We start from the raw sequence: 56,988 nt of genomic DNA on the forward strand, positions 1-56,988 counted from the left end.
AGCCAGTCTCCCTCTGAAAAACATACAGTCCTTGGACCTTGAGGAGTAACGGTAAACCCTCTTAAGGATCTGCCCCTTTTTTTCAATTTTCGCCTAAAATGACATTCCCAAATCTAACTGCCTGTAGCTCAGGCCCTGAAGCAAGGATATGCATATTCTTCGTACCATTTGAAAGGTTACACTTTGAAGTTTGTGGAAATGTTGAAGGAATGTAGGAGAACATAACACATTAGATCTGGTAAAATATAACACAAAGAAGAAAAAAAACATTTATGTATTTTGCTATGTACCATCATCTTTGAAATTCAGGAGAAAGGCAATAATGCATTATTCCAGCCCAAGTGCAATTTAGATTTTGTACACTAGACGGCAGCTGTGTATGTGCAAGGTTTTAGACTGATCCAATGAGCCATTGTATTTCTGTTCAAAATTGTCTATCAAGACTGCCTAAATGTGCCTAATTTGTTGATTAATAACTTTTCATTTTCAAAACTGTGCACTCTCCTCAAACAATAGTATGGTATTATTTCACTGTAATAGCTACTGGAAATTTGACAGTGCAGTTAGATTAACAAGAATTTAAGATTTCTGCCAATATCAGATATGTCTATGTCCTGGAAAATGTTCTTGTTACCTACAACTTCATGCAAATTGCATTAGCATACGTTAGCTCAACCTTCCTGTGGACGGGACACCAATCCTGAAGAAGCTGTTTAAAGCAGCAATCAGCAGTAGAAACAATAACAAAGCGTACTCCCCGCCCGTTTCGGTAAAAAGCTAAGGGATGGGGCTGGAGAAATGCAACCATCCATGATATCAACATTATAGTTTTAACCATGTTTTGAGGAAAAACAGTGTTTGTTTATATTAACTGGCGAACACTGGAGTAAAAAAAAACGTATATTCTGATGGGGTACAACAGTTGAACTAAGCTCATGAGGCATTTATAAGTGATTTCTTCAGGAAACAATGGGTTCATATCATTAATGTGTAAGTCCCAAAATGGATGTAACAACTGCTGACTGCCCCTTTAAGACTACATATTGGGCTAATCTAATAGGAGATATTGAGGACTACAGTATTTTAGGTATTGTCATTGGATGCATTTCATCAATTGTTAACGTTTTGTTGATGGTCAACTCTTGATGTTCTAAACGTTACAGTGTAGCTTCAGCCATTCCTACAGAACAACATTAAAGTGTAGAACCCCTTTCCTGCATATTGGTTCAACGACTGCAGAGACGGTACTTACTGGTGTTAAACAGATCTCCAACCTCTTCTTCTTTCAATGTGACAGTCATCTCCCCCTCCTCCTCTTTCACTCTGAAAACTGCATCCTCCTCTTTCTCTTCCTCCTCTATTTTTCATTTATTTCATAAAAGTTTAATATTATATTGAGTCGTTCAAAGAGAAGCATGTGTTGATTGATTCGTGTTTAATGAGTGAAAAATTAAAACAAACTTTACACCCACTACATATTTGCATTGAACCATACTTCTGACATGGATCATTTTGACCCCAGAGGCATATCTTTTATCATAGCGAAAATGTGGTTTATTCAATTCTTCCAATTTTTCATGACTTTGTCAATCAATTTGTTCTTAATAAATCTAAATCATGGTTTAGTGTTTCTGTATCAAAATGGACTTGTAACAAATTCAAATCCTTTGTTGTTATTTTGACCACAGCCAAAAGCACCTTTGATAAATAGGATGTTTGTTTCAAATCAAAATCGAATCACATTTTATTGGTCACATACACGTGTTTAGCAGATGTTATTGCGGGTTTAGCAAAATGCTTGTGTTTCTAGCTCCGACAGTGCAGTAATATCTAACAAGTAATATCTAATAATTTCACAACATATACCCAATACACACAAATGTAAGTATTCGAATCTAGGTTTCTCTGTAGACATCATCCATTCCACCAGAGAGTGGAGGGGCACCTGTATCAGTGGTTTTGACCAGATAGACACCTGCAGACACACAGTATAGTGCCTCCCATGTACTCTCCTAAGATTGGACTTTTCTATATCACGTATCACATGACAGTGTGTAAACTTTGATTTGATTTGATCATGTACAAAACTGCAGTAGAAAAGTAAAGTATTCAGACCCCTTCACATTTTCCACATTTTGTTACATTACAGCCTTATTCAAGGCAAAGTGAAAACAGCTTTTTAGAGATTTTTGCAAATGTATTTACTTAGGTATTCAGACCTTTTGCTATGAGACTCGAAATTGAGCTCAGTTGCATCCTGATTCCATTGATCATCCTTGAGATGTTTCTACAACTTGATTGGAGTCCACTTGTGGTACATGCAATTGATTGGACATGATTTGAAAGGCACACACCTGTCTGTATAAGGTCCCATAGTCGACAGTGCATGTCAGAACAAAAACCAAGCCATGAGGTCCCAAGGAATTGTCCAAAGAGCTCTGAGACAGGATTGTGTTGAGGCACAGATCTGGGAAAGGGTTCCAAAAAATGTCTACAGCATTGAAGGTCCCCAAGAACAAAGAGGCCTCCATCATTCTTAAATGGAAGAAGTTTGGAACCACCAAGACTCTTCCTAGAGCTGGCAGCCCCGCCAAACTGAGAAATCGGGGGAGAAGGGCCTTGGTCAGGGAGGTGAACAAGAACCTGATGTTCACTCTGACAGTGCTCCAGATTTCCTCTGTGGAGATGGGGGAACCTTCCAGAAGGACAACCGTCTCTGCAGGACTCCACCAATCAGGCCTTAATGTAGCAATGATTAAATTGTCAAAATGTATTTCAATTAACAATTCAGTGAACTGTTGTGTAAAAGGTGTCGGCTAGAGATGACATGCAGGAGCTTGCAGGGATTTGTAGTCTTGCATGTTGTCTGCTTTGATGCTAATTAGCATTTTAGAATCCGAGAGTAAAGAGAGACAAATATAGCCAGCAGCTACTCTTCCTGGGGTTTATTAAGGATCCCCATTAGTTCCTGCCAAGGCAGCAGCTACTATTCCTAGGGTTTATTATGGATCAGCATTAATTCCTGCCAAGGCAGCAGCTGCTCTTCCTGTGGTTTATTATGGATCCCCATTAGTTCCTGCCAAGGCAGCAGCTACTCTTTCTGGGGTTTAATATGGATCCCCATGAGTTCCTGCCAAGGCAGCAGCTACTCTTCCTGGGGTTTATTATGGATCCCCATTAGTTCCTGCCAAGGGAGCAGCTACTCTTCCTGGGGTCCAGCAAAAACAAAGGCAGTTATACAATTTTAAAACATTACAATGTCATCTTGTTTTTACATGGCGTTGTAGATTTTAGTGGTATACAGGATGTATTTTGGATGTTTTCAGTGTGTTTTTAACCATTTCAGACAATGGATTAATTGCAATAAAAACAATTGTACACAAACATTACAAAAAGTTATCTCAAGTCTGACAGCCCAAACAAAAACACACATTCTCAGTCAAAAAGACAAGTCAGAACACAGACTCTCTATTCTCTCATGTGTTTTCAGGTCCTCTGACTGGAAAAATGTATTTCCACAATGAGAGCATTGCTATGTCTTCTCCTCCTGTGTATTTGTATGTATTCTTTCATGCTCCTTCAGGCTCCCTAACTGGGTACAACTCTTTCCACATTGGGAACAGTGGTAAGGCTTCTCTTGTGTGTTTTCAGGCTCCCTAACTGAGTAAAACTCTTTCCACACTCGGAGCAGCGATGTCGTCCTGCTGGTTTGGACGTCTCAGGGTCTGGTTCCCCTGAAGGACTCTTCCTGCTGTCAGAAGGTCTGGTCTCTCTCCTGTCAAAGACAAACATATTATTTAATTTAACAGAGACCTGATTGAAACCTCCACATGATAAAACTTCCTATGACGTTTAATCTAGACTAGATCCCTCAATCACCTGAAGTCAGTTTTCACAAGTATTATTAAACTGACTACAAAATGCATGTCTCTGTGTGGTTCTTAGTCAGAGAGGCCTTCAGTCAGTATGGTCAGGAGGAGTTGAGGAGTCTGGTTGCCTTTTACAAGGAGCTCTTGACTATGGCATGATTACACCAGAGGAAGTCAGGTCAGAGTACTTCCAGTACAATAGATTTGCCCAGGGCCCATCAGCTGGCTCAATGAAACATTTTCCTCAATGTCCTGCAGTCAGGTGTGTATTGGGATAATGTTCAATGCCCGCCGCCCTCACAGATCATGCTATGGTAGAGTTACATGTTGGTATAAACTCAGAAAGTGTGAGGAAGGGTAGATTTAGACTCAACACCATGCTATTACAAGATAAGATATTTAGCCAGTCACTAGCAGAGGAAGGGTAGATTTAAACTCAACACCGTGCTATTACAAGATGAGATATTTAGCCAGTCACTAGCAGAGGAAGGGTAGATTTAGACTCAACACCATGCTATTACAACATGAGATATTTAGCCACTAGCAGATCAACATGGGTTCAACTGAAAGGATGTCCACAGTGTGGGATACCTCTAAAGCATGTATTATGGTAGGCTCTGGTGTATTAGAGGGGAAATAACACAGTGTGGGAACCTCTATAACATGTATTATAGTAGGCTCTGGTGTATTAGAGGGGAAATAACACAGTGTGGGAACCTCTATAACAACTATTATGGCTTGGGTGTATTAGAGGGGAAATAACACAGTGTGGGAACCTCTACACCATGTATTATGGCTCTGGTGTATTAGAGGGGAAATAACACAGTGTGGGAACCTCTACACCATGTATTATGGCTCTGGTGTATTAGCGGGGGAAATAACACAGTGTGGAAACCTCTACACCATGTATTATGGCTCTGGTGTATTAGCGGGGGAAATAACACAGTGTGGAAACCTCTACACCATGTATTATGGCTCTGGTGTATTAGAGGGGAAATAACACAGTGTGGAAACCTCTATAACATGTATTATGGCTCTGGTGTATTAGAGGGGAAATAACACAGCGTGGGAACCTCTATAACATGTATTATGGTAGGCTCTGGTGTATTAGAGGGGAAATAACATGCGTCCAGAAAGAAGAGAGAAGGTTTGGAAAGGGATTTGGACATTTCACAGATCGCACATTTCAAAACTGCCTGCAAATTCCAATTTCAGATGCACGGAATGCAGAAGGCAGAATATGCTCTGTTTAGACCTAGAACCAGTTTAATGAGGGAGGTGAGAAGACAGGCAGGCTACAAGCAAGACAACTAAACATGCAGAACACTTGGAACGTAACTCCAGCCATTGAGAAGGACACTAAGATGGTGACCTCATCCAAAGAGATTAACAGTGTGTTTTAATGTTATTATTAATATGTATATACATCCTCCTGTTCAGCCCCATAGATATGGACACTTCTTTGTCTGGTATAGAATTACCTAGATTATCAGATAGCCAGGTAGAGGACCTGGACTGGACTATAACAGAAGAGGAGGTTAGAGACGCCATTTTATCTATGAAAGCAGGGAAATCACCTGGTCTGGACGGCCTTCCTGTAGAATATTATAAAAGTATATTGACATTCTTGTACCTGTGTCATGACGGGTCGAAGATGGAAGACTGGTTTGCCCAGCAGAGATCGTCCTCGTCCCTTGTAGAATCTGTCTGGTCGTAGTGTCGTAGAACAGATACGTTGTACCCTGTCGTTCTCAGGAGATTGTCTGTCCTTTCCTAGGCCACGTACGTTTACAGCTGCAGCTGATAACTCGACGTCTAGGATGTCACTTCTTCTTCAGTGAATAAGAGTTCAAAGTTCTTACCAAGTTGCCTCAACTCAGCTCGTACTGTATTCTGGCTGGTGTAGTTGAAATTCATCCTTCCAGCGTGGTGATCGTCATCTCCAGGGTTGAAATTAGCCCTTTTAAACGTATGGACACCTCATCTGAAACATGAGGTTGACTTCCGTCAACGGACTTTTGTAGTGGGGGAGAGAAGGGCGTGTTTCATAGTTCTCAACCAATGTCTGTTCACTTGGGCGTGGCCAGTGATTGAGCCCAGTTTACTTATTGAAAACAATTCTCTAATTTAGAAGCTAAAATCACATTTCATATTTAAACATTTAAATTGCAGAAGAATTCCATGTGAGTCTGATTACTAGAATGTGTAGACTTTCCAAGATCATACGTCACGCTGATAGCATCGCCTGAACGACGCACATTGCCATCTGTTGACTGGAGTGGTTAACGCAGATAAATGTTTATTTTATTTCCAGTCAAAAAGTGCATTTGTACATTTCTTTCATTAAATAATAATATAATAGTCAGACAACTGCAGATTTGTAATAAGTATGAATTTAAAACCTACTTCTACATTCTACCAACCCATCCTGATATGATGAGACTAAAAACAAAACCAATAACCTGTGTCCTGATGACAACACACCCACCATGTCAGGGAGCAAGATACAAAATATAACACGTCTTGGCTTAGACATATAAAAAGATCTAACAAATCATATTGACACATCTGAGGTCCATACCTGTCCCAAATAACAACTTATGAACAATGTCACTCTGGTAATAACGAGAACACTTGTTTACATGGGTATTTAGATATAACCTCATTGATCTGTCAGTCAGCTATGTTTACATGGGATCTTACCTCATTGATCTGTCAGTAAGCTATGTTTATATGGGATCTTACCTCATTGATCTGCCAGTAAGCTATGTCTACATGGGTATTGGGATCTGACCTCATTGATCTGTCAGTAAGCTATCTGACATGGGTATTGGGATCTCAGCTATAGTATAATCCAGTAAAGCAGTCATACCAGCTAACAGTGTAATGAACCTTGTCTGATAGCCAATCAACCGTGTCCTGAGCCTGTCGCCTGCAGTCCATGGAGAAAAGTTTTTTTTTTTTTCCTAAAGTTACACAGGGTCCATGGGCCACATAAATAATTACCGCCCAGCACATTGTCTAGGAAGGTATTGTTCCTAGGCCGTCATTGTCAATAAGAATTTGTTCTTAACTGACTTGTCAATTTAAATAAAGGAAGAAAAAATGGGAATATGTTCCATCAGCCATTGATATAATTGAACTACAATGACCATAATGCATTGCGCGCCTGCTTGTCTTGTCTGTTTATTTTACACCTGCTATGTAAAAGAAACAGAAGAATGCATGATGGTCAATGCTATCAGGGATCCTTGGGACATCCCAACCCTAAAATCTAACCTTAACCCAGACCTTAACCATTTTAAATGTCAATGTCAACAGGCTAGGGACGTCCCAAGGATGTATCGCTACCTGAAAATACATGATCTAAGTGATTGATAGTTGGTATTCAGCAGTCATAAAGCCTTATTTACGTTAATGAACTAATAAAATAGTGATTTTGTCAGACAGCAGCTCAACACTTTATTGACTGACTGATCCATTCATCCTTCCATCCCTCCTCAGCCTTCCTCTCCTCTGAAGACCCAGTGAGGGTGGAGCTCAGTCAGAGAGATGTTGAGGGACTGGTTAGGAAGAACACTTCTACAGCCAGAGAGGTGAGAGGTCACACATGGTTTAGATGGTAAATATTTATGTCCCCTTAGTGGTTCATCACGTCAGCAAAAGGGAATATGTTCCATCATCTATGTTGATTTACATTAGTGCAAATTGTCCACTGATATTGGTGTAATTTCTCAACCCTCAGACACACACATTTTTTCTTTGCTATTATGAAAGTCATTTGTGTAGAACGTACTTTTCCCCACCTCTTTACATTGCTTATTTATATTCAGTAGCCTGGCTGCATTCAGATGATGTCAAAGGTCCATCCTGGTAGATCTGAACCTAATGCAGCTTGGAGTGATCAGATGACAGAAGTCACATCCTGCAGTACAAACTCAAAAAAGTTCTGGGACACTGTAAAGTCCATGGAGAATAAGAGCACCTCCTCCCAGCTACCCACTGCTCTGAGGCTAGGAAACACTGTTACAACCGACAAATCCACTATAATTGAGAATTTCAATAAGCATTTTTCTACGGCTGGCCATGCTTTCCACCTAGCTATCCCTACCCGGTCAACTGCCCGGCACCCTCCACAGCAACCCGCCCAAGCCATTTCTCCTTCACCCATATCCAGATAGCTGATGTTCTGAAAGAGCTGCAAAATCTGGACCCCTACAAATCAGCCGAGCTAGACAATCTGGACCCTCTCTTTCTAAAATGATCTGCCGAAATTGTTGCAACCCCTATTACTAGCCTGTTCAACCTCTCTTTCGTATCGTCTGAGATTCCCAAAGATTGGAAAGTTGCCGCGCTCATCCCCCATTTCAAAGGGGGTGACACTCTAAACCCAAACTGCTACAGACCTATATCTATCCTACCCTGTCTTTCTAAGGTCTTCGAAAGCCAAGTTAACAAACAGATTACTGACCATTTCGAATCCCACCATACCTACTCCGCTATGCAATCTGGTTTCCGAGCTGGTCATGGGTGCACCTCAGCCACGCTCAAGGTCCTTAACGATATCATAACCGCCATCGATAAGAGACATTACTGTGCAGCTGTATTCATCGACCTGGCCAAGGCTTTCGACTCTGTCAATCACCACATTCTTATTGGCAGACTCGACAGCCTTGGTTTCTCAAATGATTGCATCGCCTGGTTCACCAACTACTTCTCTGATAGAGTTCAGTGTGTCATATTGGAGGGCCTGTTGTCCGGACCTCTGGCAGTCTCTATGGGGGTGCCACAGGGTTCAATTCTCGGGCCGACTCTCTTCTCTGTGTACATCAATGATGTCGCTCTTGCTGCTGGTGATTCTCTGATCCACCTCTACGCAGACGACACCATTCTGTATACTTCTGGCCCTTCTTTGGACACTGTGTTAACTAACCTCCAGACGAGCTTCAATTCTATACAACTCTCCTTCTGTGGCCTCCAACTGCTCTTAAACACAAATAAAACTAAATGCATGCTTTTCAACCAATCATTGCCCGCACCTGCCCGCCCATCCAGCATCACTACTCTGGACGGCTCTGACTTAGAATACGTGGATAACTACAAATACCTAGGTGTCTGGCTAGACTGTAAACTCTCTTTCCAGACTCACATTAAGCATCTCCAATCAAAAATGTAATCTAGAATCGGCTTCCTATTACGCAACAAAGCTTCCTTCACTCATGCTGCCAAACATACCCTCGTAAAACTGACTATCCTGGCGACCCTTGACTTCAGCGATGTCATCTATAAAATAGCCTCCAACACTCTACTCAGCAAACTGGATGTAGTCTATCACAGTGCCATCCGTTTTGCCACCAAAGCCCCATACACTACTCACCACTGCAACCTGTACGCTCTCGTTGGCTGGCCCTCGCTTCATACTCGCCAAACCCACTGGCTACAGGTTATCTACAAGTCTCTGCTAGGTAAAGCCCCGCCCTATCTCAGCTCGCTGGTCACCATAGCAGCACCCACTCGTAGCACGCGCTCCAGCAGGTATATCTCACTGGTCACCCCCAAAGCCAATTCCTCCTTTGGTCGTCTTTCCTTCCAGTTCTCTGCTGCCACTGACTGGAACGAACTGCAAAAATCACTGAAGCTGGAGACTCCCATCTCCCTCACTAGCTTTAAGAACCAGCTGTCAGAGCAGCTCACAGATCACTGCACCTGTTCATAGGCCATCTGTATACAGCCCATCTATCTACCTCATCCCCATACTGTATCTATTTATTTTGCTCCTTTTGCACCACAGTATCTCTACTTGCACATCCATCTTTTGCACATCTACCATTCCAGTGTTTAATTACCATATTGTAATTACTTTGCCACCATGGCCTATTTATTGCCTAAATTCCCTTACTTGACCTAATTTGCACTAACTGTATATAGACTTTATTTTTTTCTACTGTATTATTGACTCTGTTTGTTTACTCCACGTGTAACTCTGTTGTTGTATGTGTCGAACTGCTATGCTTTATCTTGGCCAGGTCGCAGTTGCTAATGAGAACTTGTTCTCAACTAGCTTACCTGGTTAAATAAAAATAAATCAATTTAGGTGACAGGTGTAACTGAGGCTGTAGATGCTCCATATCCATTACTTTGAGAGTTTTACGTAAAACGACTAAATGTGTTTCTATCTGTGTTGAAGGGGCAGTCAAGAAATGAAACGGCAAGGCCACAGAACATGACATAATCAGAGCTGTGGGAGACTACCTCAAGCCCCTGGTAGAGCCGGGGGTGGTGTTTACAACTCCACCACGTCTTCAGCAGGCTGGAAAAGTGATATTGATCCGTTTAATCCATTTGTTTGTTTCAGTAGTTGAATCCTTTGACATGGGATTGATACTGATTTTCATACGGAAAGGGACAGGAGTCTGTTGATTGGTCATTTGTTGAAATCAAGCTTTATTTATACAGCACATTTCAGACATGGATGCTTCACAGGAAAAAACAATTAAAATAAACAAATATTTAGAACACAAACAAAAGAGAATGAAAGACTAATGAACATTCTAAGGAAATGCCATTGATTAAAATATTAACAATATGATGCAATATCCAACCCAAAATATAAGATTGTTTTTTAGGAGGAGCTCTGAAAGTTGACTAGTAACAACAACTGGGACATAAAAGACACAATGAGACATAATGAGACCCACTAAATCTGCCCAAGAAGAGGCAAACAAAAGAAAAACCCACAACAAACTTAAAGACAGGAAGTAAACCAAAAAGGTGGAACAACTAAAGGTGTTGACTCTCGACATATCAAGACAACTGGAGCACTGGGCCAGACACTCTTAAATAGAACCTGGGCCAGCTCAGGTGAAACACCTTCCCACTAGGTAGAATATCAGGGTTAATTCTAACTAAATGTTTAATAAAAATGTAAATATAAAATATTTGATTGCATGGACTTATTTTCAACGACATTTTGCTATGTGGGATATCTCCAATGTCAAAACACAGTTTTATCGTGTCTAAATCAATAACCAATATGCAGAAACAGTTTGGGATAAATTGAAAACCTAAACATAACATGTACTATTTACACAAACATCTGCCACAATAATCATATTACTTAAACAAGAACCTTATAAACTGCACAAGCACCAGAAATTTGTTTTGACAGGTAGCAATAAATCATTGATATCAATTAGGGGGAAAAATCTGGTTGTACATTATGTTGAAGCTAACACAACTAAAAAAAAACATGGAAATGGATATCTTTTATGGAAATATAATTTCAAAATCATTTGTGCGAGAGGAGGGAGATGAGGTTGCACGTACTGTTAAAACTAACAGCTCAAAAACCACATGGAATCTGGGAGTAATGTGTACATCGCTGGTTAGAGGACAATTTGTTGAAAACAGCAAGCTACATTTTGAAGTGTTGCATTTTGATTCAAGTGGGTCACCAATGTGGTAACTGTAACAAGTCTTTTTTGTTAGTCACTTTTTGTTAAATCTCATAAATAGTACTCTTCCAATTCAGAGCCTGGATTTTCCCCCTGAGGCTAATATCTACATGTTGAAATCAATAGAACAGGGGAAAACATTTAGGGTTCTACATTGTACCATTAATTCATTGATATTATGAAACAACTCCTTCATGTATGTATTTTTAAATATTTGATCAGAGATCTTTTATCAGATTATCTCTGGTCACAGCTATAATATTTCTCTCCTGTGTGTGTTCGTTGGTGAACAATCAGATTGCTAGATTTAGTAAATCTCTTCCTACATTGATAACAGCTAGAAGGTTTCTCTCCTGAGTGTGTTCTCTGGTGTACTGTCAGATTGAACAAAACTCTTCCCACATTGAGTACAGCTATAAGATTTCTCTCCTGTGTGTGTTCTCTGGTGTGATATCAGGTTGCTTAGCTTAGTAAAACCTTTCCCACATTGATCACAGCTAGAGGGTTTCTCTCATGTGTGTGTTCTTTGGTGTAATATCAGGCTGGTTGACCGAGTAAAACTCTTCCCACAGTCAGAGCAGCAGTGAGGTTTATCACCTGTGTGAATTCTCTGGTGTAGTTTTAGTGAATGTGATCTTGAGTAACTCTTCCCACAGTCAGAGCAGCAGTGAGTTATCTTCCCTGTGGGTCTCTGCTGGTGTTCCGTGAGGTGTTCTAATGTGGAGAGACTCTTCTCTGCCTTGTCAGCATCATGAGGTTGTTGAGGCTCCCCAGAGGACCCACGGTAGTCCCGTTTCTCTCCTGTGTGAACAACAATGTCAGACAGATGATTAAAAGGCCCACAACAGCGAAAATCCACTGTAAAAGGTGATTCCAACAGTGTAGCCATGATGTTGTACAACAATTGACATTTGTAATGAATGTTAAAATTATTTGACAATTGTCCTAAAATGAGCAAGAATAGTCATATTTTGTCTTGTTTTCACATTAGTAGTAACATCTAAGATTGTAGACTAGAAATAAGTTATTCATGTTGTTCAAACTCTAAGCGATTTTTGGTCTCCAATATGGGCCCCTTTCTGTGTTTAGTAAAATTGCGGCACAAGGGCGATGCCCACACAATTTGATTGCAGAAACTCCTCCCTGCTAATGAGGAAACCGATAGATATGGATGTACTATATCTGCCTGGAGCAAAAATGGTGAGCAAAGATTTTAGTTTTTCACAATGTATTCTGAATGGGGGAAAACTCAGGGAAGTAACCTCTATGTCCAGGTTGCTAATGAGTGCATTTCACACTACTTTGGATTATAATTGTAAGGCTCGTTTGAATGTCCTGCTTAATATGTTTGTGTCACCATCACAAATCAACCGCTTTGTACTTAAAAAACAAACAGTAAAATGCTCTTTGGCTTTTCCACCAGCCTGACAAGGACACGGTTTGCCAAATTGGCCCATAACTTCACCTAACAACAAATAATTAATGTAATTTCTTTGGTTGTTGTTGCATGTCTTGATGTTTGTCATTTGACTGGCATTCAGGAAATGATTTCCTGGATTAGCTGATGATAGTTGAACATGTGACTGTATCAAAACAGCTACAGTATTAAGAATTGTGTAATTATTGAAGAACCGCGTTAATGACAGTATCCATTTGGGTGTTGTCAATAAAGTTACGACTGTTTAAATTTCACTTTTTTATTTCACCATTATTTAACAAGATAACTTGTTCTCAACTGGCCTTTCAATTACAACTGCGACCTGACCAAGAAAAAGCAAAGCAGTGCGACAAAAAAACAACAGAGTTACACGTGGGATAAACAAACGTACAGTCAATAACACAATAGAAAAAGTCTATTACAGTGTGTGTAAATGGAGTAAGGAGGTAAGGCAATAAACAGGCCATGCTATGGGTGGGTGTTGCTATGGTGACCAGTGAGCTGAGTTAAGGCGGAGCTTTACCTTGCAAATACTTATAGATGACCTGGAGCAAGTGGGTTTGGCGACGAATATGTAGCGAGGGCCAGCCGACGAGAGCATAGATGTCGTAGTGGTGGGTGGTATATGGGGCTTTGGTGACAAAACAGATGGCACTGTGATAGACTGCATCCAGTTTGAAGTCAAGGGTCGCCAGGATAGTCAGTTTTACAAGGGTATGTTTGGCAGCGTGAATGAAGGAGGCTTTTTTGCGAGATCCAATTTTGGATTGGAGATGTTTAATGTGAGTCTGGAAGGAGAGTTTACAGTCTAACCAGACACCTAGGTATTTGTAGTTGTCCACATATTCTAAGTCAGAACCGTAAAGAGTAGTGATGCTAGTCGGGCGGGCGGGTACGGGCAGCGATCGGTTGAAGAGCATGCATTTAGTTTGACTAGCGTTTAAGAGCAATATGGAGGCCACGGAAGGAGAGTTGTATGTCATTGAAGCTCATCTGGTGGTTTGTTAACACAGTGTCCAAAGAAGGGCCAGATGTATACAGAATGGTGTCGTCTGCGTAGAAGTGGACCAAGGAATCACCCCCAGCAAGAGCGTTATCGTTGATATATACAGAGTCGGTCCGAGAATTGAATCCTGTGGTACCCCATAGAGACTGCCAGAGGTCTGGACAACAGGCCCTCCGATTTGACACATTGAACTCTATCTGAGAAGTAGTTGGTGAACCAGGCACCAAGGCTGTTGAGTCTGCCGATAAGAATACGGTGATTGACAGAGTCGAAAGCCTTGGCCAGGTCGATGAAGACGGCTGAACAGTACTGTCTTTTATCGATGGCGGTTATGATATCGTTTAGTACCTTGAGCGTGGCTGAGGTGCACCCTTGACCAGCTCGGAAAACAGATTGCACAGCAGAGAAGGTACGGTGGGATTCGACATGGTCAGTGATCTGTTTGTTAACTTGGCTTTCGAAGACTTTAGAAAGGCAGGGCAGGATGGATATAGGTGCCAAGTATAGAACGCCCGTCCAAGAGACTGTCAACCAATCGCGTTCACATTGTCATGCTGTGACACTCAGTTCCTGAGCTAATTCTCACAAAGTCCCTTTTTAAAGTCAGGGTATGAGTCGAGAAACATGCCTATTTTCCTTGAAAGTACATCATTTTATGATTGCAAAGCTACTCGATATTACAGAGAACAAATTAATTTTCTCACATCTTTGAAAATATTTGTAATGTTGTGCTTCTTGTTCACGGAGGGTAATTCATGCCAATGTTATTTTCTTTAAGCTGTTAATACGAATAGAAAGGAGTTTCCAATATCCTCATGTCTTAAAGTATTTCTGGTGATGGCAAGTGATAGTGATACACAAGCTAGATCTATTTGAAACATTGCCATCCCATGGCAGCATTTACCAGCCACCAGATTCAGACGCTTCAAAACCACATATTTTTTTTAATTTAAAACTCAATTCCATTTTTGCCCAAAGTTAAGATATGAATTATTCAAACAAAACATTCACGCTGGTTAATATTTTAGGCTATTTTAGTTTGAGTCAAAGATAGTTTTGGAATAGTTTAAATTTGTCAAACAGTTATTTTATTTCAGTTTACTAAATAGTTTTCCCCTAATTACTTTTTTTTCTATAATAAGATTGGAGGTTTCCCCTATCAACCAGTCATAGGTACTGGTGACAGAGCCCAATAACCTAGCTGGGAATGGGACAGACGGGGACCCTTCTGTGGTAACAGACAGGGGCGATATGTAATCCAATCTAATTCCCAGGAATGGGTTTCATATGAACCACAGAGACTGTGTGTGGGATAATAACATGGCCGTGTCCAACCCTGCTTCTTCCCTCGACTCCACTACCAACCACCAATCTCCAACAGGGCCCTTAACCTGTATCACTAGACACCTCATAGTGAGCTACAGATAGGAATCAGTAATGAATCCCAATAATGAGACACCTCTGGGGAGGGGTGTCAGCAACATTTATAAAAGGGATATATAGTGTTTTATGACAAACCGTTTTTTACAAATCCGTCAAGAAACCAACTTAGACTTTACCGTGAAATGCTTTACTTACAAGCCCTTAACCAACAGTGCAGTTCAAGAAGAAGAAAATATTTACCAAGTAGACTAAAATAAAAAGTAATAATAAAACGTAACACAATGAGAATAACGAGGCAATATACAGGGGGTACCGGTACAGAGTCAATGTGGAGGCTATAAACAGGGGGCACTGGTACAGAGTCAATGTGGAGGCTATATACAGGGGGCACTGGTACCGAGTCAGTGTGCAGGGGTACAGGCTAGTTGAGGTAATCTGTACATGAAGGTGGGGGCGTAGTGACTATGCATAGGAAACAAACAACCAGCGAGTAGCAGCAATGCACCAAAGGAAGGGGGGTACAATGTAAATTGTCCGGTGGTGATTTTATGAATTGTTCAGCAGTCTTATGGCTTGGGGGTAGAAGCTGTTGAGGAGGCTTTTGGTCCCTAGACTTGGCGCTCTGGTACTGCTTGCCATGCGATAGCAGAGAAAACAGTCTATGACTTGGGTGACTGGAGTCTGACAATATTGTGGGCTTTCCTCTGACACCACTAATTATATAGGTCCTGGATGGCAGGAAGCTTGGCCACAGTGATGTACTGGGCCTTTCGCACTATCCTCTGTAGTGCCTTAGGGTCAGATGCCGAGCACTTGCCATTCCAGGCGATGATGCAACCGGTCAGCATGCTCTCGATGGTGCAGTTGCATTACCTTTTGAGGATCTGGGGACCCATGCCAAATCTTTTCAGAAGCCTGAGGGGGATAAGGTTTTGTTGTGCCCTCTTCATGACTGTCTTGCTATATAACCATGTGGTTTACCTTTTGGGGTGTCGCGGCTGGTTACCTATTTTGATGTGGTATGAAAGTATTATGGGAAATTATTTTGATGTGATATTTAATTAAGTATTGTGTGAAATTATTCTGATATGATATGAAAGTACAGCGATTCATGTTTCTAGAAACGTATCTCAATTGAGAATCGATTCACATTTAGGTGGATTATTTGACTATTTTACCTGCCAGAGCCAGTCTACCTCTGAAAATAACATACAGTCCTTGGACCTTGAGGAGTAACGGGGGCAGCAATCAGCAGTAGACAATAACAAAGCAAACTCCCTGCCCATTTCGGTAAAAAGCTGAGGGATGAGGCTGGAGAAATGCAACCATCCACGATATCAACATTATAGTTTTAACCATGTTTTGAGGATATACAGTGTTTGTTTATATTTACTGACAAACATTGGAATAAAAAAAAGCTTATATTTGGGGTTCTGATGGGGTACGACAGTTGATCTAAGCTCCTGAAGCATTTATAAGTGAATTCTTCAAGAAACAATGGGTACATATCATTAAGTCCCAAAATGGATGTAACAACTGCTGATTACCCCTCTAAGAGTACATCTTGGGCTCAGCTAATAGGAGATATTGAGGACTACAGTATTTCAGGCATTGTCATTAGATGCATTTTGATCAATTGTTAACGTTTTGTTGATGGTCCACCCTTGATGTTCTACACGTTACACTGTAGCTTCAGCCATTCCTACAGAACAATATTAAAGTGTACAACCCCTTTACTGCATATTAGTTAAATGACTGCAGAGACGGTACTTACTGGTGTTAATCAGATCTCCAACCTCCTCTTCCTCTTTCAATGTGACAGTCATCTTCCCCTCTCACTCCAAAAACGGAATTCTCCTCTTTCACTCCAAACTGCTTCCTCCTCTTTCAACGTGACAGTCATCTCCCCCTCCTCCACTCCAAAAACTGCATCCTCCTCTTCTTTCACGGTAACAGCCTCACCCTCTACTTGTTTTTGTTTTGTAACATCCTTCTCTTCCACAATAGCTTCTTTCTCCGTACAGCAGACGTCTTCTTCTTTAACAGGAGGAGAGTAGCTTAGTGACCGCATTGTCGAGGATGTTAGCTATTTAGCATTAGCGACTAGCCTAGTTCTAAGCTAATTTAGCAAATCACCTAGCTGACAAACAACGTAAATATATAATTGAATGGGGCAACAAGTACATACGACAAAAATGTGTTTAATACACAGCGACTAATATACACCAAAACCGTGTAAAGAGAGTCAGTGTTGTAGCTTTGTTTGCTAAAAAGCTACCGAGGTGTCTGACTAGCTGTTGTGTTGAAGGAGCGTCCCGTCTACTAGATTAAACGTCACACTGGCAGCGTCGCCGGTATTATATTAAGGCGTTCAAAAAGAAGCGTGTGTTGATTGATTCGTGTTTAATGAGTGAGAGTTGAAAACAAACTTTACACTCACGACACATTTGCATTGAACCATACTTCCACATCTATCAAGACAACTGGAGCACGGGGCCAGACACTCTTAAATAGAACCTGGACCAGCTCAGGTGAAACACCTTCCCACTAACGAGATGGACAAGTCAGCACATGTGTAACACATACTGACTAACGAGGTGACACCAATCAGTGCGCCCTACATGCTAACGAGCTAGACGGGCTAACGAGCTATACATGCTAACGACCTATAAGTCGTTAGGTTACTAATATATCCTATATTTCTGTTGGACAAGTTTGCTCACCCCCAACAGCAAACTTCCATTTCACATAATCAACTACAATGCTTCTACAATATAAACAGTGTCCACTGGCTGTCTACAATTAAAAACAAGAAAAAACACGCATTTCTAAATAATATACAATCGTATTATTTTTTAAATCCTTTTTCAATATAATCCTAAAACTCACTAGCTTCTAGAACTCGCATCTTTCTGAAACTCACACGCTTCTAGAACTCCCGTCCCCATGGAACGAGCCCCCCCAAAAACTCGTCTCCAATACGGAAAAACTGTCTAAACGCAAAACTTGCTGAATGCTCACCCTTGACACAATCAGCAACCAACTCCTGTAATATCCGTAGTAACTTTCCACCTTACTTCCCTCTATCTTTTCAGGGTTCACTCGATAGGCATGTTGTTGGATCGGGCCCAGTCCCCAATGTCATGCATTTGGGTTAGCACATCTGAGAATGAATCCTGATATTCTAAAAGCAGGGCAACATTGTCAATATAATTGTACCCAAATATGGTCAGCTTATGATTACTAAATGTTACATAAATTGTAAATATGAAAATCAAAACCAAATGTTCACTCCTTTGTTAATATGTATTGGCAATACTTCACTTAATGGTGAGGCATAGAACAATAAAACATGTATATTTTGTCAGGCTGAATGTTTGAAATATGAGTAGGTGATTTGAGTCATGCTTCTTCAGTAGTGGAATAAAGACTATTAGCATTTGAATGTTGTCAAGAAATACTGGAGTGATGTCAGATTGTTAATAAAATTGATTATAGACCAATTTATTATACTGCTTTCATGTGTGTTTATACACAAACATCTGCAACAATTATCATATTACATGTATTTTTTTAAACAAGCAGCTTTTTCAACTTGTAGAAAACAGCTAGCTACATTTTGAAGTGCTGCATTTTGATTAAAGTGGGTCACCAACACAGTAAGTGTAAAACAGCTATTTTTTTTGTTAAATAATACTCTTTCAATTCAGAGCCTGGTTTTCCCCTGAGGCTAATATCCATATCATGCTGCAATCAATTGAACAGGGCAGACGATAAGGTAGAACATCATTAAAATACTCCTACTACAATGTTAAAACATTCTACATTGTGACATCATTAAAATACTCCTACTACAATATTAAAACATTCTACATTGTGACGTCATTAAAATACTCCTACTACAATGTTAAAACAATTTCATTGTGACATTATTTCATTGATATCAGGAAACAACTTCTTCATGTATGTAATTTCTGATGTTTGATCAGAGATCTTTTATCAGAGTATCTCTTGTCACATTGATCACAGCTATGAGATTTCTCTCCTGTGTGTGTTCTCTGGTGTGAAGTCATCTGGCCAGATGTAGTAAAACTCCTCCCACATTGACCACAGCTATAAGGTTTCTCTCCTGTGTGTGTTCTCTGGTGTCGAATCAGATTGCTTGATCCAGTAAAACTCATCCCACATTGATCACAGTTATAAGGTTTCTCTCCAGTGTGTGTTCTCTGGTGTGAAGTCAGCTGGCTAGATGTAGGAAAACTCTTCCCACATTGATCACAGCTATAAGGCTTCTCTCCTGTGTGTGTTCTCTGGTGATGAGTCAGATGGCTAGCTTGAACAAAACTCCTCCCACATTGATCACAACTATAAGGTTTCTCTCCTGTGTGTGTTCTCTGGTGTTGAGTCAGATGGCTAGCTTGAACAAAACTCCTCCCACATTGATCACAGCTATAAGGTTTCTCTCCTGTGTGTGTTCTCTGGTGTCGAATCAGATTGCTTGATCCAGTAAAACTCATACCACATTGATCACAGCTATAAGGTTTCTCTCCTGTGTGTGTTCTCTGGTGTTGAGTCAGATGGCTAGCTTGAACAAAACTCCTCCCACATTGATCACAGCTGGAAGGTTTCTCTCCAGTGTGTGTTCTCTGGTGTAATGTCAGACCACTAGATGTAGTAAAACTCCTCCCACATTGACCACAGCTATAAGGTTTCTCTCCTGTGTGTGTTCTCTGGTGTACTGTCAGACCGCTAGATGTAGTAAAACTCCTCCCACATTGATCACAGCTATAAGGCTTCTCTCCTGTGTGTTTTCTCTGGTGTACTGTCAGACCGCTAGATGTGGTAAAATTCCTCCCACATTGATCACAGCTATAAGGTTTCTCTCCTGTGTGTTTTCTCTGGTGTAATGTCAGACCGCTAGATGACGTAAAACTCCTCCCACATTGACCACAGCTATAACGTTTCTCTCCTGTGTGTTTTCTCTGGTGTAATGTCAGACCGCTAGATGACATAAAACTCCTCCCACATTGACCACAGCTATAACGTTTCTCTCCTGTGTGTGTTCTCTGGTGTACTGTCAGACCGCTAGATGTAGTAAAACTCCTCCCACATTGACCACAGCTATAACGTTTCTCTCCTGTGTGTGTTCTCTGGTGTAATGTCAGACCGCTAGATGAAGTAAAACTCCTCCCACATTGACCACAGCTATAAGGCTTGTCTCCTGTGTGTGTTCTCTGGTGTATTTTAAGTTGTGATGAAGATTTGCAACCTTTCCCACAGTCAGAGCAGCAATGAGATTTCTTCCCTGTGGGTCTCTGCTGGTGTTTCTTGAGGTGTTTTGACGTGGAGAGACTTTTCTTTGCCTCGTCAGCATCATGAGGTTGTTGAGGCCCCCCAGAGGATTCACGATAGTCAGGTCTCTCTGTGTGATCAAAAAGTCAGACAGGTGGTTTAAGGCCCACAAAAGCAAAAAATAAACTGTAAAAAGGTGATGCCAACAGCGTAGCCATTATGTTGTACAAACAATGATGTCTGTAATGAATGTTAATTATTTGACATTTGTCTTAAGAAAGTCAAGTGAACAACAATAGTCATATTTTGTCTTGTTTTCCCATTAGTAGTAATATCGACGATTGTATGCTAGAAATACGTTTTTAAAGTTGTTGAAATCCTAAGCAGTGTGCCAGACAACTTTTGGTCTCCAATATAGGTACCTTTCTGTAGGTCTGTTGTTGTTGTTGTTGTTGTTAGGTGAAGTTATGGGTCCTACAGTAGGTCTATGGTATTGGTATAACTAGCGGTTTCCGCATTAGCATGGAGGAGTTTCTGCAACCAAATTGCATTTTAGCCAAAAGAGGGCAGAGAGCGATTCACCTATTTGGGGATGTCTGATAGTATTTACGCACCACCACTAATGATTTGTGGAGCTTCTCAAAGTAATGTTTTCTTCACCTCAAACAGCAAGTAAACAAAGTCTTACAAATACTTTGAGGAACTATTGATTTTAGTAAAATATTTCCAGCTCTCACTCTTGATAACCACTCGACATGAAAGGGAAAAATGTAATGCTCTGATCCAGTGGAAATGTCATACAATACCTGATTACTTCCCTTTCACAAATAGCCTACAGCTGCGTCTGCCCCAAACTCACTGGTGCGGGAAACTGAGAGCCCAGAATATTTTATACAATGTTGCTATCACGTTTCGGACAGACCTAGGTGGTAGTTGATACACTGTTTAAAGTTCTATGTCGACAGGCCATGCGCAGCCAATGTGATTTATTTTTATCTGGATATTTTCTAGATGTTTTTATTTGTTGGCTTTATGTAGAATATTTTTACATAGTTGACAATGGCAATAAACATTATTTAGATGTATATAATTTTAATTTCTATTTATATAGAATGTAGATTAATCACAGACAATGATTTTGAGATTATAAATTAAATTGTTCCAGTGAAATGTGACTGAAAATCATAACTGGCACCAGATCAGTAGAAATGGCTAGATAAATTTGCACTCCAAATTAAAATGGTTGCCGACTGCTTTTGTAGCCTATTACAGAAAACTTCAGGAGCATAACGTCAGAATTTATGAAGGCCATTAGCAGCGGTTAGGCTATCTTGATCTCTGGCTCCCTCAAGTCATTTGTGTGTCTCAAATAATTTAATAAGACACGTGATTCCTATGTTGACGATGTAAAGAATATTTGCTGCTCTGTGGTGTGTAATGAGGTGCAACCAGACGCTGCACACATTTATGAAATTGATTATTCCAGTTACATGCACCCATTAAGAAAATGACTGTAAAAGCTGTTAAATCCCAGTGGAATGATTAGGAATTGAAAAATGGTATGGTTGAGAAGGATGAGGCAAAAGGAATGGCAAATAAGTCTGGCTGTACAACCGATTGGCAAATGTCCTGCAAATTGAGAAATCATGTGACAAACTGAATAAAAAGAAAGAGACACAATGAAACAAAGATAAAGGACATAAAGAATGATAGTAAAAAAGCTTTTGAGAACCTTACATACAATTATGGGGAAAAAATTAACTGAATCAGAAAATTAACTGAATTCATCACAAAGCCCACTACTTTTATGATTTGCTTCATTGGCAAGATTAGCAAACGTAGGCATGTCATACCAGCAACAAACACTGACACTACACTTCCAAGTATATCTGACCAAATTATGAAAGACAGGCATCGTAATTTAGAATTGCGTAAAGTCAGTGTGGAAGAGGAGAAAAAATTATTGTTGTCTATCAACAATGACAAGCCACCGGGGTCTGACAATATAGATGGAAAATTACTGAGGATAATATCGGACTATATTGCCACTCCTATTTTCCGTATCTTTAATTTAAGCCTACTAGAGAGCGTGTGCCCTCAGGCCTGGAGGGAAGCTAAAGTCATTCGACATGCGCTATGCTCTGCATAGTTAGCTCCAGGTAAAATGTTGCACTTATTCAGCCATTCTGTGACCAAAAACAAGCTACATATGGACAGTACCAAAATAACCTGACTCTGGAAATGACAACGCGCCTCTTTACCTAGCTGGAAATGGGACAAACAGACCCCTTCTGTGGTAACAGACTGGGACAATTTCTAATCAAATCTAATTCCCAGGAACGGGGTTCATATGAACCACAGAGACTGTGTGGGATAATAACATGGCCGTGTCCAACTCTGCTTGTTCCCTCGACTCAGCTACCAACCAGCAATCTCCAACAGGGCCCTTAACCTGTATCACTAGAAACATCATAGTGAGCTACAGGTAGGAATCAGCAATGAATCCCAATAATGAGCCACCTATGGGGAGGGGTATCCCTTTGTGGACAAATCTCAAAGTATTACTGCTACCCTGGGGAGATTGCTATACCCCTTGAACATCGGCTCCAACCCTTGCCACATACAACTACAAAGGGAAGCACAGCCGATAGCTGCCCAGTGACACAAGCCTACAAGACGAGCTAAAGAACTTCTATGCTCGCGTCGAGGTAAGTAACACTGAAACATGCATGAGAGCATCAGCTGTTTCGGACAACTTTGTGATCATGCTCTCCGCAGCCGATGTGAGTAAGATCTTTAAACAGGTTAACATTCACAAGGCCGCAGGGCCAGACGGATTACCAGGACGTGTACTCCAAGCATGCGCTGGCCAACTGGCAAGGGTCTTCACTGACATTTTCATCCCCTTTCTGACTCTGTAATACCAACATGTTTCAAGCAGATCACCATAGTGTTCTTGGGCACAGGGACTAAGGCAACCTGCCTAAATGACTACCGACTCATAGCACGCACGTCTGTAGCCATGAAGTGCTTTGAAAGGCTGGTCATGACTCACATCAACACCATTATCCCAGAATCCCTAGACCCACTCCAATTTGCAAACCGCCCCAACAGATCCACAGATGATGCAATCTCTATTGCACTCCACACTGCCCTTTCCCTCCTGGACAAAAGGAACACCTATGTGAGAATGCTGTTCATCACTACAGCTCAGCGTTCAACACCATAGTGCCCTCAAAGCTCATCACTAAGGACCCTGGGACTAACCACTGAGCACGCCCGCATTCTCATCAAAGGGGTTGTAGTGGAGCAGGTTGAGAGCTTCAAGTTCCTTGGTATCCACATCCTTGGTGTCCACATTATAGGCTGGTGAAATCATGGAAACATAATGATGATTCCAATTCTAGATTTGGAATAGAATGTGCAGCTCTTTTAATATATATTGTTGTTTGACATGACTACCAATTAATAAACCAGGGAGGAATTACTGACAGACTAGGAGCATGGTGGAGACATCCAAGAGAGGAAAATCAGGAAGGGAAATGACAGCAAGTAGTGCAGACGAAAGGGTTAACAAGTTGGTGAATTAACATATGTGCTGGAATGAAAACAATATAGATGGAATAAGAACAATATAGATGGAATGAGACAATATAGGTGCTACTTTGAGAACACAAACTCTCACATCTTTCGCAGCAGAGCAAGGGAGTCCAGGGGATGACTGGAGGAAGCATTGTGGGATTCTCTTGGCGTGAGTACAGTTGGTGAGACTGAGTGGACGATGGTGAAGAACAGTGGAGTGAAAAGGGCTAAAGTTGGTAATGAACAGCAGTTTAGGGTTGGAGTGGGAATCATCAGCAAGGATGTTTTTGTGGGTGACCTGTTAACGGTCTCAAAGTTGGTGAAGGATGAATTGGGTAAAGTGGAATCGGTTCGAGTGACCAGGAGTGGTATGATACTGATTGTGTGTCAACAGCGCAAAAGGAGAAAGCTGTGTGGTGTAGGTTACACATTTCAGGTAGACGCACGTTGATTAAAATTAATGATAGATGGAAGGTTTTACTGTGGTTTGGTGAAGTGGTTCTCCCATCTTATGTAAAACCTGGGTAAGTGAGATATACAGAAGCCGCTGCAGTTTGTACATGTGGCAAGTGTTTGTCGAAGGAATAAATATGTCGTAGTCAGATGAAGCATGTTGTAATTGTGATGGGAATCCTGTTCCCGAGTTCCCGGAGTGCCCTGTACAGATGAAGGATGTCACAGTAGCTAGGATGATCAGGCCCATCTAGCAGGTGTCCTATATGGAGGCAGTGAAAATAGCTGAAGGAGTAGAGAGGAGAAGGTAGTTCATGTCCCAGTCTGAAGTGAAGCCATGCAGGAGAAGGATCCCAACACACTAATAGTGAACAAGGTGGACTGTGTTGTGTTTATAGAGCAAGTGAAAAATTGCATGAATAAATTATTAGTAACCTTCGTCCAAAACTAGCAGTTTCCGCATTAGTTTGGAGGAGTTTCTACAACAAAGTTGCGTTTGCATTGCCCTCACTGCCGCAGTGATAAATTGGATTAATAAACTAATAAAAAACATCTAAGAAGCTAGACATCATTGTGAAGGCGGCAGATAGATTTCTGGATCTCCAGTACAGACGAAATGTTACAGGGAGGACTGAATGAAGACATTCCACCCCTCTCAGCTTCCTGCACCTGTGTAGGGATCTGAATAGTACAATTTTTGTTTGAAATTCAGGGTAGTGGAGTGAATTTGGTTTGTGTTTATTTTAGGTAATTAGTATGATTTGTTAATCCCAATTTGTTTTGCGTTTTGGTTATTTTTTTACAACCCCGTACTGTAGGGGGCAGCAATACACCTGATGAGTGTAGTCTGACAATAAACCTCAGAGAAGACATGGTAGGAACCAAAGTGTTGGTCAGTGTTTCCAGTTGACCTTAATTAGATGTTACATTACATGTTGTTTTCTTACTTCATGTAGCCTTTTAGCTAGCCTTCATCTTCATACTTCGCTTACTCCTCTCTGATAAGATACCACTGCACAAACATGCTTATCTAGGCCTACACCAGCACCGGGCAGTATTAGCTAGCTACGTTTGCTCTGACTCTTAATACATTTAGCAAGCTAGCTAGCGATTAGCAGCTAACATTATTTGAGCAACACCTTGCTAAGAAAATACAATCTTTCGCCTTTAATGTAATGGCATGAAAATAATTGCCAGAATATTATACAATGACTTATCAACAGCTCTAACAATTTGACCCCAACAGGAAATCTACACTGGCAGTTATAGAAAGACCCATATACTATATAACCATTGATTCTTGAAAAATATAACTTATAAATGCCTCAAATGTTTCAACCGTATTACCCCACCAGAAACCAAAACATAAGCTCGTATAACGCCACTGTTTGTAAACTAATACTATATGGCTGAGGAGTAGGGTCAATCCAAGAGTTCTGACAATGACGGTAAAGCACCCACGCTAACAGGCTAACATTGGATAGCTTGCTAGACACAAATCAGAGAGAACCTCACTCTTACCATTTTACTTTCCCTAGCAGAGCTGGTTAGGCTGTTTTCATGTTATCCAAATCATTGGTGACTAACTGTGCTGCTGGCAACAATTTAATTTGAGCTTATTTGCAGATGTTTACTGACACCGGCCATATTCAACGGGTGTTGAGCGTTATTAAATTCATCAGTTATTCTGCTCTCTAATCAAGTCACTAAACGTTGGGTAGTTAGTTAGAATATAGTTACTATACTGGCACGTTTGATGTATAAGTAGCCAACTAACGTTAGGTAGCTAGCTCACATTCTGGTACATACTGCTATAAAGATATGCTATGCGTTTTGTAAGGATAGTGTAGCTAACATAACGTGTAACGTAACTTATTTGAAAAGTCATTACTTTATTACATTTGTCATAACTATTTAAAGCAGTTCATTTGTATCCGCTCTCTCGTTGGACTTCGGCTGCATATTTTCCTCAATTTTCTTGAAATCTGAAACGTTGAAGCCACGCCCATTTCCTGAAGAATTGCATTATGGGCCCGAAAGTACTGCGTGTATACGTCATATTTTGGCAAATTTAGTACGACATCCGGGAACTTTTGGCATACTAACTATATCATACTATGACCAATAAGCAGACTATACACTCAATTAATATCACAAATAGTGCAGTTAGTATGAATTTTCTGACACAGCTCAGGACTCTGGGCAGCCATTTTGTTTAAAAACTATGTGGCCCCTTTAAAAAAGCCACACAACAATCAATCAACCAATCTGCAGTTCAACCAATAACAAAGCTGTAATTCCACCACTGTTTTGGTAATAAGATGATGGATGAGGCTGGAGAAATGTAACTACTCTCAAATTCATAGACAGACCTATGGATGAAAGGACTGACCATCCATGATATCAGCATTATAGTTTTAACTATGTTGAGGCTATACAGTGTTGTTTTACATTGTTTCTAAACATTGGAGTAAAAAAAAAAAGAAGCTTATATTGGGGTTCTGATGTGGTAAACAGTTTCATTAGGCTCATGAGGCATGTGTTATATTCTTCAAGAATCAATGCCTATAAATAAAGAATTTAAAAGTCTAAGGATGTCTATGGATGTAGCAATTGCACATTTCCCCTTTAACACCACACATCAGTTCAACAACCGCAGAGTTTGTGCTTCTGTTTTTAAGACAGTACTTACTAGTGTTAATCAGGGCCCGTGCATCGTTAGAACCATTGGATGCCTTAAGATGAGTTTGTGAAACCGGGCCCAGATATCCAGTTTCCTCCTCTTCTTCATTTTTCGATGTGACAGTCACCTCCCCCTCCTCTTCTTTCACTGAAACGTCGTCACCCTCCTCTTTAACTCTGAACTCGTCTTCCTCTTCTTTAACTGAAACGTCTCTCTCTTCTTCTTTCATGGTAACAGCCTCACCCTCTACTTGTTTTTGTATTGTAACAGCCTCCTCTTCCTCCTCCTCTTTCACAAGAGCTTCTTTCTCCATCCAGCAGACCTCCTCTTCTTCAGCAGGAACGGGGTTAAGTTTGAGATTGGACCTATGTGGCATTTACTGAAGTCGCTAAATATAATTCAAAGCAGTGTCACTTTATCAGCAGCACGTGATCAATGACGTCTGAAGAATCATTTCGTCGAACACCTGATTAGTTTGGTATTGATTAAATTGGGCTCGTTCGACATTGCAGCCGACAGTGCAGGTGACTGCTGACTAACTAATTAAAAAATCACCTTGCATCATAAATAACTACTCATTATTATTTATAAATCAGTCAGCCAGTCACCGTTTACCCACAACGCAGCATGATTTGATGCTCTCGAACACGGCCAGTGGGGTAATATATGACATAAAGGCAATGCTGCTGCGGTGTGGGACGTCATCTATAAAAATGTGGCTGTTCTAAATTCTGTGTCGCTCAAAGCATTGAGTAATTAACCTATTTTTTGACACAATTGGCTGGAAAGAGCCAATGATTCAGGAAGCTTTGTTTCCCCATCACTACTTTTCAGCATGTTTTCTGTGAATTAGACTACGGAGTTTTGTAACTTTTTCCACCTTGGCTTACTGTTAGTTGGGTTCTAACTGGTCTCCGGTAGTTGGTCTCGCTGACCATAACCGTGCTGGTTGGCCACACTGGTTAGGCTAATAGCTAATTGGCTAAATAGCTAATGTTAGCTGGCTGGCTAAGATAACTGCATAAAGCTAATATTATTTGATTTTTGGTTAGATGGCGTTATGTATTTCCAATACGTTGGTTTACTTTAATCACTCAAGTCATGAGCGCAAATGATCGGTTTAGTATGAAGTTCTACATTTGAAGTTATTTCTGTTGCAGTTTACATCACGGAATAGGCTGGTCCTCCATATTACTTCACACCTGACATTATCATTCTTCTGAATTCTGATCGGGTTCATGTAACAACTCCAAAAATAGAACAGTGAGGTGTAACTTTGCAATGGGACTTAAAACATTTTTGGGGAAAATATTGTATTTGATCTTTTAAACTTTACCGTAACTTTACCATTTTATTTCTCTCCGTCGTCCACTCACTTTACATTTTTAGATAATAAAGCATTTGTCCTTTCCACTGCGTTAACAATGGAGGATTGGTTGATTTCCAGTTCAAGTATTTAAGATGATTGACGAGAAAGGTATCATCCAACCATCGGGTAACTTGTTTCAGACACAACAACGGTGAAGGTGAATTTCAGATGTTCACTGCGTGTATTGATGAAGGAGTGGAATCGATGAAGTTCCTCTGCTGTCCCCTGGAATAGAAGGAACACGTCATCAATGAAGCCTTTTTCAGAACGTGATGAGGTGCTATAATGGATTGTAAGGGCTGACAATCACATTTTTCTCAAACAACCCCACATACAGATTGGCAAAATTAGATGCTATTTTTTTTAAACTACAATGACCATAATGACCTGAGCGCCTACTTGTCTTTGTCTGTGTTTCTTTTACACCTGCTACATAAAAGAGACGGAAGAATGCACAATGGTCAATGCTATCAAGTATCCTTGGGACATCCCTACCCTAAACCCTAACATTAACCCCTACCATAACCATTTTAAAAGTCAACTTCAACGGGCTAGTGACGTCCTAAGGATGTATCTCTACTTGAAAATACATGATCTAAGTGATTGATAGTTGATATGCAGCAGTCATAAAGCCTTAATTACTTTAATAAACTACTGCTACTCTCTGTTCATCATATATGCATAGTCACTTTAACGATACCTACATGTACATACTACCTCAATAAGCTTGACTATCAGGTATATAGCCTTGCTACTATTTTATCAAATGTATTTTTACTGTTTTATTTCTTTACTTACCTACACACACATACCTTTTTTTCACAGCATTGGTTAGAGCCTATAAATAAGCATTTCACTGTAAGGTCTACACCCGTTGTATTTGGCGCATGTGACAAATAAACTTTGATTTGATTTAAAATAGTGATTTTGTCAGACAGCAGCTCTGCACTTTATTGACTGACTGATCCATTCATCCTTCCATCCCTCCTCAGCCTTCCTCTCCTCTGAAGACCCAGTGAGGGTGGAGCTCAGTCAGAGAGCTGTTGAGGGACTGGTTAGGAAGAACACTTCTACAGCCAGAGAGGTGAGAGGTCACACATGGTTTAGATGGTAAATATTTATGTCCCCTTAGTGGTTCATCACGTCAGCTAAAGGGAATATGTTCCAACCATTTTTATTTACATTAGTGCAAGTTGTCCACTGATATTGGTGTAATTTCTCACCCCTTTTGGCTGTATGAAAGTTATTTTCCACTCAGACACACATTTGTTCTTTGATGTTATGAAGGTAATTTGTGTCAAATGTACTTTTCCCCACTCATTCACCCCATCTCTTTACATTGCTTATGCATATTCGGTGGCCATACTCAAATTCCGAACACAATGCCCATCTTGGCAGATCTAAACCTAATGCAGCACATTGTGACTTTTGTGCATCCAGACCTAATGCAGCTTGGAGTGATCAGATGACAGAAGTCACATTTAGGTGCCAGGTGTAACTGAGGCTGTAGATGCTCCATATCCATTACTTTGAGAGTTTTATATAATATGACTAAATGTGTTTCTGTGTCGCAGGGGCGGTCAAGAAATGGAACAGCAAGGCCACAGAACATGACATAAGCAGAGCTGTGGGAGACCACCTCAAGCCCCTGGTAGAGCCGGGGGTGGTGTTTACCACTCCGCCACACCTTCAGCAGGCTTGAAAAGTGGGTTTCATACAGTTTCCGAACTAACAGGGACCAAGAGTCTGTTGATTGGTCAGTCACTGGGTTAATTTGTTTTGCAATATGTTCAAATCAAATCAAGCTTTATTTATACAGCACATTTCAGACATCGATGCAACACAATGGCTTCACAGGAAAAAACAATGAACATAAACAGAAATATTTAGTACACAAACATAAGAGGATAAAAAACAATAACTTAAAGACTAATGAGCATTCCAGGGAAATGCCATTGATTAAAATGTCCAAGCCAAAATATTAGCTTGTGTTTTAGGAGGGGCTCTGAAAGACACTATGGGGGTGTCCACTGACAATTGACTAGTAACAACAACTGGGACATAAAAGACACCCACCATGAGACCTACTAAATCTGCCCAAGAAGAGGCAAACAAAAGAAAAACCCACACCAAACTTAAAGACAGGAAGCAAACCAAAAAGGTGGAGCAACTACAGGTGTTGACTCTCCACATCTATCAAGACAACTGGAGCAAATCAAATCAAATTTTTATTTGTCACATACACATGGTTAGCAGATGTTAATGCGAGTGTAGCGAAATGCTTGTGCTTCTAGTTCCGACAATGCAGTAATAACCAACAAGTAATCTAAGTAACAATTCCAAAACTACTGTCTTGTACACAGTGTGAGGGGATAAAGAATATGTACATAAGGATATATGAATGAGTGATGGTACAGAGCAGCATAGGCAAGATACAGTAGATGGTATCGAGTACAGTATATACATATGAGATGAGTATGTAAACAAAGTGGCATAGTTAAAGTGGCTAGTGATACATGTATTACATAAGGATACAGTCGATGATATAGAGTACAGTATATACGTATGCATATGAGATTAATAATGTAGGGTAAGTAACATTATATAAGGTAGCATTGTTTAAAGTGGCTAGTGATATATTTACATCATTTCCCATCAATTCCCATTATTAAAGTGGCTGGAGTTGAGTCAGTGTCAGTGTGTTGGCAGCAGCCACTCAATGTTAGTGGTGGCTGTTTAACAGTCTGATGGCCTTGAGATAGAAGCTGTTTTTCAGTCTCTCGGTCCCAGCTTTGATGCACCTGTACTGACCTCGCCTTCTGGATGATAGCGGGGTGAACAGGCAGTGGCTCGGGTGGTTGATGTCCTTGATGATCTTTATGGCCTTCCTGTGACCTCGGGTGGTGTAGGTGTCCTGGAGGGCAGGTAGTTTGCCCCCGGTGATGCGTTGTGCAGACCTCACTACCCTCTGGAGAGCCTTACGGTTGAGGGCGGAGCAGTTGCCGTACCAGGCGGTGATACAGCCCGCCAGGATGCTCTCGATTGTGCATCTGTAGAAGTTTGTGAGTGCTTTTGGTGACAAGCCAAATTTCTTCAGCCTCCTGAGGTTGAAGAGGCGCTGCTGCGCCTTCTTCACAATGCTGTCTGTGTGAGTGGACCAATTCAGTTTGTCTGTGATGTGTATGCCGAGGAACTTAAAACTTGCTACCCTCTCCACTACTGTTCCATCGATGTGGATAGGGGGGTGTTCCCTCTGCTGTTTCCTGAAGTCCACAATCATCTCCTTAGTTTTGTTGACGTTGAGTGTGAGGTTATTTTCCTGACACCACACTCCGAGGGCCCTCACCTCCTCCCTGTAGGCCGTCTCGTCGTTGTTGGTAATCAAGCCTACCACTGTTGTGTCGTCCGCAAACTTGATAATTGAGTTGGAGGCGTGCATGGCCACGCAGTCGTGGGTGAACAGGGAGTACAGGAGAGGGCTCAGAACGCACCCTTGTGGGGCCCCAGTGTTGAGGATCAGCGGGGAGGAGATGTTGTTGCCTACCCTCACCACCTGGGGGCGGCCCGTCAGGAAGTCCAGTACCCAGTTGCACAGGGCGGGGTTGAGACCCAGGGTCTCGAGCTTGATGACGAGCTTGGAGGGTACTATGGTGTTGAATGCCGAGCTGTAGTCAATGAACAGCATTCTCACATAGGTATTCCTCTTGTCCAGATGGGTTAGGGCAGTGTGCAGTGTGGTTGAGATTGCATCGTCTGTGGACCTATTTGGGCGGTAAGCAAATTGGAGTGGGTCTAGGGTGTCAGGTAGGGTGGAGGTGATATGGTCCTTGACTAGTCTCTCAAAGCACTTCATGATGACGGAAGTGAGTGCTACGGGGCGGTAGTCGTTTAGCTCAGTTACCTTAGCTTTCTTGGGAACAGGAACAATGGTGGCCCTCTTGAAGCATGTGGGAACAGCAGACTGGTATAGGGATTGATTGAATATGTCCGTAAACACACCGGCCAGCTGGTCTGCGCATGCTCTGAGGGCGCGGCTGGGGATGCCGTCTGGGCCTGCAGCCTTGCGAGGGTTAACACGATTAAATGTCTTACTCACCTCGGCTGCAGTGAAGGAGAGACCGCAAGTTTTCGTTGCAGGCCGTGTCAGTGGCACTGTATTGTCCTCAAAGCGGGCAAAAAAGTTATTTAGTCTGCCTGGGAGCAGGACATCCTGGTCCGTGACTGGGCTGGATTTCTTCCTGTAGTCCGTGATTGACTGTAGACCCTGCCACATGCCTCTTGTGTCTGAGCCGTTGAATTGAGATTCTACTTTGTCTCTGTACTGACGCTTAGCTTGTTTGATAGCCTTGCGGAGGGAATAGCTGCACTGTTTGTATTCGGTCATGTTACCAGACACCTTGCCCTGATTAAAAGCAGTGGTTCGCGCTTTCAGTTTCACGCGAATGCTGCCATCAATCCACGGTTTCTGGTTAGGGAATGTTTTAATCGTTGCTATGGGAACGACATCTTCAACGCACGTTCTAATGAACTCGCACACCGAATCGGCGTATTCGTCAATGTTGTTGTCTGACGCAATACGAAACATGTCCCAGTCCACGTGATGGAAGCAGTCTTGGAGTGTGGAGTCAGCTTGGTCGGACCAGCGTTGGACAGACCTCAGCGTGGGAGCCTCTTGTTTTAGTTTCTGTCTGTAGGCAGGGATCAACAAAATGGAGTCGTGGTCAGCTTTTCCGAAAGGGGGGCGGGGCAGGGCCTTATATGCGTCGCGGAAGTTAGAGTAACAATGATCCAAGGTCTTTCCACCCCTGGTTGCGCAATCGATATGCTGATAAAATTTAGGGAGTCTTGTTTTCAGATTAGCCTTGTTAAAATCCCCAGCTACAATGAATGCAGCCTCCAGATAAATGGTTTCCAGTTTGCAAAGAGTCAAATAAAGTTCATTCAGAGCCAACGATGTGTCTGCTTGGGGGGGGATATATACGGCTGTGATTATAATCTAAGAGAATTCTCTTGGTAGATAATGCGGTCTACATTTGATTGTGAGGAATTCTAAATCAGGTGAACAGAAGGATTTGAGCACTGGGCCAGACACTCTTAAATAGAACCTGGACCATCTCAGGTGAAACACCTTCCCACTAACGAGATAGACAAGCCAGCACAGGTGTAACACATACTGACTAACTGGGTGACACCAATTAGTGTGTCCTATATGCTAAAGAGCTAAACGAGCTATAGTCCTAAAGTCCAACCTCAAAACATAAACATAAATGAAAAAACCAAAGACTGTAACACCGTAAGAGAATGCTCACCACCAACTGAAATCAACTTCCATTTCACATTATAATCAACTACAATGCTTCACCTTCACTAATATAAACATGGTGTCTCCTGGCTGTCAACAATTAAAAACAAGAAAATATTTTTTTTTCCCCCACAGAATTATTTTTTATTTTTTACTCACAAGCTTCTAGAACTCTCATCTTCCTAAAACTCACAAGCTTCTCCTGTGTGTGTTCTCTGGTGAATCTTCAGATGGCCAGATGTTAAAAAAAACTATTCCCACATTGATCACAGCTATAAGATTTCTCTCCTGTGTGTGTTCTTTGGTGTATTTTAAGTTCTGATGAAGATTTGCAACATTTCCCACAATCAGAGCAGCAGTGAGATTTATCACCTGGGTGAATTTTCTGGTGTAGTTTTAGGGAATCTGATCTTAAGTAACTCTTCCCACAGTCAGAGCAGCAGTGAGTTCTCTTCCTTGTGGATCTCTGTGGGAGGTTTATGAGGTGTTCCAATGCTTGACTGACTAAAACTCTTCCCACATTGAGTACTGCTATAAGGTTTCTCTCCAGTGTGACTTCTGTTGGGGAATAATCAGAATTGGTGGGTAACATAGATAATATGTTTTATTTTCATGATATGCTTATGAGTTATTTCTCATAAGAATGTATTTTGTTGTACTATAGTGGTTGCCATTGGCAGTTATCTGTTCTATGTCAAGACTAAGTTGCATGGTCCCGCAGAGAGGGGAGAGGTCAAGGTGTCATCATGTGTAAACATATCTTTTGCTCCAATGTGTCTGTGTGCCAGTCACTCCCTACTTTTCCCATCGGGGAGAGGAGGATGGCAGTGTCTGGAATCATTCTATGCTCCCTCTTATCTTAACCTATAGCCTCACTCTCCTCTCCGTGAGCTTGTCCAGGATTGGTTGTATTTAGAATTGGTTGTATCTAAATGACAATTTGATATATGCCTGTTGATATGGAGGATTGGTTTATGGTTCTGGGTTTGAGTAAGGAGACAAAGCTGAATGATTTATTATGTCTATGCTGTCTGACTATGTGTGTTCTTTGCTATTAAAGGATCTCAGTTGCAATGTAGAGGAGGCTCTCAGAGAATTCATGGATAGACACTGAATTGATCTGAGAGTCACAGGGTTGTGATAGAGCTCATATAATTAAAGACGGACTTTGATAACTAACTCTGACTTGTGTTGTGGTTTGCACTCATGATTTGGTAAATAGAGGAAATTTCCACGACACTTCTCATGTGTACTTTTAGTGAATCTGATCTTAAGTAACTCTTCCCACATTGATTACAGCTATAAGGCTTCTCACCTGTGTGTGTTCTCTGGTGTATTTTAAGTTCTGATGAAGATTTGCAACCTTTCCCACAGTCAGAGCAGCAGTTAGATTTCTTCCCTGTGGGTCTCTGCTGGTGTTTCTTGAGGTGTGCTGATGTGGAGAGACTCTTCTCTGCCTTGTCAGCATCATGAGGTTGTTGAGGCTCCCCAGAGGACCCAAGATAGTCCCGTCTCTCTCCTGTGTGAACAACAAAGTCACACAGATGGTTAAAGGCCCACAACAGCGAAAAACACTGTAAAAGGCGATGCCAACTAGGTAGCCATGATGTTGTACACCAATTGACGTCTGTAGTGATTGTTAAAATTATTTGACAATTGACCTAAAATGAGCAAGAATAGTCATATTTTGTCTTGTTTTCACATTAGTAGTAACATCGATGATTGTAGGCTAGAAATAAGTTATTCATGTTGTTGAAACTCTAAGCAGTGTGCCAGACGACTTTTGGTCTCCAATATAGGCCCCTTTCTGTGTTTAATAAAATTGCAGCACAGGGGGATGCCAACACAATTTGATTGCAGAAACACCTCCCTGCTAATGAAGATGGATGCACTATATCTGCCTGGAGCAAAAATGGTGAGCAAAGATTTTAGTTTTTCACAATATATTCTGAATGTGAATGTGGAAAACTCAGGGGAGTAACCTCCATTTACAGGTTGCTTATGAGTGCATTTCACACTACTTTGGATTATAATTGTAAGGCTCGTTTGAATGTCCTGCTTAATATAATGTTTGTGTCACCACAGCAAATCAACCGCTTTGTACTTTAAAAAAACTTCAACCAGTAAAATGCTCTTTGGCTTTTCCATCAGCCTGACAATGAGGTCACTGTTTGCCAAATTGCCCATAACTTCACCTAACAACAAATATAGCTATGTTGTGATGTTTGTCATTTGACTGGCATTCAGAAAACGATTTCCTGGATCAGCTGATGATAGTTGAACATGTGACTGTAACTAAACAGCTACAGTATTAAGTATTATGTGTAATTATTGAAGAACCGCGTTAATGACAGTATCCATTTGGGTGTTGTCAATAAAAGTATGATTTCTTTTAAATTTATTTTTAATGACATTTGGTTTTTCACCTTTATTTAACCAGGTGGCCAGTTGAGAACAAGTTCTCATTTACAACTGCGACCTGGCCAAGATAAAGCAAAACAGTGCAACAAAAACAATAGAGTTACATACACGTGGGATAAACAAACGTACAGGCAATAACACATTAGAAAATCTATATACAGTGTGTGCAAATGGAGTAAGGAGGAAAGGCAATAAACAGGCCATGCTATGGGTGGTGTTGCTATGGTGACCAGTGAGCTGAGTTAAGGCGGAGCTTTACCTAGCAAAGAATTATAGATGATCTGGAACCAATGGGTTTGGCGACGGATATGTAGCGAGGGCCAGCCAACGAGAGCATACAGGTCGCAGTGGTGGGTGGTATATGGGGCTTTGGTGACAAAACGGATGGCACTGTGATAGACTACATCCAGTTTGCTGAGTAGAGTGTTGGAGGCTATTTTGTAAATACAATCGCTGATGTCAAGGATCGGCAGGGTAGTCAGTTTTACAAGGGTATGTTTGGCAGCGTGAGTGAAGGAGGCTTTGTTGCGAAATAGGAAGCAGATTCTAGATTTAAATTTTGGATTGGAGATGTTTAATGTGAGTCTGGAAGGAGAGTTTACAGTCTAACCAGACACCTAGGTATTTGTAGTTGTCCACATATTCTAAGTCAGAACCGTAAAGAGTAGTGATGCTAGTCGGGCGGGCGGGTGAGGGCAGCGATTGGTTGAAGAGCATGCATTTAGTTTTACTAGCATTTAAGAGCAGTTGGAGGCCATGGAAGAAGAGTTGTATGGCATTGAAGCTCATCTGGAGGTTTGTTAACCTCTCTACACTACTGTCCAACCTGACCAACATCCAGTGAAAGTGCAGGGCGCCAAATTCAAACTACAGATTTGTAAATATTTAACATTCTTGAAAATACACATGCAATATGTCAAATTAAAGCTTGACATCTTGTTAATTCAGCCAACGTGTCAGATTTTAAAAAGGCTTTACGGCGAAAGCAAACCATGCGATTATCTGAGGACAGCACCCCATCAAACAAACACAGACAATCATATTTCATCCTGCCAGGGGCAACACAAAACTCAGAAATAACGTTAGAATTCATGCCTTATCTTTGAAGAGCTTCTTCTGTTGGCACTCCAATATGTCCCATAAACATCACAAATGGTCCTTTTGTTCAATTAATTTTGTCATTATATCTCCAAAATGCCAGAAAAATACTGGTTCCAACATGACTACAAAATATCTAATAAGTTACCTGTAATCTTTGTCCAAACATTTCAAACAACTTTCCTAATACAACTTTAGGTATTTTTTAATGTAAATAATCGATAAAATTTAAGGCGAAATAAACTGTGTTCAATAGGGGATAAAAACAAAGAGCGAGCTTTCAGGTCATGCGCCCCAACCACAACAGTACACTTGACTCAACCCTCGTTCTGAACAGGGCTACTTCTTAATTTCTCAAAGGACAAACATCAACCAATTTCTAAAGACTGTCGACGTCCTGTGGAAGCGATAGGAACTGCAAGCATGTGCCTTAGAAATATAGATCCCCATAGAAAGCCCATTGAAAAGAGAGTGACCTCCAAAAAAGATTTTCCTGGATGGTTTGCCATCAGGGTTTTGCCTGCCAAATAAGTTATGTTATACTCACAGACATCATTCAAACAGTTTTAGAAACTTCAGAGTGTTTTCTATCCAAATAGAGTTGGATAGAGTTGGGGTAGCCAGGAGGAAAGCATGGCCAGCCGTAGAGAAAGACTTATTGAAATACTTGATTATCGTGGATTTATTGGTGGTGACAGTGTTTCCTAGCCTCAGTGCAGTGGGCAGCTGGGAGGAGGTGCTCTCATTCTCCATAGACTTTACAGTGTCCCAAAAACTTTTTGGAGTAAGAGCTATAGGATGCAAATTTCTGTTTGAAAAAGCTAGCCTTTGCTTTCCTAACTGACTGTGTGTATTGGTTCCTGATTTCTCTGAAAAGTTGCATATCGCGGAGACTATTCGATGCTAGTGCAGTACACCACAGACGTTTTTGTGCTGGTCGATGGCAGTCAGGTCTGGAGTTCTAATTTTTTTTAAAGGGGCATGCTTATTTATCAACTGTTGTTGTCTTACCCATTGTTGTCTTAGCTAGCTCTCCCAATCAAGACCTGTGATTGCTTTATGTCTCTCTAATGTCAATATGCCTTTTTTTAAATTTTTTATTATTTTTTATTTCACCTTTATTTAACCAGGTAGGCTAGTTGAGAACAAGTTCTCATTTGCAACTGCAACCTGGCCAAGATAAAGCATAGCAGTGTGAGCAAACAACACAGAGTTACACATGGAGTAAACAATTAACAAGTCAATAACACAGTAGAAAACAAAGGGGGAGTCTATATACAATGTGTGCAAAAGGCATGAGGAGGTAGGCGAATAATTACAATTTTGCAGATTAACACTGGAGTGATAAATGATCAGATGGTCATGTACAGGTAAGAGATATTGGTGTGCAAAAGAGCAGAAAAGTAAATAAATAAAAACAGTATGGGGATGAGGTAGGTGAAAATGGGTGGGCTATTTACCAATAGACTATGTACAGCTGCAGCGATCGGTTAGCTGCTCAGATAGCTGATCTTTGAAGTTGGTGAGGGAGATAAAAGTCTCCAACTTCAGCGATTTTTGCAATTCGTTCCAGTCACAGGCAGCAGAGTACTGGAACGAAAGGCGGCCAAATGAGGTGTTGGCTTTAGGGATGATCAGTGAGATACACCTGCTGGAGCGCGTGCTACGGATGGGTGTTGCCATCGTGACCAGTGAGCTGAGATAAGGCGGAGCTTTACCTAGCATGGACTTGTAGATGACCTGGAGCCAGTGGGTCTGGCGACGAATTTGTAGCGAGGGCCAGCCGACTAGAGCATACAAGTCGCAGTGGTGGGTGGTATAAGGTGCTTTAGTGACAAAACAGATGGCACTGTGATAGACTGCATCCAGTTTGCTGAGTAGAGTGTTGGATGCCATTTTGTAGATGACATCGCCGAAGTCGAGGATTGGTAGGATAGTCAGTTTTACTAGGGTAAGCTTGGCGGCGTGAGTGAAGGAGGCTTTGTTGCGGAATAGAAAGCCGACTCTTGATTTGATTTTCGATTGGAGATGTTTGATATGAGTCTGGAAGGAGAGTTTACAGTCTAGCCAGACACCTAGGTACTTATAGATGTCCACATATTCTAGGTCGGAACCATCCAGGGTGGTGATGCTAGTCGGGCATGCGGGTGCAGGCAGCGATCAGTTGAAAAGCATGCATTTGGTTTTACTAGCGTTTAAGAGCAGTTGGAGGCCACGGAAGGAGTGTTGTATGGCATTGAAGCTTGTTTGGAGGTTAGATAGCACAGTGTCCAATGACGGGCCGAAAGTATATAGAATGGTGTCGTCTGCGTAGAGGTGGATCAGGGAATCGCCCGCAGCAAGAGCAACATCATTGATGTATACAGAGAAAAGAGTCGGCCCGAGAATTGAACCCTGTGGCACCCCCATAGAGACTGCCAGAGGACCGGACAGCATGCCCTCCGATTTGACACACTGAACTCTGTCTGCAAAGTAATTGGTGAACCAGGCAAGGCAGTCATCCGAAAAACCGAGGCTACTGAGTCTGCCGATAAGAATATGGTGATTGACAGAGTCGAAAGCCTTGGCAAGGTCGATGAAGACGGCTGCACAGTACTGTCTTTTATCGATGGCGGTTATGATATCGTTTAGTACCTTGAGTGTGGCTGAGGTGCACCCGTGACCGGCTCGGATACCATATTGCACAGCGGAGAAGGTACAGTGGGATTTGAGATGGTCAGTGACCTGTTTGTTGACTTGGCTTTCGAAGACCTTAGATAGGCAGGGCAGGATGGATATAGGTCTGTAACAGTTTGGGTCCAGGGTGTCTCCCCCTTTGAAGAGGGGGATGACTGCGGCAGCTTTCCAATCCTTGGGGATCTCAGACGATATGAAAGAGAGGTTGAACAGGCTGGTAATGGGGGTTGCGACAATGGTGGCGGATAGTTTCAGAAATAGAGGGTCCAGATTGTCAAGCCCAGCTGATTTGTACGGGTCCAGGTTTTGCAGCATTCGGAATTTTGGGTGAAAAACATACCCAAATTAAACTGCCCGCTTCTCGGGTTTAGAAGATATGATATGCATATAATTTTGGATAGAAAACACTCATAAGTTTCCTAAACTGTTAAAATAGTGTCTGTGAGTATAACAGAACTGATTTGGCAGGCGAAAGCCTGAGAAAAATCCATTCGGGAAGTAGTTTTTTTTGTTGGTTTTGTAGTTTTCTATTCAATGCCATTACAGTATCCATTGACATATGACTCAAATTGTCGTTTCTATGCCTTCCACTAGATGTCAACAGTGTTTAGAAATTGTTTCAGGCTTGTATTCTGAAAAATGAGGAAGTAAGAGCAGTCTGAATGAGTGGACCCTAAAGTGTCACAGAGCTTTTTCATGCGCCTTTCTTGTTTACCTTTCATATTGACGATGTTATTGTCTGGTTGAAATATTATCGATTATTTAGGCTACAAACAACCTGAGGATTGAATATAAACATCGTTTGACATGTTTCTATGAACTTTATGGATACAATTTGGATTTGTTTGTCTGCCTGTTTTGACTGCGTTTGAGCCTGTGGATTACTGAACAAAACGGAGGTTTCTGGATATAAAGAGACTTTATCGAACAAAAGGAACATTTATTGAGTAAATGAATGTCTGCTGAGTGCAACCATTTAAAGGTCATCAAAGCTAAGGGATGAATTTTATCTCTATTTCTGACTTGTGTAACTCTTCTACTTGGCTGGATACGGTTTGTAATGATTTGTTTGCTGGGCTATGTTCTCAAATAATCGTAAGGTTTGCTTTCGCCGTAAAGCATTTGTTAAATCTGACACCGTAGTTGGATTCACAAGAAGTTAATCTTTAAACCTATGTAAAATACACTGCTCAAAAAAATTAAGGGAACACTTAAACAACACAATGTAACTGCAAGTCAATCACACTTCTGTGAAATCAAACTGTCCACTTAGGAAGCAACACTGATTGACAATAAATTTCACATGCTGTTGTGCAAATGGAATAGACAACAGGTGGAAATTATAGGCAATTAGCAAGACACCCCCAATAAAGGAGTGGTTCTGCAGGTGGTGACCACAGACCACTTCTCAGTTCCTATGCTTCCTGGCTGATGTTTGGTCACTTTTGAATGCTGGTGGTGCTTTCACTCTAGTGGTAGCATGAGCCGGAGTCTACAACCCACACAAGTGGCTCAGGTAGTGCAGCTCATCCAGGATGGAACATCAATGCGAGCTGTGGCAAGAAGGTTTGCTGTGTCTGTCAGCGTAGTGTCCAGAGCATGGAGGCGCTACCAGGAGACAGGCCAGTACATCAGGAAACGTGGAGGAGGCCGTAGGAGGGCAACAACCCAGCAGCAGGACCGCTACCTCCGCCTTTGTGCAAGGAGGAGCAGGAGGAGCACTGCCAGAACCCTGCAAAATGACCACAAGCAGGCCACAAATGTGCATGTGTCTGCTCAAACGGTCGGAAACAGACTCCATGAGGGTGGTATGAGAGCCCGACGTCCACAGGTGGGGGTTGTGCTTACAGCCCAACACCGTGCAGGATGTTTGGCATTTGCCAGAGAACACCAAGATTGGCAAATTCGCCACTGGCGCCCTGTGCTCTTCACAGACGAAAGCAGGTTCACACTGAGCACATGTGACAGACGTGACAGAGTTCTGCTGCCTGCAACATCCTCCAGCATGACCGGTTTGGCGGTGGGTCAGTCATGGTGTGGGGTGGCATTTCTTTGGGGGGCCGCACAGCCCTCCATGTGCTCGCCAGAGGTAGCCTGACTGCCATTAGGTACCGAGATGAGATCCTCAGACCCCTTGTGAGACCATATGTTGGTGCGGTTGGCCCTGGGTTCCTCCTAATGCAAGACAATGCTAGACCTCATGTGGCTGGAGTGTGTCAGCAGTTCCTGCAATTGGAAGGCATTGATGCAATGGACTGGCCCGCCCGTTCCCCAGACCTGAATCCAATTGAGCACATCTGGGACATCATGTCTCGCTCCAGCCACTAACGCCACGTTGCACCACAGACTGTCCAGGAGTTGGCGGATGCTTTAGTCCAGGTCTGGGAGGAGATCCCTCAGGAGACCATCCGCCACCTCATCAGGAGCATGCCCAGGCGTTGTAGGGAGGTCATACAGGCACATGGAGGCCACGCACACTACTGAGCCTCATTTTGACTTGTTTTAAGGACATTACATCAAAGTTGCATCGGCCTGTAGTGTGGTTTTCCACTTTAATTTTGAGTGTGACTCCAAATCCAGACCTCCATGGGTTGATAAATTTGATTTCCATTGATAATTTTTGTGTGATTTTGTTGTCAGGTCATTCAACTATGTAAAGAAAAAAGTATTTAATAAGAATATTTCATTCATTCAGATCTAGGATGTGTTATTTTAGTGTTCCCTTCATTTTTTTGAGCAGTGTATGTTTTCTGAATTTTTATAATGAGTATTTCGGTATTTGAATTTGGCGCCCAGCAGTTTCACTGGCTGTTGAAGAGGTGGGACGCTAACATCTCACGTACCCAAGAGAGGTTAACCCAGGACCTGTGTGTCCCCAGGCACTCTCATTTGTTCACTTCTGTAACCATAAAATCCTTGGTTTCATGCATGTTAACATCAGAAGCCTCCTCCCTAAGTTTGTTTTACTCGCTGCTTTAGCACACTCCGCCTACCTTCATGTCCTTGCCGTGTCTGAATCCTGGCTTTGGAAAGACTCCAAAAATTCTGAAATTTCCATCCCCAACTACAACATTATCTGTCAAGATAGAACTGACAAAGGGGGAGGAGTTGCAATCTACTGCAGAGATGGCCTGCAAAGTTCTATCATACTTTCCAGGTCCATGCCCAAACAATTCGAGCTTCTAATTTTGAAAATGAATCTCTCCAGAAATAAGTCTCTCACTGTTGCCGCCTGTTACCGACCCCCCTCAGCTCCCAGCTGTGCCCATGACACCATATGTGAATCGATTGCTCCCCCCCCCCCTATCTATCTTCAGAGTTCGTTCTGTTCGGTGACCTAAACTGGGATATGCTTAACACCTCGGCCATCCTACAATCCAAGCTAGATGCCCTCAATCTCACACAAATTGTCAAGGAACCCACCAGGTACAACCCTAAATCCGTAAACATGGGCACCCTCATAGATATTATCCTGACCAACTTTGCCTCCAAATACACCTCTGCTGTTTTCAATCAGGATCTCAGCGGTCACTGCCACATTGCCTGGATCCGTTATGGGTTCGCGGTCAAACGACAAAGCTCCTCGTAACCTAGTTGGGAATGGGACAGACGGAACCCTTCTGTGGTAACAGACATATGTAATCAAATCTAATTCCCAGGAATGGGGTTCATATGAACCACAGAGACTGTGTGTGGGATAATAACATGGCCGTGTCCAACCCTGCTTCTTCCCTCGACTCCACTACCAACCACCAATCTCCAACAGGGCCCTTAACCTGTATCACTAGACACCTCATAGTGAGCTACAGGTAGGAATCAGCAATGAATCCCAATGATAATGAGACACCTCTGGGGAGGGGTGTCAGCAAAATTCGAAAAAAGGATATATAGTGTTTTATGACAACCCGTTTTTAACAAATTCGTCAAGACACCAACTTAGACTTTACCGGGAAATGCTTTACTTACAAGCCCCTAACCAACAGTGCAGTTCAAGAAGAAGAAAATATTTACCAAGTTGTCTAAAAGAAAAGTAACACAATGAGAATAACAATAAAGAGGCTATATAGAGGGGGCACCGGTACCGAATCAGTGTGGAGGCTATATACAGGGGGCACCGGTACCGAATCAGTGTGGAGGCTATATACAGGGGGCACCGGTACCGAGTTAGTGTGGAGGCTATATACAGGGGGCACCGGTACCGAGTCAGTGTGGAGGCTATATACAGGGGGCACCGGTACCGAGTCAGTGTTTGGGGGTACAGGCTAGTTGAGGTAATCTGTACATGAAGGTGGGGGCGTAGTGACTATGCATAGGTAACAACCAGCAAGTAGCAGCAGTGCACAAAAGGGAGGGGAGTGGGGCGGGTCAATGTAAATTGTCCGGTGGCGATTTTATGAATTGTTCAGCAGTCTTATGGCTTCGGGTTAGAAGCTGTTGAGGAGACTTTTGGTCCTAGACTTGGCGCTCCGCTACCGCTTGCCGTGTGTTAGCAGAGAAAACAGTCTATGACTATGACTGGGTGACTGGAGTCTGACAGTTTTGTGGGCTTTCCTCTGACAACGTCTATTATTTTGGTACTGGATGGCAGGAAGCTTGGCCACAGTGATGTACTGGGCCGTTCGCACTACCTTCTGTAGCGCCTTACGGTCAGATGCCGAGCAGTTGCCATACCAGGCGGTGATGCAACCGGTCAGGATGCTCTCGATGGTGCAGCTCTATTACCTTTTGAGGATCTGAGGACTAATGCCAAATCTTTTCAGTCTCCTGAGGGGGAAAAAGGTTTTGTTGTGCCCTCTTCACGACTGTTTTGGTATATACCCAAGCAGGTGATTAAAATATGAACTAAGGTCCACACTCCAGTCCAGTTGATGGTGGTAATGCACCTTAAAGTTGGTTGCCAACCGCCATATAAAGTCCAAAGAAGAAAAAGAAGCCTGAAGGAAGGAGAAATGACGGGAAACCACTTTGGTTTAACGTTTGGGGCGTCGTGACTGGTTACCTATTTTGATGTGATATGAAAGTATTGTGTGAAATGATTTTGCTGTGATATGAAAGTACAGCGATTTATGTTTCTAGAAACGTATCACAATTGAGAATCAATTCACAATAAGATGTTATATTGCTGCTGACTGGAGTGGGTAACGCAGTTGAGGAACCAAAAGTTGATTTTCATTTATTTCATAAAAGTTTAATATTATATTGAGTCGTTCAAAGAGAAGCATGTGTTGATTGATTCGTGTTTAATGAGTGAGAATTTAAAACAAACTTTACACCCACTACATATTTGCATTGAACCATACTTCTGACATGGATCATTTTGACCCCAGAGGCATATCTTTTATCATAGCGAAAACGTTGTTTATTAAATTCTTCATGACTTTGTCAATCAACTTGTTCTTAATAAATCTAAATCATGGATTAGTGTTTCTGTATCATTATGGACTATTAACAAATTCAAATCCTTTGGAGTAATTTTTACCCCAGCCAACAGCATCTTCGATAAATAGTAAATAGTATATTTAATATGCCATATACTATTTTTTTAACAGTTTCACTAATTAACTTAATCATTATGATTCAACGTCAGTTCTCGTCTCACCTCATACTGTACTGGAGCAGCAGCAGCTGACTGCCCGGTTCAACGTCAGTTCACCGTCTCACCTCATACTGTATTGGAGCAGCAGCAGCTGACTGCCCGGTTCAACGTCAGTTCACCGTCTCACCTCATACTGTATTGGAGCAGCAGCAGCTGACTGCCCGGTTCAACGTCAGTTCACCGTCTCACCTCATACTGTATTGGAGCAGCAGCAGCTGACTGCCCGGTTCAACGTCAGTTCACCGTCTCACCTCATGCTGTATTGGAGCAACAGCAGCTGACTGCCCAGTTCAACGTCAGTTCACCGTCTCACCTCATACTGTATTGGAGCAGCAGCAGCTGACTGCCCAGTTCAACGTCAGTTCACTGTCTCACCTCATGCTGTATTGGAGCAACAGCAGCTGACTGCCCTGTTCAACATCAGTTCACTGTCTCACCTCATACTGTATTGAAGCAGCAGCAGCTGACTTGATCGTTGATGCTAATCATCATGTTTTGTATCTGAGCGTAAATAGAGCCGACGACAACTCTAAAAAGGAAGGGTTCAACTGGAGTTGTTCTCAGATCCCCTAAGAACCGTAGGATTCTTGGTCAATGAAAAACAGCTCCAAAAGGTTCTTCAAAGAACTTGTTAGAAGGTGGGTTCATCGAGGAACCTCCGTTGTTGCTGGACTTCTTCCGGGAACTTCGCAATTACATCTGAAAACGATGGTGACAAGTTTGGATGCGACAACAAGTTAAAAAGGTTAAGTTGTGTTGATGTTTGGCTCTGAATATGTCTCAAAATAATTTATATAATAATATAACATACTAATAATGAATAACGAAGACAATTATGTTTTTCTGTGAATATCTTCCATAACGTTACTATAGTTAATTACCGTAAATATTAGAAAGCCGGGTTTGACCGTTGGCGTTGTATGAGCTACAGTACAGTACCGTTATCTAGCTGGATAACGTTATGTCCTAACTAGGCACAACTAGGTTTGGATTATTTCCCTCAACTATATTCTTTCCCATATATTGTATATCGTTTCCATAAAGCCAACATGGCTCATTAATGTAAGTTCCCAATCTAGAGTAGTTCTCACTTTTGTAGTAATGAACTAACTAACTAACTAAGGACAGTGACCTGTCCAGACGAGATGTTACAACAAAATGAATCGTCAATGGAGGTATTCCTCTTTATATAGAATGCTACAGCATGCAATACTATTAACTCACAAGGGCACATAACGTTACATGGACAATACTGTCCCATTTTGGAAACGTTACATGGACAATACTATCCCATTTTGGAAACGTTACATGTACAATACTATCCCATTTTGAAACGTTACATGGACAATACTATCCCATTTTGAAACGTTACATGGACAATACTATCCCATTTTGAAACGTTACACGCACAATACTGTCCCATTTTGGAAACGTTACATGTACAATACTATCCCATTTTGAAACGTTACATGGACAATACTATCCCATTTTGAAACGTTACATGGACAATACTATCCCATTTTGAAACGTTACACGCACAATACTGTCCCATTTTGGAAATGTTACATGGACAATGCTATCCCATTTTGAAACGTTACATGGACAATACTATCCCATTTTGGAAACGTTACATGGAGAATACTATCCCATTTTGGAAACGTTACATGTACAATACTATCCCATTTTTGGAAACGTTACATGTCCGCCCCCTTGTGGAGGGAAATTAGTATATTAGATGGAAGCTGTAGATGGGATTCAAATGCATAATGGTATTAATACAGTCTAGACTACCTCTTGTGTATAAATGACATTCAGAATCCAAACACAGTATTGCCACAAACTGAAATCTATTAGCATACAAATTATATTTTCAGATCTTCTCAGAAATTAATCAAGTCCATGGAATGGATATAGACAAAACAACTATTCAAGGACTATCAGAGGTAGAGAGGCAGGGGTGAGGCCATCATCCTACTATTTTGACAGTCCCCGAAGGACAATACAGAAGAGGGATTTGCTCTTGTTCCTTCCCTTTCTCTAATGTATTTTGTAATAAAATTAGCAAGTGTAGTAAAATCATTGCTTTACTTTACTAGGACTGGAGACAACAGCAGCGATTCTGCTCTTTCCCTACCTCTTCAATGAGGACCCGAGTGGCCTTTATGTCCGTGACAAGGTATGCCTGTGCACCAATCATATGATTCTTCATAAACATAGGTGTGCATGCTTATATAAAACTACAGCTGAACATTTGTTATGTTCTTTGTTAATTGTATGTGTATTAATCTTTTCTTACTTTTGTTGACACAGATTTCACCGCTCTTCACTCCTTTACTGGACATCGGCGGAAATCCATTTCACCAGGAGAGTGAAATCCCGCTGGCCTTTGATGGGGAGAACATTCACACCCTCGAGGACGTCCCCATGGGGCTCTGCTAGGGCTGTATTTTTTATTTTCCCTTAAATTTCCCAAAAATGTCAGAAAAACACTTTTGTTCTTAAAGTTACTGTGTTCTGGGGAGAAGAGAATTTGGGGTGAAGTTACCAGGGCCAGGCATAAAGATGGCAAACTTCCTAACATAACTAAGTGGATACGTTATACACACTAAAGCTGAAAAATTTGCATTTAGCATCAAGTCTACGATGTTGTTAGTTTACCTATGATTCATTTTCAATGTATGTTGTTTTTATTGTACACCATTATTTTATATTTTTAAAATGTCATGAAAAGCACTATACAAAGTAAATGTATTATTTATTATGGCCTGACATGTCTGCAGAAATGTTGCAATTTTGTAGTGTTTTGTTTGGTAAATATTTTAATTCACATTTGTGGTGCCATTAATTAAAGAATGAATTATTTAAATCAATTTTGTTATTATTAAAATACGTTTTTATAATGGAGGGAGGGTGGACAGGGAGTTAAAAAAATTATCCCTAGAAGGATCTTAGAGGAACCATGATAAGGGGTTCTTCAAATAAATTATTGTGGTTCCCACAAAAGGTTATTCAAATAACTTTTAGCGGTTCCCCCACAGTTTCAATATGAAGAACCCCTACAACATACTCCAGGAACCTTTAGAGAGAGAGACCTTTCCATAGTTATACACAGCCCAATTTGGGATGACTATTTTGGGGCGAAATAGCAGCCACAACACACAGACCTGATATCGCCCATAATTCGACGTGATGTGCTGAGGGGGTATGACCAAAGTTATTATATTTAGCTACACTTTGTAGTACATTTTTACACGATAATAAATGTTTCTGATGCCACATCGCCCGTTTTCAAAGGGAGTTGTTGGTTTTTAGGGGCAGTCGCTTTTTAGCTTTTTGTCTGAAAGTTTTTTCTCAACTGCGATACCAACTCCAGTCAGCAGATGGCGGTGATCACTGAGATCCTGATTGAAGACAGCAGAGGTGTATTTGGAGGGCAAGTTGGTCAGGATAATATCTATGAGGGTGCCCATATTTAAGGATTTAAGGTTGTACCTGGTGGGTTCCTTGATAATTTGTGTGAGATTGAGTGCATCTAGTTTGTGAGATTGAGTGCATCTAATTTTTAATTAAATAAAATGTAGAATTACCACAGAGACTGAAGTTGAGATACAAAGACTATGTGCTGCCATCCTGTTATAAGGTAACAGATTATTTTATTACAATGGTTAAAATGTATTTTCATTGTGTTCCATTGTGTTATTCGCCCCCTAGTCGAGCTTTCTCTAATTTAGAAAGACATACGCAAACAGGAAGTAGAGAATTTGTTCTGCACGCATAGAAGCAGCTAAAAACAACGCCACGGTGCAGGTCTTTCAGTGTTGTTATTTCTTGTCACGCTTCAGCCTTGGAAAGTATTTGTTTGTAAGTTCGATTCAAGCATTTAGCTAATGATGATAATCTTGTTATTGATAGAGTTGCTTACATATCAATGTTGGTTGGTTGCATTTACTCACACAAATTGCAATGCCTTTCATGTATGTCGTTAGCTGTATTACTTTGCTCGTGCGTCATGCAAACTAATTGTAAAATATACAATACTGTAGTTTTGTTACTGTTTCTATTGTAATATGCTTTCTTATTCTACATAGATGGTTGTACATTATTAGAATATTGAAAGGAGTTAGCCAATTACCATATGAGTAACAATTAGGTATATGGTTTGGCATCATGCCAGATGCATGGTACCTTAGCACGTGCTTTGTATTTATGCAACTTCAAATGTTTAATGTACAGCTACAGTATGTCGGTGTGAATTGAATACTAAAGTATAGTCTTTTCTGTATTTTGCAGTTTCACAACATAAACGTTTTCAATATATTCATTCAAGAAAAGTCGCGGCTAAGGAGTTTTATTGAAGACTTAGTTGTTAGCTGTCTGTCTAGTTTTGCATGGGAACGCTGCTCAAGGGCAGCATAGACTATTATAATTATTATTACTGTTATAAATTAAATGAAACTGTTCCAGTAAAATGTTAATATGAAAATCATAACTGGCACCAGATCAGTAGAAATGGTCAGATAACTTGGCACCAAATGGAAAAGGTTGCTGACTGCTGGTGTGGCCTATTACCAGAAACTATAGGAGCATAATGACTGTTTGTGTAGTCTATTACCAGAAACTATAGGAGCATAATGACTGTTTGTGTAGTCTATTACCAGAAACTATAGGAGCATAATGACTGTTTGTGTAGTCTATTTCCAGAAACTTTTCGGAGCATAACGACTGCTGGTGTAGCCTATTACCAGAAACTATAGGAGCATAACGACTGCTGGTGTAGCCTATTACCAGAAACTATAGGAGCATAACGACTGCTGGTGTAGTCTTATTACCAGAAACTATTGGAGCATAACGACTGCTGGTGTAGTCTATTAACAGAAACTATAGGAGCATAATGACTGTTTGTGTAGTCTATTACCAGAAACTTTAGGAGCATAATGACTGTTTGTGTAGTCTATTAACAGAAACTATAGGAGCATAATGACTGTTTGTGTAGTCTATTACCAGAAACTTTAGGAGCATAACGACTGCTGGTGTAGTCTATTAACAGAAACTATAGGAGCATAATGACTGTTTGTGTAGTCTATTACCAGAAACTATAGGAGCATAAGGACTGCTGGTGTAGCCTATTACCAGAAATTATAGGAGCATAACGACTGCTGGTGTAGCCTATTACCAGAAACTATAGGAGCATAACGACTGCTGGTGTAGCCTATTACCAGAAACTATGGGAGCATAACGACTGCTGGTGTAGTCTATTACCAGAAACTATAGGAGCATAACAACTGCTGGTGTAGCCTATAACCAGAAACTATAGGAGCATAACGACTGCTGGTGTAGCCTATTACCAGAAACTATAGGAGCATAACGACTGCTGGTGTAGCCTATTACCAGAAACTATAGGAGCATAACGACTGCTGGTGTAGCCTATTACCAGAAACTATAGGAGCATAACGACTGCTGGTGTAGCCTATTACCAGAAACTATAGGAGCATAACGACTGCTGGTGTAGCTTATTACCAGAAACTATAGGAGCATAACGACTGCTGGTGTAGCCTATTACCAGAAACTATAGGAGCATAACGACTGCTGGTGTAGCCTATTACCAGAAACTATAGGAGCATAACGACTGCTGGTGTAGCCTATTACCAGAAACTATAGGAGCATAAAGACTGCTGGTGTAGTCTATTACCAGAAACTATAGGAGCATAAAGACTGCTGGTGTAGCCTATTACCAGAAACTATAGGAGAATAACAACTGCTGGTGTAGCCTATAACCAGAAACTATAGGAGCATAATGACTGCTGGTGTAGCCTATTACCAGAAACTATAGGAGCATAACGACTGCTGGTGTAGCCTATTACCAGAAACTATAGGAGCATAACGACTGCTGGTGTAGCTTATTACCAGAAACTATAGGAGCATAACGACTGCTGGTGTAGCCTATTACCAGAAACTATAGGAGCATAACGACTGCTGGTGTAGCCTATTACCAGAAACTATAGGAGCATAACGACTGCTGGTGTAGCCTATTACCAGAAACTATAGGAGCATAAAGACTGCTGGTGTAGCCTATTACCAGAAACTGTAGGAGCATAACGAATGCTGGTGTAACTTTCAGTGCAGCAAACTCTCTCCAGAAGTTCAGTGAGGATCTCTGAATGAACCAATGTTGACCTAAGCCAGATTTGGATACAAAAAGATTTGGATACAAAAAGATTTCCCAAGCTTTAAAGATCCCAAGGAGCACTGTGCAAGCGATAATATTGAAATGGAAGGAGTATCAGACCACTGCAAATCTACCAAGACCTGGCCGTCCCTCTAAACTTTCAGCTCATACAAGGAGAAGACTGATCAGAGATGCAGCCAAGAGGCCCATGATCACTCTGGATGAACTGCAGAGATCTACAGCTGAGGTGGGAGACTCTGTCCATAGGACAACAATCAGTCGTATATTGCACAAATCTGGCCTTTATGGAAGAGTGGCAAGAAGAAAGCCATTTCTTAAAGATATCCATAAAAAGTGTTGTTTAAAGTTTGCCACAAGCCACCTGGGAGACACACCAAACATGTGGAAGAAGGTGCTCTGGTCAGATGAAACCAAAATTGAACTTTTTGGCAACAATGCAAAATGTTATGTTTGGCGTAAAAGCAACACAGCTCATCACCCTGAACACACCATCCCCACTGTCAAACATGGTGGTGGCAGCATCATGGTTTGGGCCTGCTTTTCTTCAGCAGGGACAGGGAAGATGGTTAAAATTGATGGGAAGATGGATGGAGCCAAATACAGGACCATTCTGGAAGAAAACCTGATGGAGTCTGCAAAAGACCTGAGACTGGGACGGAGATTTGTCTTCCAACAAGACAATGATCCAAAACATAAAGCAAAATCTACAATGGAATGGTTCAAAAATAAACATATCCAGGTGTTAGAATGGCCAAGTCAAAGTCCAGACCTGAATCCAATCGAGAATCTGTGGAAAGAACTGAAAACTGCTGTTCACAAATGCTCTCCATCCAACCTCACTGAGCTCGAGCTGTTTTGCAAGGAGGAATGGGAAAAAATGTCAGTCTCTCGATGTGCAAAACTGATAGAGACATACCCCAAGCGACTTACAGCTGTAATCGCAGCAAAAGGTGACGCTACAAAGTATTAACTTAAGGGGGCTGAATAATTTTGCACGCCCAATTTTTCAGTTTTTGATTTGTTAAAAAAGTTTGAAATATCCAATAAATGTCGTTCCACTTCATGATTGTGTCCCACTTGTTGTTGATTCTTCACAGAAAAATACAGTTTTATATCTTTATGTTTGAAGCCTGAAATGTGGCAAAAGGTTGCAAAGTTCAAGGGGGCCGAATGCATTCGTAAGGCACTGTAAGTCCCAAAATGGATGTAACAACTGCTGATTGCCCCTCTAAGACTACATATTGGGCTAATCTAATAGGAGAAATTGAGGACTACAGTATTTCAGGCATTGTCATTGGATGCATTTGATCAATTGTTAACGTTTTGTTGATGGTCCACTCTTGATGTTCTACACGTTACAGTGTAGCTTCAGCCATTCCTACAGAACAACATTAAAGTGTAGAACCCCTTTACTGCATATTGGTTCATTGACTGCAGAGACGGTACTTACTGGTGTTAAACAGATCTCCAACCTCCTCTTCTTCCTCCAATGTGACAGTCATCTCCCCCTCCTCTTTCACTCAAAAAACTGCATCCTCCTCTTCTTTCACTGAAACATCTTTCTCTTCTTCTTTCACTGTAACAGACTCACCCTCTACTTGTTTTTGTATTGTAACAGCCTCCTCTTCCTCTTCTTTGATGAGTTACTTTCTCCGTCCAGCAGACCTCCTCTTCTTTATCAGGAGGAGAGTAGCTAAGTGAACTCATAGTCGGGGATGTTAGCTAGCTAGCATTAGCGACTAGCCTAGTTCTAAGCTAACTTAGTTAACCAGCTAGCTGACAAACAATGTAAATATATCATTAAATGGGCCAACAAATACATATAGCAGACGTGTGTTTAATACACAGCGACTAATATACACCAAAACAGTGTAAAGGGAACAGTGTAAAGGGAAGTTATCTTAATGATCACCTTTTCCTCCTCAGCTCTTCTGGTCTTAGCAAGATTACTACCATATTTTCTAAGGTATTTGGACACCTCAAATTTAAAGAGCTCCCAGTTCTTGCAATAAGATTTTTCTTCACAAACCCTTTCCCAAAAGTGTGAGAGCAGATCTTTAACCTCAAATTTAACTATAACGTTATTTAATAATGAGATATTTAGCTTCCAGTAGGATGTTCTACCAAGGTTCGTATCAGGGGTAAATATTTTGATATCATTGTAAATAGCCCTATGGTCTGTTAGGGGAGTAGTACAAATATTTGTAGTAACACACTCACTATCAATACATTTGGATATAAGCCAAAAATCTATTCTGGATTGTCTGGAACCTGTTTTGTTACTCCAAGTGAATGATCTTTCAGCCGGAAACCTCTCTCTCCATACATGACTGTAAAAAACTGCCAGCGGTAGAAAACTCTACCAGGAGTATACAGTGCATTAGATGCTATAGGGTGTAGGGTATTAGTATTAGTATTAGCTATAGGGTGTAGGGTATTAGTATTAGTATTAGCTATAGGGTGTAGGGTATTAGTATTAGCTATAGGGTGTAGGCTATTAGGTATTAGTACTAGCTATAGGGTGTATGTCATTAGATGTTAGTATTAGCTATAGGGTGCAGGGTATTAGTATTAGCTATAGGGTGTAGGGTATTAGTATTAGTATTAGCTATAAGGTGTACGGTATAAGTATTAGTATTAGCCATAGGATATAGGGTATTAATATTAGTATTAGCTATAGGGTGTAGGGTATTAGTATTAGCTATTGGGTGTTGGGTATTAGTATTAGTATTAGCTATAAGGTGTAGGGTATTAGTATTAGTATTAGCCATAGGGTGTAGGGTATTAGTATTAGCTATAGGGTTTTGGGTATTAGTATTACCTATAGTGTGTAGGGTATTAGTATTAGTATTAGCTATAGGGTGTAGGGTATTAGTATTAGTGTTAGCTATGGGTGTAGGCTATTAGGTATTAGTATTAGCTATAGGGTGTAGGGTATTAGTATTAGCTATAGGGTGTTGGGTATTAGTATTAGCTATAAGGTGTAGGGTATTAGTATTACCTATAGGGTGTAGGGTATTAATATTAGTATTAGCTATAGGGTGTAGGCTATTAGTATTAGCTATAGGCTGTAGGGTATTAGCTATAGGGTGTAGGGTATTAGTATTAGTATTAGCTGTAAGGTGTAGGGTATTAGTATTAGCTATAAGGTGTATGGTATTAGTATTAGCTATAAGGTCTAGGGAATTAGTATTAGCTATAAGGTGTAGGGTATTAGTATTAGCTATAGGGTGTAGGGTATTAGTATTAGCTATAGGTTGTAGGGTATTAGTATTAGCTATAGGGTGTAGGGTATTAGTATTAGTATTAGCTATAGGGTGTAGGGTATTAGTATTAGCTATACGGTGTAGGGTATTAGTATTAGCTATACGGTTTAGGGTATTAGTATTAATTATAGGGTGTAGGGTATTAGTATTAGCTATAGGGTGTTGGGTATTAGTATTAGCTATAGGGTGTTGGGTATTAGTATTAGCTATAAGGTGTAGGGTATTAGTATTACCTATAGGGTGTAGGGTATTAGTATTAGTATTAGCTATAGGGTGTTGGGTATTAGTATTAGCTATAGGGTGTTGGGTATTAGTATTAGCTATAAGGTGTAGGGTATTAGTATTAATTATAGGGTTTAGGGTCTTAGTATTAATTATAGGGTGTAGGGTATTAGTATTAGTATTAGCTATAGGGTGTAGGGTATTAGTATTAGTATTACCTATAGGGTGTAGGGTATTAGTATTAATTATAGGGTGTAGGGTATTAGTATTAGCTATAGGGTGTTGGGTATTAGTATTAGCTATAACGTGTAGGGTATTAGTATTAATTATAGGGTTTAGGGTCTTAGTATTAAATATAGGGTGTAGGGTATTAGTATTAGCTATAGGGTGTAGGGTATTAGTGTTAGCTATAGGGTGTAGGATATTAGTATTAGCTGTAGGGTGTAGGCTATTACTATTAGTATTAGCTGTTGTTGCACAAATTTAATTCCTCTGTTCTAATACCCAATTAAAATTAAACACTCTGTCAATTCATAAGAATTTGTAAGAACCTTATTTTATAGAAATGGACAGAGCCCGGTCTTAAAGTCAAATAGCAGCCTTTATTCACGAGAGTACTGCTCCTTACAAATTTTACCACAGGTTATAAACTGAAAATGACGTCAGCGTTTTCTAAATGTTCCGTCTCTTCTTGACACTGGTAGAAAGGCTCTATAGTTCTCAAGCCTTCCCTTCTCGCCTAGAGCCAAGGTCAGCCAGTGTAGATAAGCATTCTAGTCAGTCTGGAGATATAGTTAATTCATTTCTACCAAGGAACAGACCGTCATTGTTCTCATTCTTGATTATTTGCACACATTATATTCAGAACTAAGATTAAAAAGAAAATTCATACATATACAGTAACATAATATTATTCTGATTAGTACATATACAGTAACATAATAGTATTCTGATTTGTACATATGCAGTAACATAATAGTATTCTGATTCGTCAGGCCTGATTGAAATGTATACATAATTAGTCATCATTGATAAAAATTCCCTTAACAGCTGTAGGGTATTAGTATTAGCTATAGGGTGTAGGGTATTAGTATTAGTATTAGCTATAGGGCGTAGAGTATTAGTATTAGTATTAGGTATAAGGTGTAGGGTATTAGTATTAGTATTACCCATAGGGTGTAGGGTAGTAGTATTAGCTATAGGGTGTTGGGTATTAGTATTAGCTATAAGGTGTAGGGTATTAGTATTACCTATAGGGCGTAGGGTATTAGTATTAGTATTAGGTATAAGGTGTAGGGTATTAGTATTAGTATTAGCCATAATGTGTAGGGTATTAGTATTAGTATTTGCTATAGAGTGTAGGGTATAAGTATTAGTGTTAGCTATAGGGTGTAGGGTATTAGTATTAGTATTAGCTATAAGGTGTAGGGAATTAGTATTAGCTATAAGGTGTAGGGTATTAGTATTAGCTATAGGGTGTAGGGTATTAGTATTAGCTATAGGGTGTAGGGTATTAGTATTAGCTATAGGGTGTAGGCTATTAGTATTAGTATTAGCTATAGGGTGTAGGGTATTAGTATTAGTATTAGCTATAAGGTGTAGGGTATTAGTATTAGCTATTAGGTGTAGGGAATTAGTATTAGCTATAAGGTGTAGGGTATTAGTATTAGCTATAGGGTGCAGTGTATTAG

General features: G+C 41.0%; 1 protein-coding gene and 1 long non-coding RNA gene across 2 annotated transcripts; one reads left to right on the forward strand and one right to left on the reverse strand.

The window, feature by feature from the left end:
• Positions 1-18,633: 18,633 nt before the first annotated feature.
• On the reverse strand, positions 18,634-27,594 carry LOC110487394 (zinc finger protein 883-like). Its single transcript, XM_036942375.1, has 2 exons — positions 27,170-27,594; positions 18,634-20,572 (listed from the first exon to the last, which is right to left on the reverse strand). Exons 1-2 carry the CDS (start codon positions 27,534-27,536, stop codon positions 19,110-19,112), a joined length of 1,830 nt encoding a protein of 609 aa, XP_036798270.1. The 5' UTR covers positions 27,537-27,594; the 3' UTR covers positions 18,634-19,109.
• Positions 27,595-46,235: 18,641 nt separating this feature from the next.
• On the forward strand, positions 46,236-48,473 carry LOC118938453. Its single transcript, XR_005035731.1, has 3 exons — positions 46,236-46,367; positions 47,719-47,798; positions 47,933-48,473. It is a non-coding gene; the product is annotated as an uncharacterized LOC118938453 (long non-coding RNA).
• Positions 48,474-56,988: the final 8,515 nt, after the last annotated feature.

This window comes from Oncorhynchus mykiss, chromosome 13 (genome assembly GCF_013265735.2).
Source record: "Oncorhynchus mykiss isolate Arlee chromosome 13, USDA_OmykA_1.1, whole genome shotgun sequence".
Lineage (NCBI taxonomy): Eukaryota > Metazoa > Chordata > Actinopteri > Salmoniformes > Salmonidae > Oncorhynchus > Oncorhynchus mykiss.

Coding starts and splice junctions, on each gene's coding strand:
- LOC110487394 (XM_036942375.1), bottom strand. CDS start 27,536: ATGCCACATAGGTCCAATCTCAAACTTAACCCCGTTCCTGCTGAAGAA. Junction 20,573..27,169: donor ACGGGCCCTGATTAACACTA/GTAAGTACTGTC, acceptor TTGATCACACAG/AGAGACCTGACTATCGTGAA.